Here is a 72,089-nt window from a genome sequence, read left to right as displayed (position 1 = left end):
AAATGTAGATATTTTAAGTAAATCTTTTATATTACTTTTTAAAAGGGTTCTTTTTTCTTTTTCATACTGTTCATGGGGTTCTCAAGGCAAGACTACTGAAATGATTTGCCATTCCCTTCTCTCTTCCAAAAACACAAAAGAAGACATGGAGATCACCAGATGGTCAATACTGAAATCAGACTGATTATATTCTTTGCAGCCAAAGATGGGGAAAATATAGAGTCAGCAAAAAAAGACTGGGAGCTGACTGTGGCTCTGATCATGAACCGCTTAATGCAAAATCCAAACTTAAATTGAAGAAAGTAGGGAAAACCGCTAGACCATTCAGGTATTACCTAAATCAAATCCCTTATGATTATACAATAGAAGTGACAAACATATTCAAGGGATTATATCTGATTGATAGAGTGCCTGAAGAACTATGGAAGGAAGCTCATGACATTGGACAGGAGGCAGTGATCAAGACCATCCCCAAGAAAAAGAAATGCACAAAGGCAAAATGGCTGTCTTTTTTGTAAGGAGCCCTTACAAATAGCTGAGAAAAGACGAGAAGCTTAAGGCAAAGGAGAAAAAGAAAGACATACCCATCTGAATGCAGAGTTTCAAAGAATAGCAAGGAGAGATATGAAAGCCTTACTCAGTAATCAATGCAAAGAAATAGAGGAAAACAATAGATGGGAAAGACAAGAGATCTCTTCAAGAAAACTAAAGATATGAAGGGAACATTTCATGCAAAGATGGGCACAATAAGGACAGAAATCATATGAACCTAACAGAAGCTGAAGATATTAAGAAGAGGTGGCAAGAAAAAAGATGAGAAAACCCCTAAAATTAGTAGGAAAAAAAAAAAAGAAATCATAAAGATCCAAGCAGAAATAAATGAAAAAATTTAAAAAAAAGAAAGAAACAATAGGAAAGATTAATACAACTAAAAGCAGGTTCTTTGAGAAGATAAACAGAACTGACAAACCCTTTGCCAGATTCATCAAGATGAAAAGAGACAAGAATCAAATAAAAAAATTAGAAATGAAAAAGAGAGGTTACAACAGACAATGCAGAAATACAAAGGATTACAAGAGACTATTATGAAAAAAATATGGCAATAAGAAAGATAACCTGGAAGAAATAGAAATTGTGAACAACCCAATTATAAGCACTGAAATTGAAGCTGTGACCAAAAATTCCCCCCAAAACAAAAGCCCAAAGCCAGATGGCTTCCAGGGGAATTCTATCAAACATTTTGAGAAGAGCTAATGTGTATCCTTCTAAAAGTCTTTCAAAAAATTGCAGAGAAAGGAATACTTCCAAATTCATTCTACTAGCCCACCATCACTCTGATACCAAAACCAGACAAAGACAACACAAAAAAAAGAAAACTACAGGCCAATATCACTGATGAACATAGATTAAAAAATCCTATGGAGTATTACTCAGCCATTAAAAAGAATACATTTGAATCAGTTCTAATGAGATGGATGAAACTGGAACCTATTATACAGAGTGAAGTAAGCCAGAAAGAAAAACACCAATACAGTATACTAACACATATACATAGAATTTAGAAAGATGGTAACAATAACCCTGTGTACTAGACAGCAAAAGAGACACCAATGTATAGATCAGTCTTATGGGCTCTGTGGGAGAGGGAGAGGGTGGGGAGATTTGGGAGAATAGCATTGAAACATGTATAATATCATGTATGAAACGAGTCGCCAGTCCAGGTTCGATGCACGGTACTGGATGCTTAGGGCTGGTGCACTGGGATGACCCAGAGTGAGGGTAGGGGAGGAAGGAGGGAGGAGGGTTCAGGATGGGGAACGCGGGTATACCTGTGGCGGATTCATTTCGATATTTGGCAAAACTAATACAATATTGTAAAGTTTAAAAATAAAATAAAATTAAAAAAAAAATCCTAAACAAAATTTTAGCAAACAGGATTCAGCAACACATCTAAAAGCTCATACACCATGATCAAGTTGGGTTTATTCCAGGGATGCAAGGATTCTACAATATATGAAAATCAATCGATGTGATACACCATATTGAAAGATAAAAACCACATGATCATCTCAACTGATGTAGAAAAAGCCTTTGGCAAAATTCAGCACCTATTTATGATTAAAACTCTTCAAAAAATGAGCATAGAAGGAACCTACCTCAGCATACTAAAGGCCATATGTGATAAGCCTACAGCAAACATTACTCTCAATAGTGAAAAACCTGAAAGCATTCCCCCTAAGATCAGGAACAAGACAAGTGTGTCCACTTTCACCACTATTATTCAGCATAGTTCTGGAAGTCCTAGATACAACAATCAGAGAAGAAAAATAAATAAAAGGAATCCAGATCAGAAAAAAAGAAGTAAAGCTCTCACTGTTTGCAGATGACATGATACTATACATAGAAAACCTAAAAGATAGTATCAGCAAATTACTAGAGCTAATCAGTGAATTTAGCAAAGTTGCAGGATACAATATCAATACACAGAAATCACTTGAATTTCTATACACTAACAATGAAAAATCAGAAAGAGCAATTAAGGAATCAATCCCATTCACCATTGCAGCAAAAATAATTAAATATCTAGGAATAAACTTATCTAAGGAGACAAAAGAACTGTACACAGAAAATTATAAGACACTAATGAAGGAAATCAAAGATGACATAAACAGATGGAGAGATCTTCCATGTCCTTGGGTAGAAAGAAGCAATACTGTGAAAATGACTATACTACCAAATGCAATCTACAGATTTAATGTAATTCCTATCAAATTACCAATGGCATTTTTCACAGAATGAGAACAAAAAATTTCACAATTCATATGGAAACATAAAAGACCCTGAAGAGCCAAAGCAGTCTTGGGAAAGAAGAATGGAGCTGGGGGAATCAAGCTTCCTGACTTCAGGTGATATTACAAAGCTGCAGCCATCAAGAAAGTATGGTACTGGCAGAAAAACAGAAATATAGACCACTGGAACAAGATAGAGAGCTGAGAAGTAAACCTATGCACCTATGGGTACCTTATTTTTGACAAAGGAGGCAGGATATGCAATGGGGCAAATACAGCCTCCTCAGTAAATGGTGCTGGGAAAACTGGACAGCTACATGTGAAAGAATGAAATTAGAACACTTCCTAACACCATACACAGAGATAAACTCAAAATGGATTAAAGACCTAAGTGTAAGACCAGAAACTATAAAACTCTTAGAGGAAGATATAGGCAGAACATTCAATGGCTTAAATCAAAGCAAGATCCTCTTTGACCCATCTCCTAGAGTAATAAAAATAAAAACAAAAGTAAACAAATGGGACCTGATTGAATTTAAAAGCTTTTGCACAGCAAAGGAAACTATAAGCAAGGTGAAAAGACAACCTCAGAATGGGAGAAAATAATCACAAATAAAACAACTGACAAAGGATTGATTTCCAAAATATACAAGAAGCTCATACAACTCAATACCAGAAAAACAAACAACCCAATCAAAAAGTGAGGAAAAGACCTAAACAGACATTTCTCCAAAGAAGGCATACAGGTGGCTAACAAACACATGAAAGATGCTCAACATCATTCATGATTAAAGAAATGCAAATCAAAACGACAATGAGATATCACCTCACACCAGTCGGAATGGCCCTCATCAAAATGTCTACAAACAATAAATGCTGTAAAGATTGTGGAGAAAATGGAACACTCTTACACTGTTGGTGGGAATATAAATTGATACAGTCACTATGGAGGATGGTATGGAGATTCCTAAAAAAACTAGGAATAAAACCACCATGACCCAGAAATCCCATCCTAGGCATATACCCTGAGGAAGCCAAAATTGACAGACACCCATATATCCCATTGTTCATCGCAGCACTATTTCCAATAGCTAAAACATGGAAGCAACCTAGATGTCCATCAACAGATGAATGGATAAAGAAGTGTGGTATCTATACACAATGCAATATTCAGTTCAGTTCAGTTCAGTTCAGTTCAGTCGCTCAGTCGTGTCTGACTCATTGCGACCCTATGAATCACAGCACACCAGGCCTCCCTGTCCATCACCAACTCCTGGAGTACACTCAGACTCACGTCCATCGAGTCAGTGATGCCATCCAGCCATCTCATCCTCTGTCGTCCCCTTCTCCTCCTGCCCCCAATCCCTCCCAGCATCAGAGTCTTTTCCAATGAGTCAACTCTTCGCATGAGGTGGCCAAAGTACTGGAGTTTCAGCTTTAGCATCATTCCTTCCAAAGAAATCCCAGGGCTGATCTCCTTCAGAATGGACTGGTTGGATCTCCTTGCAGTCCAAGGGACTCTCAAGAGTCTTCTCCAACACCACAGTTCAAAAGTGTCAATTCTGCGGTGCTCAGCCTTCTTCACAGTCCAACTCTCACATCCATACATGACCACAGGAAAAACCATAGCCTTGACTAGATGAACCTTTGTTGGCAAAGTAATGTCTCTGCTTTTCAATATGCTATCTAGTTTGGTCATAACTTTCCTTCCAAGGAGTAAGCGTCTTTTACTTTCACGGCTGCAGTCACCATCTGAAGTGATATTGAAGCCCAAAAAAATAAAGTCTGGCACTGTTTCCACCATTTCCCCATCTATTTCCCATGAACTGATGGGACCAGATGCCATGATCTTCGTTTTCTGAATGTTGAGCTTTAAGCCAACTTTTTCACTATCCTCTTTCACCTTCATCAAGAGGCTTTTTAGTTCCTCTTCACTTTCTGCCATAAGGGTGGTGTCGTCTGCATATCTGAGGTTATTGATATTTCTCCCAGCAATCTTGATTCCATCTTGTGCTTCTTCAAGCCCAGCGTTTCTCATGATGTACTCTGCATAGAAGGTAAAAGCAGGGTGACAATATACAACCTTGACATACTCCTTTTCCTATTTGGAACCAGTCTGTTGTTCCATGTCCAGTTCTAACTGTTGCTTCCTGACCTGTATACAAATTTCTCAAGAGGCAGGTCAGGTGGTCTGGTATTCCCATCTCTTTCAGGATTTTCCACAGTTTCTTGTGATCCACAAAGTCAAAGGCTTTGGTATAGTCAATAAAGCAGAAATAGATGTTTTTCTGGAACTCTCTTGCTTTTTCAATGATCCATCAGATGTTGCCAATTTGATCTCTGGTTCCTCTGCCTTTTCTAAAACCAGCTTGAACATCTGGAAGTTCACGGTTCACATGTTACTGAAGCCTGGCTTGGAGAATTTTGAGCATTACTTTACTAGCATGTGAGATGAGTGCAATTGTGCGGTAGTTTGAGCATTCTTTGGCATTCCCTTTCTTTGGGAATGCAATATTACTCACCCATAAAAAGGAATGCATTTGAGTCAGTTCTTATTATACAGAGTGAAGTGAGTCAGAAAGAGAAGGATAAAAACCATATTCTAACACATATATACGGAATCTACAAAAATGGTACTGAAGAATTTACTTCCAGGGCAACAGTGGAGAAACAGACATAGAGAATAGACTTATGGACATGGGGAGAGGGGAGGAGAGGGTGAGATGTATGGAAAGAGTAATGTGGAAACTTACATTACCATATGTAAAATAGATAGCCAAGAGGAATTTGCTGTATGGCTCAGAAAACTCAAACAGGAACTCTGTATCAACCTAGAGGGGTGTGATGGGGAGGGACATGGGGTGAAGATTAAAAGGTAAGGGATATATGTATACCTATGGCTGATTCATGTTGAGGTTTGACAAAATATAGCAAAATAATTCTGTAAAGCAATTATCCTTCAGTATATAATAAATCAATTTAAAAAATGTATAATAGGAAAAGGAAAGAGGTCTTTTTTTTTTGAGCCAAACTGAGGACTATAGCCTGAAAGATAGCCTTCAAGTTTTCAAAAAGAGCCATATCAGCAAAAACACAGAGTCAGGATGACCTTGACACCTGGAAGGGGAGTCATATCACCGATAGACTAACTAGCACTGATGTCCCAGGAAGGGAAACATTTAATCTTTGTTTTTAACATAGACATCCTTTACTTCTGGTCAATGTGCCCTTTTCTCTAATAATTAAATAAGTACAATGTATGTTTGATGGGTCACAAACAGGCTTTTCTTGTTAGGATAAAATTCAAGTTAACTCAGATATATGTAAGGATGCCTTCCCTGTTTCTCATTTCTCTTTTATCAATGGCCAAAAGGACAGCCTAGAACATGTTTTAAAAAAAGAGCCTCCTCTTGAACAAAGATCACTTTGAGTCTCAAAAGCAAAGTCATAAATGGTGAGAGGCATTTGCATAAATTTCTCTCAGAAGAAAATCTAACAAGTCTTTCAATGTCCTGTTTCCCACAGTCCATCCTTACTTCCTACTCCTCCTCTTCGTTACTGTGTTTGATGGCTTATAAAATCCACACATTTTCCTGCTACAGCATCCTTTCACCTGCTGTTTCCCCTTTTTGGAATTCTCTTCCTCAGATCTTGACAAGGCTAGTGATAGAAATCTGGACACAATACCCCAAAATATGGCACCTGGCATGTTGACTATTTTAAGTTGAAAGAATTTGAAAAGATAGTAGAAGAAAAAGCTCACTGCAACTTTCCCTCTTCCCATCTCCCATGAAAGGTTATAAAACTCTCATCTGAGAAGTGTCTTCCCTGTATCTGGAGAAAAGGAACATGTTTATCTCCTAAGACAAAGGAACATCAGGAAGAATCCTGAAAAACACACCTTGACAATCCCCCCAGTTTATTATACTGAGCTCACATGACTAATACTATGGAAGCCCTGTGAGGATCCTGGGCAAAAGGACTTTCTGTACCCTCCATTTCTTTAATTATAGGAAACTGCCTTCATTCACCCTTGCCCAAGTTCCAATGGGCAGGTTCAAGCAACTGTTAATTCGATGGGAGAGGATGTGTGTAAAGAAGAAACAGAAAGAGCAGGCTTGGGGCAAGGTTGTCTTTCCCCATCAAAGGATACATACAATAGTATCTTCAGCTATTTTGCAGATACTTAAATCTGCTTCCAGGTGAGAAAAGTTATGTCATGTGGCCCACAAGCATGTAGACCCCAGACCAGTTAAACCTGAAGGTTGATGATGTTGACCCCTACTTCTCTCACTATCAACCCATCAGAAGAATGCCCAAGAGCTGATCATGCCCTCTTTTACTATAAAACTTGTCACTATCTTCTCCAAGTGGGGACACATGATTTTGAGGGCACAAACCCACTGTGCTCCCCTTTGCCTGGCAAAGCAATAAAGCTATCTTTTTCTAAGTGAAAGTGAAAGTTGCTCAGTTGTGTCCAACTCTTGGTGACCCCATGGACTGTTGCCTGCCAGGCTCCTCTGTTCATGGAATTCTTAAGAATACTGGAGTGGGGAGCCATTCCCTTCTCCAGGGAATCTTCCCAACCCAGGGATCGCATCCAGGTCTCCCACATTGCAGGCAGATTCTTTGCCATCTGAGCCACCAGTAGAGATCCTTTACTACTTCACCCAAAACTCTATCTCTGAGATTTGATTTGGCACTGGGGTACAGAGAAACAGCTTTCAGCATCACTCTCACACCTATTATATTTTTCCACTGGTGACTGCTCCTCATCAAACTTAGCACAAAATACTCAAGTCTGTTTCTTCAGGTCTCTATTTCCTTCAGCAGGCTCCTATGTCATATAAAATAAATGTGAATGATTTTCTCCTGAGACTCTGTCAGTTTAAGTTGCAGATCCAGCTAGGGACCCTAAGAGTGTGGAGGTTTCCTCCCTACATAGCTTTTCCTCTTGATCTTAGCTGCTCCCTCTAGTTATACTTTCTTATACTGCCTATTTTCTTATCTTTGGAACATCCAATGCAGTCTTAAATGTTTTAAATATATATATTTGTTTAGTGGGTCTCTTGCCTCTAGAAAATAAACTTTGTGAAAGTGAGGACCTTGTCTCTTTTGACTCACAGACCCTGGGGCAGTGCATGATATGTGGTCATCACTCCATAAGTACTTGATGAATAACTGAATAATTGCAAAGAGGTTCTGTTTGAGATCTGCATCTGCACTCTGTATTTACTGTTTCAATCAGATGTGAAAACCCAAGCTTCTCCACAAGAATACCAGGGTGCATCGTGGGTGTGGAGAAGACTAATTTAAAGACTTGTTACTGCAGGAAACTCCTCAACTTTGCTATAATATTTCATGATAATATCTTTACCTGTGTTCATATACACTAACCTTTGTAAGTTCCAAAAACCTAACTCTAAGTAACAAAATCTTCAAAAGTTTTTAAAGGAACCAATTTATTTTTAATAATCATAAGGCAAAAAAAAAAAAAAGGACAAAAAGCAAGCAGAATATAATTTAACATTTCTACAACATATCACAATAATTTAATATTTCTGAGGGATTTTCCAGATTAGGAAATTATATTTTCCAGAATAAATTTCATCTTTCTTGTGTATGTTTTTTTTATTCTGACCACCCAGGCTACAAACCATTTTTGTGACTCAACTACTTTAGGTTCAGGGAGAAATGTTTGTGTTGTAAGGTAGTCGGGAAGTTATTTTTCTTACTTCATGAAAGCACCTAATTTACACAGCCTGCAGACAAAATTAAGAGTGAAATCCCACAAGAGTACTCTCTCACCGTCCGCATAAAACAGAGGCTACAGCCCAGGGCTGACTCATTGTGCACTGAAGACCTGTCTGGTGGATCAAAAAATGTCAGACACAAGGAGCCATTCAAACACACTGTCTTCTCCCTTTGTATCCAGAGAATCAGAAAATAACTGCTAAGTGACAAAGGTCACCCCTGGATCAATTATGGTAGGTTTAATTTATGTAAATGTGTAAAGCTTCAGTCTATGTGCTTTACAAATTAGATTAATAGTACCTATTTTAACGATTTTTGTAAACCCCGAGAAACTGAAACACTTTGGTCTGATGAAATCAATTAGTTTAAAAACTGTTACCAGGTTTTCAGACAATGAACTACAGGAGGGATATTGGGAAGGCCTTTACATTTTATTCTTTTACTTTTTCTGAAATCTTAGGATTCAAACACTAGCAAGTATTTTAATTCAGTTATTATTTTATGGATGCTGGCAAATCTGCCTGTCATTCTCCATCGAAGCTGCCTACACCAACAGAAATGTCGAATACAGGATGTCTGATAGCAGCTTATCTTATGACTTTCAACTGAGAACATCTGAGCCTCTTCCTTTTTGACTTTGGAAGTTTGAATCATAGCTCTTTCTGCACTCACCCTAAATATAATAAAGCTTAGTGGGTGTAGAAAATTATGAGAAAGAAGAAAATATAACTCATAATCCTACATTTAGAGGCAGTTGCTATTAAATTTTTGGAGTCTTTCTTCCTTTCTTTAAAAAATATTTTCCTCTATACTTCTCATTCTCATGTTCCCATATTCTAATGAATATGTCATTCTACACATTTGATGACTGACTTGCTCTATCATTTTGTACTTAGAACATGTCAGACATAAAGAACTGGTCTCACTAACTTTTTCCCTATAATGGATAGCCTTAAAAGATATTTAAGATCTGGATTTTGGGGGCTTTTTTGGGGGGGGGGGATTTTTGGATTTTTTTAAATGATAGCTCTGAATAATTTATAAAAATAATATTCTGCTATGAGGTTGCATTTGGAGAAGGCAATGGCAACCCACTCCAGTACTCTTGCCTGGAAAATTCCAAGGACGGAGGAGCCTGGTAGGCTGTAGTCCATGGGGTCACAAAGAGTCAGACATGACTGAGCGACTTCACTTTCACTATTCACTTTCATACATTACAGAAGGAAATGGCAACCCACTCCAGTGTTCTTGCCTGGAGAATCCAAGGGACAGGGGAGCATGGTGGGCTGCCTTCTATGGGGTTGCAGAGTCAGACACGACTGAAGCGATTTAGCAGCAGCAGCAGCTCTTCATTTTTGGAAAGAGAAACAGAAACTTAGTAATGGAAAGGAACAAACTTAAGAAAGCTTTCCCCTACTTATGTAGTTCCTTTGGGAAATAATTCAGATTTTGAGTAGACTATACAGTAAAATAATTAGGGAAGGGCAGTTAATGGGTTCCATGTAATTAAAATTGATGCTTGGCCTACTCACTGATATCATTTGTGTATGAAACATAATGTTGTGAATTAAACCTTAAATCATTGAACAAGAATCTACCAGAATAGCTCAAGTCCACATACATGGCTCAATTGCAAAACTGTTCCTAATTTTCTCTGTCCTAGCATATTCTAAGTATACCTTTTAGTGTAGTTGGTATTAGTTTCATCTCTTCTAAAAGAGAAAACTTTTTTCTTGATCTCATCAAAATACGTCAATTCTATAGTGAGATGGACAAGTAAGAAGTGCTTAGACAATGTATTAGAATGTGTATCTGTGTGTGTGTGTGTGTATGTGTGTGTGCATAGGAGAGAAACATTCAGACTTAACTGAATCACCTGCCTCTTTCCTGACCATCAGTTTTCTCAGCCATTTCCTTCTATGGAATTTACATATGAAAAGTTAATTTGTAACTTAGACAGATTTTAAAGTATAGAGTGCTCATCATTTGGGGGAGGGCTAATATGGATCTTTAGAGATGCAAGAAGAAAAAGAACCAATATTATTTCTATTATTTTAAGGGAAGGGGAGGAGTTATAGTCAAGACTTTCATGTAGAAGGGAAATTTTGTTTTGTTTTTAAAATCTCTCCAGGTACTCCTCACTCTGGAGAATTAGATAAAGGTCTATGTTTCAAGGTGTTTTCATATTAAGACTCTTAGTACTTTTTCAGTGTTTTCATGAGTTGTTCTTAAAAATGAAGATCTATGTGCGTATCTGCATGCTAAGTCACTTCAGTCCTATCTGACTCTTTGCATCCCTGTTGACAATATAACCTGCCAGGCTCCTCTGTCCATGGGATTTTCCAGGCAAGAATACTGGAGTGGGTTGCCATGCCCTCCTCCATGATATAGATCTACAGTTTTTAAACTGTCTTCCAGTAAGTGTATTGAGTAAAGTATTTTGAAATAGACATTGCAATTGTCACAAAATAGTCAGCAAACATTAACTTTAAAAAACAGCTAGTAACTTTCAGTTCATTTCACTTCAGTCGCTCAGTCGTGTCCAACTCCTTGCGACCCCATGAATCACAGCATGCCAGGCCTCCCTGTCCATCACCAACTCCAGGAGTTCACTCAGACTCACGTCCATAGAGTCAGTGATGCCATCCAGCCATCTCATCCTCTGTCGTCCCCTTCTCCTCCTGCCCCCAATCCCTCCTGGCATCAGGGTCTTTTCTAATGAGTCAACTCTTCGAATGAGGTGGCCAAAGTACTGGAATTTCAGCCTCAGCATCAGTCCTTCCAATGAACACCCAGCACTTGTCTCCTTTAGGATGGACTGGTTGGATCTCCTTGCAGTCCAAGGGACTCTAAAGAGTTTTCTCCAACACCACAGTTCAAAAGCATTAATTCTTTGGCACTCAGCTTTCTTCATAGTCCAATTCTCACATCCATACATGACCACTGGAAAAACCATACCCTGGGCTAGACGGACCTTTGTTGGCAAAGTAATGTCTCTGCTTTTTAATATGCTATCTAGGTTGGTCATAACTTTCCTTCCAAGGAGTAAGTGTCTCTGAAATTCATGGCTGCAATCACCATCTGCAGTGATTTTGGAGCCCAAAAATTTAAAGTCTGACACTGTTTCCACTGTTTCCCTATCTATTTCTCATGAAGTGATGGGGACCAGAGGCCATGATCTTAGTTTTCTGAATGTTGAGCTTTAAGCCAACTTTTTCACTCTCTTTTTTCACTTTCATCAAGAGGCTTTTTAGTTCCTCTTCACTTTCTTCTAGTAACTTTATAGCTCTCTTATTAAGGCTGCCTGCAGTATTTTGGCATCAGGTGCTTTGAAGTTCAGATTTTAAAGACTTTAGCATTTCATGATTTATAATAGAAGAATCGGAACAAGTTTAGCCATTTGTCTATGTTTTATTTCCAAAATTTCCATTTGATTAAATGGGCTATAATTGTCAATCTAGAAGCCCCTAGCTACCCAATGGCAGTGGTCAAATTAGATAAAGTAAAAGTGAAAGTTCCTAAGTTGTGTCCAACTCTTTGCGACCCCATAGATTATACTGTCCATGGAATTCAACAAATTGCCTTTGCTTTTTAGGTAACAAGTCCTTTTGATGCTCTCTGACTTCAAGTCATCCTCATCAAGGATGACTTACCCATAAATACTCTTCAAAAAAGCATCACTTACCAGCTTTGGAATGTGGATAGTAATATATATTATAATTTCCACCAAGAGACTGCTACCTGTACCTTTCATTCTTTCTCTATGTGTTACTGATTTTGATTCTTGGTACTAAATCAAACAGCATTAGAAGATTGTAATTTGCAATGGGAAGGCAAATATCCATTTCCCAGGGGAGATTAAGCCAGGGGAAAGTTCTAAAGACTCTTCACCTCCTACAGATCATCTGTAGCAGTGGAACCAGCTAGATGCCACATTCACCCAATGGCTGACTGCACATGCATGTAGTGAAGAAAATGTTTTATTGATGTCATTTATGGTGACGTTTTGTGGGAGTGGCAGGAACATAATCTGTATATTTCACATGGGAATGGAATTCATCTTTACAAAAGAATGTGGATAACATATCCTCATTCATTTCTTTCTTTTCTATTACACTCTCATTTATTTTAATTTTTAGATATGCCAATTTATTTCAATAAAGACAGTATAATATAGTAAAGAATTCTATAATCTGGCATCAGAAAGATTGGTGCAAAAGTTAGCTCTACCCTAAGTTTGCTGTGCTCTTAAGTTTCAAGAAGGGATCAAGTCTAATAGGAAAAGCTGCTGCTGCTGCGTTGCTTCAGTCGTGTCCGACCCCGTGTGACCCCATAGATGGCAACCCACCAGGCTCCCCCGTCCCTGGGATTCTCCATGCAAGAACACTGGAGTGGGTTGCCATTTCCTTCTCCAATGCATGAAAGTAAAAAGTGAAAGTGAAGGCGCTCAGTCATGTCTGACTCTTCGCGACCCCATGGACTGCAGCCCACCAGGCTCCTCCATTCATGGAATTTTCCAGGCAAGAATCCTGGAGTGGGAATAGGAAAAGAGTGAGGCATAAATGAGAATTCAGAGCAAGTGCTCAGTGTAGAAAGAGTGAGGCATAAATGAGAATTCAGAGCAAGTGCTCAGTGTAGAACCTGGTAAGAAAAATGTTAGCTTTTACTATTAATTATATTTTAAATTACATTCAAGTTAACAAGGGCTGATGAATGGCATAGTCAGTATGAGTGAAACCGGTAGGACATACAGTCCCTTTATTCCTGATGACATAACCCATTAACCCCATTCCTGCTGCCTGTGTCACCTGTCCTGGTGTGCAGTGTGTGAGGAGGAACAGAAGATTTGGCAGTCAGAGGAAGCAGCAAAACAGAGGCATTCTTATCTGGTGAGAAGATCTAGGGGGACATGGCATCATACACTGAACTGGGTGACTTAAGCTTTTCCTGATTCCAGGGGTCCTTACCAATCTCACTACTTTGACTACAACTATCTAATGATCATCTTTCCAGAGTTTTGCCTCCGTCCTCCATCAGAGATATTGTGATATCCTTTAAACTCAGCATTGTGACTTCCATGCCTCAGTATTCTACTCCCTGAGTCACCTCGGTTCTCTTGCTCCTTCCCATGGCAATGGATGTTGATGTCTGCCCTCTCCACTGGGTGGAGATTTGACTGGACTCCACCACAGCAAATAGCATCTCAGTTCCTACATTTCCCCCAGCCCTCGCCTTCCAGATTGTTATCCCAGGGTATGGAAGGTACCAAGGGTAGAAACACCTAGAGCCTTGCCACTTAAGCAGAGAAAGAACTGACATGAACCAAACCTAAAGAACTCAGCAGCTCAAACATGAAATTAACAGAGAATTTTGGTAATAGTCTCAATTTTCTCACATGTGTAATAAGACCTAGTATCATTTTCCTGTATGACATTCAGAAAGTAATGAAATTGCTTTAAGCCCCACTTTCATTACCTGTCAAATAGCTTTATTACTTATTCATAGTCTTTTGAAAGATTACTGTGAAATACTGAAAAACGAGAAGATATAATAGATTCACAGAACTTGGTTGCATGGCTTTTACATGTCATGCTGTAAGACAGTTTACACAAAGGGAGCCCATAAATTGGAAAAAACAAAACAAAACAAAACAACACATAAATATTAGCTAGTACTTTTTTTTTAATTTTATTTTATTTTTAAACTTTACATAATTGTATTAGTTTTGCCAAATATCATTCATGGTTTTTTATGAGTCAGTAGGATGTGGGAAAGTAGCATCTGTATGTTGAAATAGAATTTGAACTTAAATGCCAGGAAGGAGTGTGGCCAGGTACAGGAGAAAACTCAGCCACACCTACCAGTGTAGTTGGTGAGTTGGACTCGCTGGATTGGATGCCTTGTTGGATGCCACATAATTGTGGACACCTGCTTCCCTCTCTGCTGGTACAGCCAGTGCTTGGTTCCAAGGAGTTGCTAATGTTGTAAATTCCAGGGCACAAAAACCCCACAGTTTTAATAATGGGTTTCAGGCCTATTACTGGAAACAATTTTAAATTGTTTGAATTCATGGCAAAAGGGAGATGTTTCTGTTTTTCATTAAGTGTCAATGAGCAGGTGCTGAGTCTTTAATGACTGCCAGCTTCTAAGTCATAGTTAAAAATAAAATGCTTGAATTCCTCCCAAACTTTAATAGTCACATTAATGAGAAGGTTAAAATGAGCACACATTTTATAATCTCTATCTTGCATGATTTAATTTAGATTTCAATGATAAAATTCTCTTCTTCTGGTGGAATATTCAGTTTTCAGTTCAGTCGCTCAGTTATGTCTGACTCTTTGCAACCCCATGAATTGCAGCACTCCAGGCCTCCCTGTCCATCACCAACTCCAGGAGTTCACTCAAACTCATGTCCATCGACTCAGTGATTCCATCCAGCCATCTCATCCTCTGTTGTCCCCTTCTCCTCCTGCCCCCAATCCCTCCCAGCATCAGAGTCTTTTCTAATGAGTCAACTCTTTGCATGAGGTGGCCAAAGTACTGGAGTTTCAGCTTTAGCATCTGTCCTTCCAATGAATACCCAGGACTGATCTCCTTTAGAATGGACTAGTTGGATCTCCTTGCAGTCCAATGGACTGTCAAGAGTCTTCTCCAACACCACAGTTCAAAAGCACCAATTCTTCAGCACTCAGCTTTCTTCACAGTCCAACTGTCACATCCATACATGACCACAGGAAAAACCATAGCCTTGACTAGACAGACCTTTGTTGGCAAAGTAATGTCTCTGCTTTTCAGTATGCTATCTAGGTTGGTCATAACTTTCCTTCCAAGGAGTAAGCGTCTCTTAATTTCATGGCTGCAGTCACCATCTGCAGTGATTTTGGAGACCAAAAAATAAAGTCTGACACTGTTTCCACTGTTTCCCCATCTATTTGCCATGAAGTGATGGGACCAGATGCCATGATCTTAGTTTTCTGAATGTTGAGCTCTAAGCCAACTTTTTCACTCTCTTCTTTCACCTTCATCAAGAGCCTTTTTAGTTCATCTTCACTTGAGTAGACATAAAAGACTAGAAGAGAACACAAATTTGTCTTTATTACATATGTGGCTGCAAAAAAAAAAATTCTGAGAACACAAGCTTTTTTTTTTTTTTTTTTTACTACATCGAGATATGTTGAAAGGAGGACTGCTCTGCTGGGGAATGTTTGACACAGACAGTTTTGTGCCTGGGAGATGGCAGGTAACTGGAAGACAAGTGACTTGCATTTTCAGATGTTTCAAGGAGGGTAAAACTAAATTTTTCAAACTGTTATTTTATCTGTTTACTCATGTTTATATGAGGTTAACGACTCCCATAGCCGCCTTTCAGGCTTTCATTCCGAGGTGTCTTTTGTTGAACTGTTGGGCCCATTTGAATTACACTATGAGGAATATTTAGAAAAAAGAGAGAGTGGGATGATCAAGGGTGACTTGGGCTTCTCACAATCTAAGGGGAATTCTCTGTTGCCCTGTTCTTCCCTGCAGCTGTGGTGAAAAAAAGAAGAAAAAAATCTTATGATTTTTTACTTGTGATGTCCATAATTTCTTCTAGGCTTGTTAGAAATTTTATGAGAATGAAGAACTTAGTTGCTGAAAGATCTTCTTTGATTTTGAAGGCTAGCAGACTTATTTATTTACTTATTTTTAGAATTTTAGTGACACAACTATAAACTTCTAGGTGTACATATTTGAAGTGATGATAATGCTGGTGTTAGATAGATGAGAATGTCTCAGTTCTTAGGAAATCTCTGCTAAATCATGAATATGTGAAGCAGAATGCTGTTCAAGGCCTATTCTGAAATGTTTTAACAAAAATACAGTGGTGTAATAAAGGAAAGGTGGCAAATTATTAAGATATTGTTGAACATAATTGTTTGGTAAATGTGTTATATATATTGTTCTTGTAATGTTTCTGTGTTTGTAAATTTTCATAATAAACTGTTGAAAAAAAACCCTTTTATGAAACAGCAACCCACTCCAGTATTCTTGCCTGGAGAATCCCATGGACAGAGGAGCCTGGTGAGGCTACAGTCCATGGGGTCACAAAGAGTTGGACACAACTGAGTGACTAACACTCTACAATGCTGTTAAGACAATCGACAAACTTGAGAAATATTTGCTAAATGTATGTCATTTATAGGATTATTATCTTTAAAATATAAATCACTTATAAATCAATGGGGCTTCCCTGATAGCTCAGCAGGCAAAAAAATTGCCTGTAATGCAGAAGACACAGGTTTGACCCCCGGGGTCAGAAGGATTCCCTAGAGGAGGAAATGGCAACCAACTCCAATATTTTTGACTAAAAATTCCATGGACAGAGGAGCCTGGGTCCAAAGGGTCACAACAAATCTACACAACACACACAAACCAGAGGACTGGCTTAATCTTGTTGGGCTTCCCAGGTAGCACTAATGGTAAAGAATCTGCCTGCCAATAGAGACACTAGTTCAATCCCTGGGTTGGGTTGAGAAGATCTCCTGGAGGATAAAATTACAACCCACTTTATTATTCTTGCCTGGAAAGTCCCACAAACAGAGGAACCCAGTGGGCTATAGTCCATGGGGATGCAAAAAGTCAGGCATGACTGAGAATGACACAAATTATGAATATAATATTTACATATATATATGTTTCCTAAAATTCATCTGTGCAAAATGTTCCTATGCAAGAGGAATGAGAATTTCCTTCCTGTTTTCCTTTTTCAAAATTATCTTTCTTCTATTTACAAAGGAAAGGCATCTCTCTTTCCTTTTCAAGATCTTACTTTAATGTACAACCACAAAACGGACAATAAGAATTGTCTTGTCAATTTTAATGCATTAAGAGATGCATTTCCAATAAATATTTTATTTTAAATAAATAATTTTAATTAAAATTATAATATATTTTGTGTGATATTGTGATCTATAAGAAATACATATTTGATTATTCAGATGACCAAAACATATTTCTCATACACATATTTAGCCTTTGTCTACTGTTCTTGTCTCACAGCTTCCAAAAATCCTTGGAGCTTCCTGAGCTATAAGAATAACAAAAAATTAATATTTGGTCTCTTGTCCTCAGCTCCCAACATCACTTGAAAGTTATAAGGTGAAATGGGCATCTTGTTATTTATAACAAGTCCCTTTCCATTACTACTGGATTTATGTTAATGAGGTGACTTTGAGAAAACACCTCAAGATGGTCACTGGTTGCCAGAGAAGCCAACCAAGAATAGAAGGTTGGAACATTTCTGTCCCACCCTCTGATTTACTGGGAGGGGAGAGCCACTGGAGGTTGAATCAGTCACCTATGGTCAATAACTTAATTCTTCAGTGTTTGATTATTTTGCTGGAATAGCTCACAGAACTCAGAGAAACATTTATTTACTAGATCACCATGTTTTTTTTTTTTTTTTTTTGTGTGTTTTAATTCATTTTAATTTATTTATTTGGCTGCACTGGGTCTTAGCTGCAACACGCAGGTTCTTTTTTTTTTTTTTTTCAGCATGTGGGAATCTGGTTCCCTGACCAGGGATCAAACCTGGGGCCCCTGCATTGGGAACACAGTGTTAGCCACTGGACCACCAGGGAAGTACCTATACCACTGTTTTTTTAACTGAAAGTTTGTAACTTAGGAATAGCCAAACAGAAGAGATGTAAAGGGCAAGATATGAGGAAAAGACACTGAGTGTCCATGGTCTCTGGGTGCCCAGATTTCCACAAGTTGCAAATAAAGAACCTGTGTGTTGCAGCTAAGACCCAGTGCAGCCAAATAAATAAATAAAAATGAATTTAAAAAAAAATGGTGATCTAGTAAATAATGTTTATCTGAGTTCTATGGGCTATTCCAGCAAAATAATCAAATCTGAAGAATGGGGTCCCTGAAAACTGTAATTTATAGCTTGTAAGTCAGAAGCACAGGTCAACCTGGACTTGTGCTGAGTCTAAAGAGGATGGGGGATAGAGGACATGCCAGGCTTTAGAACTGAACCCTTAACCTGTGTGATCTGATGCTCTTTCTGGGTAGAGGACATCCAAGAATTGCTTGATGTGGGGGAAAAACTCCTTCATATGTTGTAACTGTTGATAAGAATTCTTAGTTGGTTTTATCAATTGTGTATTATTAATACTGATAGCAAACTCAATGCAGAATAATATTTTTTAGACATTTATGAGCCTTATGACAAGAAAGCATTTTGATTTAAACATTAGTTGTTGCAAAAAATAATAGTGATTAATGAAAGAGTCAATAGTACATATATTTAATTAGAATAGCTTCTATATGAGGAAGGTAACTATAAATATTATTTCAAGGAGAAAAAAAATAATGTAAATTATTATGTTCAAGAAGAGTCTTGTAATATACTCATGAACACAGAAAACAAGCTTATGGTTACCAAAAAGGAGAGGAGGAGAGAGGGAAATTGGAAGTTTGGGATTAACAGATACACACTACTATATATAAAATAAAAAAGACCCACTGTGCACCTCAGGGAACTGTATTCAGTATCTTGTAATAGCCTCTAATGGAACATATCTGTACACCTGAAACTAACACAACATTGTAAATCAACTATACTTCAATTTAAAAAAAAAATCTTGTAATATTTTTTAAATAGATAATTCTGGATCAGATTCTTATGCTATTTTGATTTAAGAAATAAATATCCAAAGCCTTCAGGCTAAAGAATGATCACATGATTTTTCAAAGTTGTATTGAAGCATTGTCTAACAGGCTCACACATGAATCACCAGATTTTCTAAAGATATGCACCTTTTTTGCTTTTCTATTTACTGTTGATCACACTATTTTATTATTTTTTAGGGGTATATGCTACATTGTAGAAAACTGATAACAATGCAAAGATTCTTGTCCAAGAGCATTGCAGATGAACTTTGTCCAGTAGAGATATGACATATTTCTATTAAAAAGATAAGTCAAAGGTTACATTTTTATTGCCCTGTAGGACCTTAACCAGTTGCATAATTAATGTAACAATCTTATTTCATCATACTTCCTTTCAAAAACTATGAACACTCTTTTTCCCCTATAACCCTTTGAACCTGCTTTGCCATCCTTCTGGCTTCCTCATTAATGAGTTACATAAATCTCTGAAACATGCTCACTTTATATTTGTAAAAGGCATGGGAATTTTTAGTTTTTTTTTTTTTTAATTTAAGGATTTTACAAATTTTAAAGGTTATTTTCCATTTACAGTTATTATGAAATATTGGCTATATTCCCCATGTTGTATCACATATTTTTGAGACTATCTTACACTCAGTAGTTTGTGTCTCCTTCCTCACCCCTATATTACATGTCTGTCCCCATCACAGTAACCATAAGTTTATTCTCTGTATCTGTGATCCTGCTTCTCTTTGTTATATCTGCAAATTCATTGTACTTTTTAAGTTCCACACGTAAGTGATGTCATCAGTACTTGTCTTTCTCTGTCTGACTTACTTCACTTAGTATAATGTTTTCCAAGTCCATATATGTTTCTGCAAGTGGCAAAATTTCATTCTTTCTTATAGCTGAGTGATATTCCATTATATATATATATATATATATATATATATCCCACCTTCTTTATCCAGTCTTAAGTTGATGGACACTAAGGTTGTTTCCATATCTTGGCAATGGTAAACAATAGTGTTATGGGTGATGGGACAATGTTTTAAAATTAGTATTTTTATTTTTTCAGATGTATACCCAATAGTGGAATTGCTGGATAATGTGGTAGTTCCTTTTTTTAAAATTTTTTGAAGCCATCATAATGTTTTCCATCGCGGCCACATTAATTTACATTTCTGCCAATACTATTGGAGGGTTCCCATTTCTCCACATCTTTACCAATATATGTTATTTTTGTCCTTTTTGATGACAGCCATTCTGCAAGATGTGAAGTGATAGCTCACTGTGGAAAGTCATATTTTTAATTTTTGTAAATTAAACTTGGACAGATTTCAATCTACCCTTTTAAGTTCAGTTCAGTTGTTCAGTTGTGTCCAACTCTTTGCGACCCCATGAACTGCAGCACGCAAGGCTACCTTGTCCATCGCAAACTACAAGAGCTTACTCAAACTCATGTCCACAGAGCCAGTGATGCCATCCGACTATCTCATCCAATGTCATCCCCTTCTCCTCCTGCCTTCAATCTTTCCCAGCATCAGGGTCTTTGCCAATGAGTAAGTTCTTGGCATTAAATGGCCAGAGTATTGGACTTTCAGCTTCAGCATCAGTCCTTCCATAAATATTCAAGACTGATCTCCTTTAGGATGGACTAGTTGGATCTCCTTGCAGTCCAAGGGACTCTACAGAGTTTTCTCCAACACCACAGTTAAAAAGCATCAGTTCTTTGGCACTCAGCTTTCTTTATGGTCCAACTCTCACATCCATACATGACTACTAGAAAAACCATAGCTTTCACCAGATGGACCGTTATTGGCAAAGTAATGTCTGCTTTTTAATATGCTGTCAAGGATTGTCATAGCTTTTCTTCCAAGGAACAAGTGTCTTTTAATTTCATGGCTGCAGTCAACATCTTCAGTGATTTTTGAACACAAAAAATAAAGTCTCTCACTGTCTGCATTGTTTCCCAAACTATTTACCATGAAGTGATAGGACTGGATGCCATGATGTTAGTTTTCTGAATGTTGAGTTTTAAGTCAACTTTTTCACTCTCCTCTTTCACTTTCATCAAAAGGCTCTTCAGATCTTCTCTTTCTGCCATAAGGGTGGTGTCATCTGCTTATCTGAGGTTATTAGTATTTCTCCTGGCAATCTTGATTCCAGCTTGTGCTTTCATTCAGCCCAGCATTTCACATGATGTACTCTGAACATAAATTAAATAAGCAGGGTGACAATACACAGCTTTGACGTACTCCTTTCCCAGTTTGGATCCAGTCTGTTTTGCCATGTCCAGTTCTAACTGTTGTTTCCTGGCCTGCATACAGATTTCTCAGGAGGCAGGTATGATGGTCTGGTGTTCCCATCTCTTTAAGAATTTTCCACAGCTTGTTGTGATCCACACAATCAAAGGATTTGGGTAGTCAATAAAGCAGAAATAGATGTTTTTCTGGAACTCTCTTGCTCTTTCAGTGATCCAGTGGATATTGGCAATTTGATCTCTGGTTCCTCTGCCTTTTCTAAATCCAGCTTGAACATCTGGAAGTTCACAGTTCATGTAATGTTGAAGCCTGGCTTGGAGATTTTTGAGCATCACTTATTGGTGTGTGAGATGAGTGCAATTGTGGGTAGTTTGAACATTCTTTGGCAGTGCCTTTCTTTGGGACTGGAATGAAAACTGACCTTTTCCAGTTCTGTGACTACTGCCGAGTTTTCCAAATTTGCTGGCATATTGAGTGCAGCACTTTCACAACACCATCTCTTAGGATTTAAAATAGCTCAACTGGAATTCCATCACCCCCACTAGCTTTGTTTATAGTGATGCTTCCTAAGGCCCACTAGACTTTGCATTCCAGGATATCTGGCTCTAGGTGAGTGATCACACCATTGTGCTAACCTGGGTCATGCAGATCTTTTGTGTATAGTTCTTCTGGGTATTCTTGACACCTCTTTCTTTCTTTTTTTTTTTTTTTTGTTTAATTTCTAGCACAGTTTTTTTTTTTTTAATCAATTTTTTTGAAGGATAACGGCTTTACAAAATTTTGCTGTTTTCTCTCAAACTTCAACATGAATCAGCCATAGGTATACATATATCCCCTCCCTTTTGAACCTCCCTCCCATCTCCCTCCCCAGCCCACCCCTCTAGGTTGATACAGAGCTCCTGTTTGAGTTTCTTGAGCCAAACAGCAAATTTCTGTTGATTATCTATTTTACATACAGTAAGGTAAGTTTTCACCTTACTCTTTCCATACATCACACTCTCTCCTCCCCTCTCCCAATGTCCATAAATCTATTCTCTATGTCTGTTTCTCCATTGTTGCCCTGGAAGTAAATTCTTCAGTACCATTTTTCTAGATTCCATATATATGTGTTGTTGCTGCTGCTGCTAAGTCGCTTCAGTTGTGTCCAACTCTGTGCGACCCCATAGACGGCAGCCCACCAGGCTCCCCCGTCCCTGGGATTCTCCAGGCAAGAATACTGGAGTGGGTTGCCATTGCCTTCTCCAATATGTGTTAGAATATGGTATTTATCTTTTTCTGACTCACTTCACTCTGTCTAGTCAAGGCTATGGTTTTTCCAGTGGTCATGTATGGATATGAGAGTTGGACTGTGAAGAAAGCTGAGCGCCAAAGAATTGATGCTTTTGAACTGTGGAGTTGGAGAAGACTCTTGAGAGTCCCTTGGACTGCAAGGAGATCCAACCAGTCCATTCTGAAGGAGATCAGCCCTGGGTGTTATTTGGAAGGAATGATGCTAAAGCTGAAACTACAGTACTTTGGCCAGCTCATGCGAAGAGTTGACTCATTGGAAAAGATTCTGATGCTGGGAGGGATTGGGGGTAGGAGGAGAAGGGGACGACAGAGGATGAGATGGTTGGATGACATCACTGACTCGATGGATGTGAGTCTGAGTGAACTCCGGGAGTTGGTAATGGACAGGGAGGCCTGCCGTGCTGAGATTCATGGGGTCTCAAAGAGTCAGACACGACTGAGCGACTGAACTGAACTCACTCTGTATAATAAGAATTGACTCAAATGCATTCCTTTTTATGCATGAGTAATATTGCATTGTATATAGATACCACACTTCTTTATCCATTCATCTGTTGATGGACATCTAGGTTGCTTCCATGTTTTAGCTATTGGAAATAATAGTGCTGCCATGAACAGTGGGATACATGGGTCTCTTTCAATTTTGGTTTCCTCATGGTGGCACCCCACTCTACTACTCTTGCCTGGAAAATCCCATGGACGGAGGAGACTGGTAGGCTGCAGTCCATGGGGCCGCTCAGAGTCAGACAAGACTGAATGACTTCACTTTCACTTTTCACTTTCATGCATTGGAGAAGGAAATGACAACCCACTCCAGTGTTCTTGCCTGGAGAATCCCAGGGAGGAGTCAGCCTGCTGGGTTGCCATCCATGGGGTCATACAGAGTCGGACAGGACTGAGGTGACTTAGCAACAGCACGGTATATGCTTAGGATGAGATTGCTGGGTCATGGTGGTTTTATTCCTAGTTTTTCTAGGAATCTCCATACCATCCTCCATAGTGGCTGTATCAATTTATATTCCCACCAACAGTATAAGAGTGTTCCATTTTCTCCACAATCTTTACAGCATTTATTGTTTGTAGACATTTTGATGAGGGCCATTCTGACTGGTGTGAGGTGATATCTTATTGTGGTTTTGATTTGCATTTCTCTAATAATGAATGATGTTGAGCATTTTTCATGTGTTTTTTAGCCATCTGTATGTCTTCTTTGGAGAAATGTCTGTTTAGGTCTTTTTCCAACTTTTTGATTGGGTTGTTTGTTTTTCTGGTATTGAGTTGCGTGAGCTGCTTGTATATTTTGGAAATCAATCCTTTGTCAGTTGTTTCATTTGCGATTATTTTCTCCTATTCTGAGGTTGTCTTTTCACCTTGCTTATAGTTTCTTTTGCTGTGCAAAAGCTTTTAAGTTCAATCAGGTCCCACTTGTTTACTTTTGTTTTTATTTCCATTACTCTAGGAGGTGGGTCAAAGAGGATCTTGCTTTGATTTATGTCATTGAATGTTCTGTCTATATCTTCCTTTAAGAGTTTTATAGCTTCTGGCCTTACACTTAGGTCTTTAATCCATTTTAAGTTTATCTGCACCCCACTCTAGTACTCTTGCCTAGAAAATCCCATGGGCGGAGGAGCCTGGTAGGCTGCAGTCCATGGGGTCGTGAAGAGTCAGACATGACTGAGTGACTTCACTTTCATTTTTCACTCTCATGCATTGGAGAAGGAAATGGCAACCCTCTCCAGTGTTCTTGCCTGGAGAATCACAGGGACGGGGGAGCCTTGTGGGCTGCTGTCTATGGGGTCACACAGACTCGGACACGACTGAAGGACTTAGCAGCAGAAGCAGTAGCAGGTGTTAGGAAGTGTTCTAATTTCATTCTTTCACATGTAGCTGTCCAGTTTTCCCAGCACCATTTACTGAAGAGGCTGTATTTGCCCCATTGCATATTCTGCCTCCTTTGTCAAAAATAAGGTACCCATAGGTGCATAGGTTTATTTCTCAGCTCTCTATCTTGTCCCAGTCGTCTATATTTCTGTTTTTCTGCCAGTACCATACTTTCTTGATGGCTGCAGCTTTGTAATATCACCTGAAGTCAGGAAGCTTGATTCCCCCAGCTCCATTCTTCTTTCCCAAGACTGCTTTGGCTCTTCAGGGTCTTTTGTGTTTCCATATGAATTGTGAAATATTTTGTTCTTGTTGTGTGAAAAATGCCATTTGTAATTTGATAGGGATTGCATTAAATTTGTAGATTGCATTTCATAGTATAGTCATTTTCACAATATTGCTTCTTCCTACCCAGGGACAAGGAATATCTCTCCATCCATTTATGTCATCTTTGATTTCCTTCATTAGTGCTTTATAATTTTCTGTGTACAGTACTTTTGTCTCCTTAGATAAGTTTATTCTTAGATATTTATTTTTGCTGCAATGGTGAATGGGATTGATTCCTTAATTGCTCTTTCTGATTTTTCATTATTAGTATATAGAAATGCAAAGGACTTCTGTGTTTTGATTTTGTATCTTGCAACTTTGCTAAATTCACTGAATCAGTTCAGTTCAGTTCAGTCGCTCAGTCATGTCCAACTCTTTGCGACCCCATGAACCACAGCATGCCAGGCCTCCCTGTCCATCACCAACTCCCGGAGTTCACTCAGACTCACGTCCATTGAGTCAGTGATGCCATCCAGCCATCTCATCCTCTGTTGTCCCCTTCTCCTCCTGCCCCCAATCCCTCCCAGTATCAGAGTTTTTTCCAATGAGTCAACTCTTCGCATGAGCTGGCCAAAGTACTGCAGTTTCAGCTTTAGCGTCATTCCTTCCAAAGAAATCCCAGGGCTGATCTGAATGGACTGGCTGGATCTCCTTGTAGTCCAAGGGACTGTCAAGAGTCTTCTCCAACACCACAGTTCAAAAGCATCAATTATTCAGTGCTCAGCCTTCTTCACAGTCCAACTCTCACATCCATACATGACCACAGGAAAAACAATAGCCTTGACTAGACGAACCTTTGTTGTCAAAGTAATGTCTCTGCTTTTGAATATGCTATCTAGGTTGGTCATAACTTTCCTTCCAAGGAGTAAGCGTCTTTTAATTTCATGGCTGCAGTCACCATCTGCAGTGATTTTGGAGCCCCAAAAAATAAAGTCTGACACTGTTTCCACTGTTTCCCCATCTATTTCCCATGAAGTGATGGAACCAGATGCCATGATCTTCGTTTTCTGAATGTTGAGCTTTAAGCCAACTTTTTCACTCTCCACTTTCACTTTCATCAAGAGGCTTTTGAGTTCCTCTTCACTTTCTGCCATAAGGGTGGTGTAATCTGCATATCTGAGGTTATTGATATTTCTCCCAGTAATCTTGATTCCATATTGATTAGCTCTAGTAATTTGGTAATACTATCTTTAGGGTGTTCTATGTACAGTATCACAAAACAGTGAGAGATTTACTCCTTTTCTGATCAGGATTCTTTTATTTCTTTTTCTTCTCTGATTGTTGTATCTAGGACTTCCAGAACTATGTTGAATGTTAGTGGTAAAATGGACACCTTTTTCTTTTTCCTGATCTTAGGGAGAATGCTTTCAGTTTTTCACCATTGAGAATAATATTTGCTGTAGGCTTATCACATATGGCCTTTGCTATGTTGAGGTAGATTCCTTTTATGCCCATGTTTTGAAGAGTTTTAATCATAAATAGGTGCTGAATTTTGCCAAAGGCTTTTTCTACATCTATTGAGATGATCATGTGGTTTTTATCTTTCAATTTGTTAATATGGTTTATCACATATTTGATTTTCATGTATTGTAAAATCCTTGCATCCCTGGAATAAACCCAACTTGATCATGCACTTTTAGATGTGTTGCTGAATCCTGTTTGCTAAAATTTTGTTTAGGATTTTTTAATCTGTGTTCATCAGTGATATTGGCCTGTAGTTTTCTTTTTTGTGTGTTGTTTTTGTCTGGTTTTGATATCAGAGTGATGGTGGCCTCATAGAACGAGTCTGGAAGTGTTCTTTCCTCTGCAATTTTTGGAAAGAGTTTTAGAAGGATAGTCATTAGCTCTTCTCTAAATGTTTGATAGAATTCTCCTGTGAAGCCATCTGGTGCTGAGTTTTTGTTTTTGAGGAGATCTTTTTTTATCACTACTTCAATTTCAGTGCTTGTAATTGGGTTTTTCATAATTTCTATTTCTTCATGGTTCAGTCTTGGAAAACTGAACTTTTCTACAAATCAGTCCATTTCGTCCAGGTTATCTATTGTATTGCCATATGATTATTTTTATAATCCTTTGTATTTCTGCATTGTCTATTGTAACCTCTCCTTTTTCATTTCTAGCTTTGTTGATTTAATTCTTCTCTCTTTTTTTCTTGATGAGTCTGGCTAAGTATTTGTCAATTTTGTTTATCTTCTCAAAGAACCAGGTTTTAGTTTTATTAATCTTTCCTATTGCTTCTTTCATTTCTTTTTCATTTATTTCTGCTAGGATATTTATGATTTCTTTCCTTCTACTAATTCTTCTTCTTCTTTTTTAAGTTGCTTTATGTGTAAAGTTAGGTTATCCATTCAATGTTTTTCTTGTTTCTTGAGGTAAGATTGTATTGCTATAAACTTCCCTCTTAGAACTGGTTTTGCTGCATTCCATAGATTTCAGTTGTCATGTTTTCATTGTCATTCATTTCTAGGATTCTTTTTTATTTCCCTTTTGATTTCTTCAGTAAACTGTTAGTTATTTAGAAACGTGTTGTTTAACCTCCATATGTTTGTGTTTCTTACAGTTTTTTTTCTTTTAATTGATATCTAGTCTCATAGCATTGTGGTCAGAGAAGATGTTTGATACAATTTCAGTTTTCTTAAATTTACTGAGTTTTGATTTGTGACTCAGGATATGTTATTCCTGGAGAATGTTCCATGTGCACTTGAAAAGAAGGTGTGTTCTTCTAAGTTTGGATGGAATGTCCTAAAGATATCAGTGAGATCCATCTCATCTAACATATCATTTAAGACTTGTGTTTCCTTATTGATTTTCAGTTTTGATGATCTGTCCATTGGTGCAAGCACGGTGTTAAAGTCTCCTACTATTATTGTGTTACTGTCAATTTCTCACTATGTGATACTCCCTAGGGTTAATTCTCTGGTAGTCCAAGGTCTTGGAGTCAGTGTTCCCACTCCAAAGGCTCAGGGTTTGATCTGTGGTCAGGAACAAAGATTCCACAAGTGGTTTGTTATGGCATTAAAGGAGAGTAAAACAAATATCCAAAAACAAGAAACCAAAGATGAACCCCAGACAAATGGCAGTTGCAAAACCAGGCAAATAATAATTAAAATCATGGAATATACACATATACACCCATGAGCAAAGTGAAAACAGTCCAACAAAAATAAAGTACAGTAGATTGATCTGGTGAACAAAGGAAATAAAAATATATATATTTACCAGTTAAGAACAAAACTAACTTAAGCACAAACTCGAAAACAAAACTAAAACAAGGTGCCAAGTGGGGAATAAAGCATTGAAAACAAAACTAACAAATATGTTGAGAAGAAAGGAAAGAAAGAAAGAATAGATATGCAAAGTTAAATAGAGGCAGATGAAGAAGATTTATATACATTAAAGATTAACTGCAAGGGAAAAAGTGCAGTAGGAAAGGCAAAAGAAGGAATAAATGCAGAAAAAATATAATAGGTTTTTAAAAAGTAAAAATTAAAATTATACAAAAGAGTAAAGAGAATAAAATGGAAGAAGAAAGAAAAAAAGGGAAAAAAAAAAGAAAACTCCATAGAACTGCAAAAGCCCAATGGAGAGGCAGAGGTTCATAACAACAATAGAAAGTGTGGCTGAATATACACATATACATATACACCTATAAGCAAAATCAAACAGTTAACAAAAACTAAGTACAATAGATTGACCCAGTGAACACAGGAAACCAAAAATTATATCTACCAGAACAAAACTAATTAAAGTACAAACTGGAAAACAAAACTAAAGCAAGGTGCCAGTTGGGGAATAAAGCAGTGAAAATAAAACTAACAAATATGCTGAAAGGAAAGGAGAGATAGAAAAGAAAGAGTAGATATGCAAAGTTAGATAGAGGAAGATAAAAAAAGATTTATATACATTAAAGATTAACTGCAAGGGGAAAAGAACAGTAGGAAAAGCAAGCAAAGGAATAAATGTAGAAAAATTAATAATAGACTTTAAAAATTAAAAATGGAAATTTAAAAAAAAAAAAGAGGAAAACTCCACAGAATTGCAAAAGCCCAACGTAGAGACAGAGGTTTATGACAGCAATAAAAAATGTTACTGAGGAAAAAGAAAAAAAAAAAGAAAACCTCAAAAGCTTAATTGTATTTCTTAGTGCCATAAAATCGACAACTACAATGGGGTGGGGGGTGGGTGGTGAAGGAAAAAAAAAAAACCTCCAAAAGAATCTACAGAACAAGTCAAAAAATAAAAATAATATATGTTTTTCTTGAGTCACTGCTGTCAGAGTACTTTCCCTCACTGGAAACCACAGTCCACCTTACCTTCCTAGGGTGCCCTCCAACATGTACTGATCTCTGGACCTGCTGTGGGGGCTGCTCAGATTCTAATCTGGTCCTACTCCTGTGTATTCTTGCCTCCAATGTCCACAGCTATCAGAGTATTTTCTTTTGTGGGAGCTCTCAATGACCTTTTATATATTCCATAGACACAGTCTGCTTAGTTGATCGTGCGGATTTAATTTGCAGCTTGTACAGTTGGTGGGAAGGTTTTGGGTCTTCCTTAGCCACACTGCCCCTGGGTTTCAATTGTGGTTTTATTTCCACATCTACAGGTGGGTTATCCACTGGGGTTTAGCTCCTGAAGCTTCCCTGGAGGGCTTGGATTTGCCCCTGTGAGGGCCAGGTGTGGAAATGGTGCAGCTGCTTGAGTTGTATGGTTTCTGGCAACACCAGGTTCTCAGGGGGATTGGCAGCTAGGGTAGCAGGAAATATAGTGCTCTAGCCTGGAAAATCCCATGGGCAGAGGAGCCTGATAGGCTGCAGTCCATGGGGTCGCGAAGAGTCAGACACGACTGAGCAACTTCACTTTCACTTTTCACTTTCATGCATTGGAGAAGGAAATGGCAACCCACTCCAGTGTTCTTGCCTGGAGAATCACAGGGACGGGGGAGCCTGATGGGCTGCCGTCTATGGGGTCGCACACAGTCGGACACGACTAAAGTGACTTAGCAGCAGAAGGGTATGGCAACCAGTATTGGTATTCTTGCCTGGAGAACCCCCTCTCTGACAGAGAAGGCTGGCAGGCCACAGTCTTCAGGGCTGCAAAGAGTCAGACAGGACCAAAGCGACCCTGGACACATAAATTTAAGATTTTTTATTGTTTTTGCTGGTGGCAGCCCTGTGCCAATGAGAGTTGAGCATGAAGGTGGTGCAGCTGCCTGGCTTGCAGTGACCCTGGCAGCACCAAGTGTTCAGGGACACAGACTGCCTCCACGGAAGGAGTTATGGCCCTATTAGAGTCTTTTTTGGAGCCTCTTGTAGCTGGCGATCAGAAGCCTCTTTGGCCGGTCTTTCTCTGTAGCTCCTCCCATTCAGGCATTTAGAGGGATCCCTTGCCTGGGATCCTTTCCTGTTGTTCAGCACGTCAGACACATAGAGGGGACTCCCCTGACTGGGGTCCTACTCTGCAGATCAGCACATCACGCACTTAAAGGGGCACCCTGGGTGGGGTCCTACTCTGTAGTTCAATATGTCAGGCGCTTGATGGGCCAGCCTCTCTATTGTTCAGCTGCCGATGCTGGCCTGTGGAGAGAGAGAGGCTATGCTGATGGCTCCACCCCCTATGCATGACTCAGCAGTATTGCCTTGCTTCCATGGCTTCCTGGCTTTCTTCCACAGGCATTTCCCACCCCAGTCTCCTCCCTCACATCCCTTTGATCCATCATTCTGCAGTCAACAGCAGCCTTCACACTGGGATTGCTCGACAATCCTCAAGGTCCAGCTCCCAGCCACTGCCCCTTCCAGGAAATCCAGATTCCTGCCTGGCATATGTATGGCTGTGGCAAGGACTGTCTGATTCTCATTCCATTTAGGCTGCCACATATCTGCTATTTCACTCTCAGCCTTAAATGTTTTTCCTCTGACTCAGACAATTGCCCCACTGTGGCGATCAGACCCCTGCTTCAGTTCCCCCAGCCACCAAGGGCAGGTCCAGTCCTACTAACCCTCCTGTTTTTTTTCCCCTAGTTCCTTTGTCCTACCAAGTTTTGTGTGGTTCTATATATTCTTTTCCACTGGTCAGGTCCTCCTGTCTGCTCTAAGCTGGTGTTCTGCATGCACTTCTGTGTCTGAAGGTATATTCCTGATGTATCCATGGAGAGAGATAGACTCCACATCCACCTACTCCTCCACCATCTTGTTCTCCCCTACAATGTCTACATTTTTTATTGACTATATTTGCTGACACCACACTTACTCCCAAGAAGCCCCAATAGCCACTTGAAGTATTAGTCTATGTTTCAAGTGGTTTTTATTTTCTAACATTTTCTAGCTTAGTTTCTAAACTCTTTAGTGTGAAAAATTTAAACATAAAAGAAGAAAGAATAGTATAACAAATCTCAGTTTTCAACAATGATCAACTATTTTTAATTGCACAGGCAATACATGCTCTCTATAAACAAAACAAAACCCTCAATGATGAAAAGAGCATTTAAAATTGCCCTGTGCAGACAGAGCCAATGATAACTACAGGATAATGCTACATTTTATTTTTTCGTATGTATACATAAGATGGGGATTTTGTGTTTCTTGTTTTTTGTTGTCAAGATGAGTCTATGCTGTACATGCTATTTTGGAAACTTAGACAACCTTTAAGCCATTTCTTGAATTCTCTTCTCACATTTTCAATGGAATTCTTTATTTTATCTAGGCCTATGACACACTTAAATTGAAGAAAGTAGGGAAAACCACCAGACCATTCAGGTATGACCTAAATCAAATCCCTTATGTTTATACAGTGGAAGTGACAAATAGATTCAAGGGATTAGATCTGATGGACAGAGGGCCTAAAGAACTATGGACAGAGGTTTGTGACATTGTACAGGAGGCAGTGATCAAGACCATCCCCAAGAAAAATAAATGCAAAAAAGCAAAATGGTTGTCTTTTTTGTAAGGAGCCTGTACAAATAGCTGAGAAAAGAAGTGAAACTAAAGGCAAAGGAGAAAAGGAAAGATATTCCTTTTCTACATTCAGAGTAGAATCTGAATGTAGTGTTCCAAAGAATAGTAATGAGAGATAAGAAAGCCTTCTTCAGTCATCAGTGCAAAGAAATAGAGGACAACAATAGAATGGGAAAAACTTAGAGATCTCTTGAAGAAAAGTAGAGACACCAAGGGAAAATTTCATGCAAAGATGGGCATAAAGGTCAGAAATAAATGACACAATAAAGGACAGAAATGGTGTGGACCTGACAGAAGCAAAGATATTAAGAAGAAATAGCAAGAATACATAGAAGAATTATACAAAAATATCTTCATAACTCAGATAACCACGATGGTGTGATCACTCAACTAGAGCCAGACATCCTGGAATGCAAAGTCTCGTGGGCCTTAGGAAGTATCACTATAAACAAAGCTAGTGGAGGTGATGGAATTCCAGTTGAGCTATTTCAAATCCTAAAAGATGATGCTGTGAAAGTGCTGTACTCAATATGTCAGCAATATGGAAAACTCATCAGTGGCTACAGTACTGGAAAAGGTCAGTTTTCATTCCAATCCCAAATAAAGGCACTACCAAAGAATGTTCAAACTACCACACAATTGCACTCATCTCAGATGCTAGTAAAGTAATGCTCAAAATTCTCCAAGCCAGGCTTCAACGGTACATGAACTGTGAACTTCCAAGTGTTCAAGCTGAATTTAGAAAAGGCAGAGGAACCAGAGATCAAATTGCCAATATCCACTGGATCACTGAAAGAGCAAGAGAGTTCCAGAAAAAACATCTATTTCTGCTTTATTGACTACCCAAAGCCTTTGTGTGGATCACAACAAACTGGAAAATTCTTAAAGAGATGGGAATACCAGACCATCTGACCAGCCTTCTGAGAAATCTGTATGCAGGTCAAGAAACAACAGTTAGAAATGGAAATGGAACAACAGACTGGTTCCAAATTGGGAAAGGAGTACATCAAGGTTGTATATTGTCACCCTGCTTATTTAACTTACACACAGACCATATCATGCAAAATGCCAGGACGGATGAAGCACAATCTGGAATCAAGATTGCCAGGAGAAATATCAGTAACCTCAGATATGCAGATAATACCACCCTTATGGCAGGATGTGAAGAAGAACTAAAGAGCCTCTTTATGAAAATGAAAGAGGAGAGTGAAAAAGATGGTTTAAAACTCAACATTCAGAAAACTAGGATCATGGCACCTGGTCCCATCACTTTATGAAAATAGATGGGGACACAATGGAAACATTGTGAGCCTTTATTTTGGGGGGCTCCAAAATCACTGTAGATGGTGACTTCAGCCATGAAATTAAAAGACACTTGCTCCCTAGAAGAAAAGTTATGACCAACCTAGACAGCATATTAAAGAGCAGAGGCATTACTTTGCCAACAAAGTTCTGTTAGTCAAAACTGGTTTTTCCAGTCCTCATGCATGGATGTGAGAGTTGGACTATAAAGTGGTGAAGAATTGATGCTTTTAAACTGTGGTGTTGGAGAAGACTCTGTAGAGTCCCCTGGACTGCAAGGAAATCCAGCCTGTCCATCCTAAAGGAAATCAGTCCTGAATATTCATTGAAAGGACTGATGTTGAAGCTGAAATTCCAATATTTTGGCCACCTGATGTGAAGAACTGCCTCATTGAAAAAGACCCTGATGCTGGGAAAGATTGAAGGTGGGAGGGGAAAGGGATGACAGAGGATGAGATGATTGGATGGTATCACTGACTCAATGGACATAGGTTGAGTAAACTCCAAGAGTTGGTGGTAGAATGGGAAGCCTGGTGTGCTGCAGTCCATGGGGTCACAAAGAGTTGAACACAACTGAGCAACTGGACTGAACTGAACTGAACACCTAATGATTATCTGTGCTTCATTCCTTACCTGTAGGTAGCACTGAAAAAAATTATTAAAAGAAATATGGTCTCCAAAATGGTGGAGGAGAAAGCCATCTCCTTAGTAATTCTGCTTTGCAATTTTCCTTCCACCCTATTTCACTGACATCAATCTTCCTGCATTAGATTTTTTCAAAGAATGAGACTAAACAGGAATAAGAGAAACAGAGCAGAATTACAGCAGAAAACTTAAAGTGAGGAGGTTGGTCACATTTTTTAATTTTATTTTTAAGGTGAGATTTTCATGGAAAATAACATTGTATTGTCCTCTGTTATAATCAGGAGGAACCACTGAAATGTTAACCAGTCTTTTACCTCTCATGCTGAGATGTGGTTCGATGTCTAGGAAACTATTTTGAAAATTTAAAGTTGTTTCCATGAGATTGTAATTCCAGCTCTACAACTTCCTTTAATGCATTTAACTCAGTGTGGCTTTAGTGTTATATTTTATCAGGTGCAACCATGCTGTATGGTAATTAAATTTGTGAAACATATTTTCCTTAAGGTAAACAAATAGACTCCATTGAAATTCCTTAATATGCAAGTTCCCTCCCTTTGTCTTGCTCCCTCTCCTTCTTTCTCTTTTCCTGGTTTGGTTTTCTTACTTGGTACTTTTTTGTTTTCCTTTCAAAATGACTAGATTACCATAAATATTTTCCACACACACACACACACCTATAACACTCATCCAGTTGTGTCTGCTACTGATTGGCTTCCTCCAAAAAGGACAAAGGGTCAGTTAGAGGAGCCATCCTTCAGTTTGCAGTGGAAATCTGGCAAAATTGCTAAAATTGGTACAAGCAACTGCCCTTACAACTCTGCAGACAATTAAGTAATTGGATCCATATGTGTTGGCTTACAAAAGTTTTAAAAGAAATTAATGTGAGACTTTGCTTTCAGAAAGCAAAGGGACAGAAGTAAAAAGACACACAGTTATCCCCCTAGTTTAGTTCTTGATAAGTTAGTATTACATCTTCTACAGATATTTGTGCTTATATTACAGAGTAAGTAGATGTCTTAAAGCAGTTCACAAGAAAGTAATATCCTAACTTAAATTATTAAATGTCTCTGAGCACATACATACATGCATACATGTTCTACTACTATAACCATTTTATTTCTGAAAAATAACATTTGACTGGGAGTTCATCAGTCAGAAATCTAATATGATTTGTTCATTTGAAGACAAGATATGAATAAAACTTAAAATTCAAATAAAGTATTATTAAAAATATAAAATAGTTTTCACTGTAAATATTAAGGAAGGCTCCACAAAATCAAACACATAAAAGGATTGTTTTATTCCTGCAGCTGTGGCGAGATAGCTAGCAAATCAGAAGAGGGACTCTGATGTCTCACTGTCTGAGTTCAAACATTTTATTGTTTCAATCTTGACCTTTATTTCTCTCCCTAGTAACATCCTGCAAGATATCATTTCTCTTTCCCAGAGAATCCAGTCTGAGTTCTAGTTATGTATGCTTGGAAAACTGTTTCTCTATACCTAATTTGTAAAACAGACATAAGTGTTTTGCTGTGAGGATTAAATTAGTTAATTCAAGTAAAAAGTTCTTACAATAATGTTTGGCATATAGAAGGTGATAGAGAGAAGTTTAATGGGATAGACACATTAAACGTATCTAGCAAGAATCGTTATGGTGCCTGTTTGTTCCATCATTAACTTACTTTCACCTTCTGAAAGCCTTTTAATGCCAGTTTTCTCATTTGTATGAAGTAAGAAATTGAATTTCATTTCTAACATTCCAGTTCAGTTCAGTTGCCCCGTCATGTCTGACTCTTTGTGACCCCATGGACTGCAGCACATCAGGCTTCCCTGTCCATCACCAACTCCCAGAGCTTGCTCAAACTCATGTCCATTGAGTCAGTGATGCCATCCAACCATCTCATCCCCTGTCGTCCCCAATACCCATAGAATATTTATATTTCTAGGATCTTTATTGGACTTCAATAGTATATAAATTAGTTTGAATATTGTTGTGTGTGATATGGGCTCAACAAATCTGGAACAGTCACAATAATTGAGTAATCACAAACATTTCTAGTTCAGGTGCCAAGTTTGGGGAATGCAGAGGTAGCATCATAATAAATAATAATAAAATTATCCTTCCAGCTGGGTCAAGAGACATGACAAACAACTGTAAACAGGATCCTTGTCAAATAGCTTATGTGGGTATTCACTGTAGAAAAGAGAGAGTTGAAAATTCTTCTTGATTAGTTATTGGGAAGAGAGTCAGGCAAAATGCAGCAATGCTCGATACCTCACCAACCACCCTGGGATAACATTAAATGGACTGGATTCTCTGGGAAAGAGAAATGAAATTTTTCAGGATGTTACTAGGGAGTGAAATAAAGGTCAGGATTGAAAGGGCGAAATGCTTGGAAATTGACAAACAAATTTTTCTGTACTTCATTAACTACACATCAATTAGTGTGTAACCTCTGAGAAGTCAATTTAAGACATGGATGCCTTGGGCTTACGTTTTTCTTTCTCATAAAATGCAACAAAATCCCTGCATATAACAACCTTTCACTTCATCTTTATTAAATCAGTTAATGAACCCTCTAAAATTTTCAGCCAAAGGAAATTGAAGCAGAGCCAAACATTAGGGTTTCAGAGAACTTAGAATTTGTAAATTTAAAGACTAAATACTTCATAGTTATAAAAAGAACTGATAAAATAACTTGATGAAAACCATATGACTTAGTGACAGGAGTTAGGACTAAAATTTCAATTATCTTAGCCTGACTCCTAAAATAATCCTATTCCCATCACACCAAATTACCTTCACTTTTGGTGATGAACAAAATCATCACAAGCCAAGATTCAAATATCAAGATTCTGCTCTATCATTTGAATGTTAAAATCTAGACCATTTGAGCTCTGTGGTTCAAAAGAGATTAAAAATTCCAAGATTATCAAAGTCTTAAATACACCTTCAAAGAATACCAACACATGTATGTATGATATAAAGTTACTAGCAACTTTATATCATACATAATTCATCCAATAAAAAAAATAACTGTTATCTTGGAGTCATTTGGATTTATTTTGAAAATTCTTGAGACTATTTTTGACTAAAACAAACATATAAACAAGGTTAAAAGAAGGGGTGAGACAGTAAATCCAAAAATATCTCACTTCTTTCTTTTAAAAAAAATATATTACTAATTGGGATTTTTCCTATGCAATTGACTGATTTTTACCTAATTTATTCTTCATTACAAAAACATATAAAGATCACCTATATACCTTTTTAACCTGCCACAATGACAACATTTTTCTTGATGCCATATGGTCAACAATTTTAACCCAGTAGCTTGAGTAACAATCGCCACAATGTAGTGGTGTCTGAATGTTTCACACATGTTGCTACCTCTATTATTTTTGTTCCAGATAAAAATGAGAGTCTGTGCTGTGCTTAGCCACTCAGTTGTGTCTGACTCTTCCTGACCCAGGAATGGAACCAGGGTCTCCTGCATTGCAGGTGGATTCTTTACCCGCTGAGCTACCAGGGAAGCCCAGTTGAGAGTCTAGAGCAAATAATTGTTCCCTTCTACTCGCCCCCACCACAGTTTTTCAGGCATATGAGGGCTAGAAAGGTATCCATACTCTCAATAGTGTGTGCCTTTTTTGGAGTTATGGTTTCTTGTGAAAACATGTGTTTTGACTTAGATATTAGGTTGATGCAGCATTTATGCGGAGAAGGCACTGGCAACCCACTCCAGTACTCTTGCCTGGAAATTCCCATGGAGGGAGGAGCCTGGTAGGCTGCAGTCCATGGGGTCGCTAAGAGTCGGACACGACTGAGCGACTTCCCTTTTACTTTCCACTTTCATGCACTGGAGAAGGAAGTGGCAACCCACTCCAGTGTTCTTGCCTGGAGAATCCCAGGGACGGATGAGCCTGATGGGCTGCCATCTATGGGGTCGCACAGAGTCGGACACGACTGAGGCGACTTAGCAACAGCAGCAGCAGCAGCAGCAGCAGCAGCATTTATGATTGGTGATGTTTTTCCAGCTAGCCACATGTAGCCAAGAAGATGCTGGGGAAATTTTTGAGTGAGCATTGTACTGAATACATACTTTATCACACTCAATGTTTTAGTTTTATACATTCGATATCTCTAACATGTCTAATTCACCATTTCCTCTAAGTAGAAAGAATGCAAATTTTTGTCACACATGCTTTCAGAATCAATCAGTTTTTTGTCACACATGCTTTCAGAATCAATCAATTTTTTATTTGCTAGGATTCTGTTTTCTACAACTTCTGTTATTAGTTTTATTCTTCAGCATTAATTAGGGACCCAAGATTAGCAGTAGATAATTAAGGAGCCCTAGGAGAGCTAATACAGGAAATGAAAACTAAAAGGCATGGAGTTAGTGTAGACCCAGAAGTGGTCAGAATGGAACTAAGGATCAAAAGCCAGAGGTAGGTCAGTGTACTGGTGTGAAATCCAGAGTCAGACAGCATAGAAGTAGAAGGAAATGAGGCCACAGGCAGTTAAATAAAGTCAGAGCAAGACTGGGAATGGGAAATAACATCATCTACCTAAGCAATCAGGAATCAAAGAAGAAACACTCTTGGGAAGGGAGACTCTAAATTAAGCAGTATTCTGTCTCCACCAGGATTAGTTTTAAATGTTTCCATCTATGGGCAGGAGCTAATCCCACCACAAAGAGAGACAGATGATTAACCAGAAATCAAGAGCAGATCCTGGTAATATTAACATTTACTTTCCTAGGATAGAGTGGAATTTTATTCAACAGAAAGTTAGATAATGAATGTGTAATAATGAATATAACATAAAATTTCCTACAAGTTTTGGAGAATAGTTACAGAAAATATCTTTTCAGATTTGAATGGCAACCTAATTTCTATCTTTGTCTAGGACAAAATCCATAAATAGCTATCCTAGTATTTGATCTAATTCCTGATTTTCTCTTTTTTTCCCCCCTATTTCTCTTTTCTAGAATTTTTTTTCACGTATTAATTTTCTTTATTCCTATAATCATTTCTGCTTCCCTCATAGCTCAGCTGGTGAAGAATCCACCTGCAATGCTGGAGACCCCCGTTTGATTTCTGGATCCGGAAGTTCCCCTGCAGAAGGGATAAGCTATCCACTCCAGTATTCTTGGGCTTTTCTAGTGGCTCAGATGTTAAGGAATCTACCTGCAATGCAGGAGACCTGGGTTTGATCCTTGGGTTGGGAAGACCTGGAGGAGGACATGGCAATCCACCCAAGTATTCTTGCCTGGAGAATCCCCATGGATAGAGGAGCCTGGCAGGCTACAATCCATGGGGTCACAAAGAGTCAGACACGGACACAACTGAGTGACTAAGCACATAATCACTTCTAGAATCATTCTTGTTTTAAGTTCTCTTTCTTTTTTTTTAATATCTCATGATTTCCAAATTCAAGTCAACATGAATTCAATATTTCTAGGCTCCAGAAAACACATCAAAAAGAGAAAGGGAAAGTCTCTCCACTCAGGGAGTTTTATTTCTGCAGGAGTCCATGTGTCCTCAGGAAACTGTCAGACCAGGATGAATGTTTGATGGCACACAATGGAGGCACTAAGTGCTGTGGTTGTGAAAAGGCAGTGATAACAGAGGACATTTTCCAGATTCCTAGAACAGAATTGAAATCATGTTTAGTTGACAAGAATCAGGAAATGCTTATAGAGGAAATCTAGTGAATTTATAAGAAAATTAAATTAGATAAAGTTTAATGAGTAAACATTGAGTTTAAGAGTAAGGACCATGTCTGATTCCTCATTTTATTCATATGTAGTACCTAGAACCAGACTCTGGAATATGGCAATACTTTAAGTACACAACAAATATTTGTTGAACTGATCTTGAGTGATTGGATTAAACCCTGAACAACTAGTAGGATTTCAGTTAAGAAAAATTGGGATAAACAGAGCAAGTCTTTTCAAAGAAAAGAAACACATGACATTAACAAAAATAAATAAGAGAAAATATGAGCTGAGAGTAGCCTAATTTAGATGGTTAGAAGTGTTTACAGAAAGAGCCTATTTGAGAGTTTAATGTTATTTTATACAAAACACTTCGGTTTCAGGATTCTGGTGAAAGTGTGAGCCCCGTACCAAGGACAAGGGGGCATAGAGTACGACAATCAGGCAGACTCTGTTTTAAGATGTCTGACCAAATGAGCCTGAATGAGAAGCAGCCTAGGAGAGAGGCTGCAAGCTGGAGAGTACACTATCGTAGGGAGAGAGCTACAGGAGCAAAAAGGGAGATGTGAGTGGAGACGAAGGTAAGACAGATGGGGTAGAACTGCAAGACAAATGGGTACAGGACTAAAAACAGGAGGAAAAAGCACTGAGTTGGGTGAAGACAAGCCTCACCTTGCCTTTGCCATCAGCTATTTAATTTCAGCAAGTCACTTCTCTGAGTTTGTTCTCTCGTCTGTAAAATGGAGATGAAACTCATCATATTATCATGTCTAAATAAGACATTTGTGAAATACTTGACATATAGAGCATACCACCATACAAAATAAGTGCGTTTATATAGAATTATATACAGAATATATTTATTTATAGAAAATATGAATATATAAAAGTATATTGATTTCCTAGGGCTGCTGTAACAAAGCACCCACAAACTGCTATTTTAAAACAACAAGAACTGCATTATCTCATCAATCCAGGAGGCAGAAGGCTAAAATCAAGTGTTAGCAGGGTTGATTTTTTCTTAGAAGCTCAGGGATAATCTTGCCTCTCTCTTAACTTCTGGTGGTTGCTGGTGATCTTGGGTATCTTGTGCTTGTAGCTGCCTAACTCCAACCTCCACCTCTGTTGTCATGTGGCATTCTCCGTTTGTCCTTATGTGTCCCCATGTTTCTCCTTTTCTCATAAGAATGCCAGTCATTTTGGATTGAGGGCCCAGTCTACACTACTATGGTTGGGAAGGTCCCCTGGAGGAGGACGTGGGAAAATTAACAAGATGGCACCAGTTAGGCTCTCTAGCCCCATGCTCTCATGCCCTCTCGCCCTGTGTCCTGTAAACAGTGACTCTGCATGGTTATGTAACAGCTAAGATCACTTATAGCACTGTGCAGGCATATCAGGAGGTACTCATTTGGTCACAGGCTACTTGGTGTGGTTCGCCTGTATGAGCTTCACCATGAAAGCCCTGGATACTGCTGCACTGGGGCTACATTGGAGCAACATCATGGTTATGTTACATGAGGTTATGTTTTGGCTGTTATGGCTATGTTATGGTTATGTTGTGTCCGCTGCTATGGCTGCTGCACCAGTCAGGAGAGAATAAATGCATCTGCAGTTCCTACAGCTCCTCACATATTCTTCCAGCTTCTCAGCTTGCATCTTGCCCACCATGGGTTCAGTGAACAGTATGCACAGTGAGATACAGCAAGACAATTGGCACTGTGAGCAAGATCAGCAAGAGAGAGGCCATGACAACCCACTCCAGTATTCTTGCCTGGAGAATTCCCATGGACAGAGAAGCTTGGTGGGCTACAGTCCATGGGGTCACAAAGAATCAGACAGGATTGAAGCGACCTAGCATGCACACACTACCCCATTATGACCTCATCTTTTATTACATCTACAAAGAATCCATTTCCAAATAAGGTCACTTTCTCAGGTTCCAGGCTGAAATGAATTTGGGGAGGACACTATTGAACCCAGCATTAAAAGTATATTTTTAACATACCCTTATTTTCCCAATAGCTTAAATAGGCTGTTGTTACAAGAACTAGAATTTGGCTCTTAGAACGGAGGAGAAACAAATGATTAACAGTCTAGGTCAGGGAATTTGAATTCCACCTATTCTTCTTCCTGTTTATGTAGCCTTAGAAGCTGTACTCTCTTTAGTAGTTGCTCTTTCATCAGATCAACAGGGAGCTGAGTGTTTGGGGAGGACTAAGAACAGAAATGTGTACAATGTACTTGGCACAGTACTGGCCCAAAGGGATAGTGCTTACCTCTCCACTCCAAGATCAACTTGTGCTATGTGTGTGTTTGAGGTGGGGATGGTGAGGTGGGGCATGGGGAGGGGTCTGGTCTGCTCAAGTGAATGAGACGACTCACTATTTCATCCAGCCACAGGCTAAATGCACTGCCTGCAGAGCCACTTGCACCTTTACAATTAAGACTTCCCCAGGCTGGCTTGTTCAATACTATCCTGAATGATTTGCACAGCTATTGACCCACATCCCACAGAAATGCTGGGTCACTTATCACTGTTCCATTTCTAGCATTTGTTTGCCCATCAGTTTTATACATAATATTGAAGTGAAAGTGAAAGTTGTTCAGTCGTATCCTACTCTTTGCAATCCCGTGAACTGTACAGTCCATGGAATTCTCCAGGCCAGAATGCTGGAGTGGGTAGCCATTCTCTTCACCAGGGGATCTTCCCAACCTAAGGATCGAACCCAGGTCCCCCACACAGTGTGGGCAGATTCTTTACCAGCTAAGCCACAAGGGAAGCCCAAGAATACTGGAGTGGGTAGCCTATCCCTTCTCTAGCTGATCTTCCCAAACCAGGAATCAAACAAAGGTCTCCTGCAATGCAGGTGGATTCTTTACCATTGAGCTATGAGGGAAGCCTATGCATGATATTTTTATACTGTGAAAATCAACTGCTTCATCATCATCTTCTTCCTAAGTTATTTTCGGAAACAATAATTTAAAATAGGCTTTGTAAATAGGTAATTATGCACATAAGTAATGACTTAACTTTCATACATTTGTAACACATTATCTTGCTAATCCTTTATAATTATTTCAGGTGGAAAACAAGGATTTTTATCTCAATTTTAAAAAATGAGAATGTTGATGTTCAAACTGGTTACATGACTTAAATACAGCAGTTTGCTGTATCTTGACTAGTGGAATATCTTCCACAGTACTTGTTTACATCCTAGGAGTTAACTGTTGGTCACCTGGTAATGAAACATAAAAATTTTAATCAGTATACACAGTTTGTGGTAGTTACTATATTATCCATAAAGAAGGCTGACTACTATATCTTTGAGTAGACCTAAGACTTGGCCTGAAGTTATAGTATCAAAATCTATATTGACCTGTTGCTCAATATAACACTTAAATTTATATTTGCTCAGTTTAACACTCTGTGTTTCCAGCTTGAAGCTTTCCAGTCTGCTGTGCTGAGAAGCTTGGGGGGAAGGGGAAGCAACAATATCTTTGCTATTCATGAGGCAGCTTTATATCACAAATCCATACTCTTGTATTCAACTGATGTTATAGAGTCATGTACAAATGCAGCACAGGTACATGGTGCCCTTTAACCCCATACTTTCAGTCTCCAGATGGGCAAATGTTCTCAAAATTTTAAGAAAATGATTTAAAAATTTCTGTATGTTCTTGCTTGTTGTGGTAAAGAATCTACCTGCCAATGAGGAGGCGCAAGGGACATAATTTCAATCCCTAGGTTGGGAAGATCTCCTGGGGTAAGAAATGGTGACTTGCCTGGAGAATTCCATGGACAGAGGGAGCCTGATGGGCTATAGTCCACGGAATCATGAAGAGTTGGACACGACTGAGTGACTAAGCACAAACATGCTTGTTATGAAGTACTTGCATAAGCAGGTAGGCCAGAATTCCTACAGACTGATGTTGAAGATAAGCAAATTATGCATTAATATCAAACCTCAGGAAGCCCAAGGTTAAGTAGCAAGTGCCTGAATCTAGAAAAATGAAATGCAACAAAATTCCTGGCAATTCACAATTTGCTTATGCTTTAAATTTGCTATTTGGGATCTACCTGTATTCAAGTGTATCTTCACTATCATTTCAGTTTGCTTTATCGTAAGTACAGTCATTTTCATTTATAAGAGCTGTATATGACAGGCAATAAATAAAACTACAAGCAATCTTGGAGTGTGTGTGAAAAAGATGACAAGAGATGCTTTGTCTTCTGAGCTCATTCATAATTACTGTGTCTGAAATATATCAGCTACCATATGTAAATCTTAACAGAATCTAGATTTCATAAGTTTATGGCTTGGCTGAACTTCCTTTTTTAAAATCCTGGGTGTACTGCAGATGAAAACTATCTGCATTACTTTAGAAATGGCACTTTATAGAATAAAAAAAAATTCTGATTTATTTCAGAACATTCTAAATTCTAGGAATGTTTATTGATGTAAACCCTCATAGATTAAGCTATTTTGAGACTTGGGGCAAACAGTCACCACTTTGCAATAGGTTTGGAAAAGATAAAGTATTTCGGCACTTGCTTTGCCACAAAGCATTCGACGGTCTAAATTAGAGCTTCATAATGCCTTCTGAAAGGAAAAACAGACGTCCTGTCATTCCTCTGGGTTTCTGGATATGGCACCAATGTGCACAACGCAAAGTGTAAACAGATGTAAATAGTGAGGGAGGAGGCCAAGCCAGTGTGTTATTGCACACACTCCCCACAGCCTGATCAGACTCAGGCAGCCTCTCCCAGGGGCTGGCAGCTGACATTTCCACTCAAATCCTGGACTCTTGGCATCACCAATATTTACTTATGGAAATAAAGGGGTGTGGCCTTGGCCGGAGAGGCGGGTGGAGGAGGGGTCTGGGGCCTAAGGGGCTCTGACCGCCTCACAGCACCAGAAACCTTCTCTGCTGTGATCATTAACCTTTCTGGAGAACACAACAAGCTGTGCTCTGAGGTCTGTCTTTAGAATGTGAGGAGAGCCACACAGATACCACACAGACTATTCAAAGAGGGGTTACCTTGTGAGCTTTAGCTCCACTGTGGATTGGCAGAAAAATGAGATTTCACCAGTTCTTTCTTCTATTTGTTATTTTTATGTTGAGTCTTCTACTTATCCACGGACAAAGACAAGGTAGGACTTTGCCCATTTGTAACGGAGTAACTTGATTTCATATCTGTTTGTGTGGATGGGCTTCTGAGCCTGACTGTGTTTCTGTTGAAAATCACTTAGATGTGTGCTTGTTGGGGATGGGGTGGGGGAGGGGGGGTGGAAGGGAGGGTCGGTGGTTGAAGGGGGTTGGGAGTGAGTGTGTAGGAGTTCAGAAGTATGTTTTCTATCCTATTAGGTCTGTTATTTGGATATTTTAAAATAATAGCTGGCTTTTAAAATGATGACAAATATTCTACCACTGTTTTTTCTAAATTCAAAGAAAATCGATCCCCAAACTATCATAGTTACATTGTCCTTATAAGTAAAAAGAGTTATTTCTAGATATATAGTTAGATGTGTCACTTTAAAAAGTGCCATTTGTAGTAGTAGTATGCTTATAGAGCCAAACAAACAAACAAACAAAAAGTCAAAACTGTGTATGGTCAGGATAATATTAAATTACTTGACACATTTTTCAAAGATTATATCTGTTCTGTTGTTCTTAATAGGAACTTAGTAAACAAAGTTATTTTAAAGTGTTTTTACTTCAAAACTAAACATCTAGGAGTTCAAAGCACTGGCAGATTAAAAAAATAATAAATTAGACAGTTTTTTAAGGAAAAAAGCCAAACCTAATTTAAATAGAGAGATGATAACATAGAAATCCAAATATGTTAGATTATTTCCTTGATAATATACTTATCCATTTACAACAGAAAATGGTGCATAACTAATTAAACATTCAGTTTCTGCCTTTTAGTTAACCAGAAGTTTGATCACGGAGATTAGTTCAAATGAGGTCTCTTGATCTGCCCTTTTTACATAAATAAGAAAAATGTTTCAAATTAGCAACTCTGGAAACAGATGATCCCTTCTTAGTGTTTATAGCAATTGAATTGCTATTCAAATTGTTTCCCTTCTAAAATTAGAGAACAATTTGGAAAATATTCTTGTGAAATATTTGTGCTTAATTCACAACATAAACTAAAAGGTCTAGGAGTATTTAGAAAGAAGTCATGTAGGTGGAGAATTTTACTATTAGATCCCAGCATCAATATAAACTGTTAGGAATACCTGCCATGCATTTACATCCCATTAATTTTTTATATCACAATCATATATGAACAGATAGCAGATAATCACAGCATAATTTGGATCCAGAATATTCCCTCACAATCTTCAGATTGTTAAACAGCAACTAATTTTCTGTAAATGCTCTTAACATTTTCCTTCCGCCCTCCCCCTCCCCAGCTAATTTGGCAATGAGAAGAAAATTGCACAGACACAACTGCCTTCAGAGGAGATGTATGCCTCTCCATTCACGAGTGCCCTTCCCCTGAGGTATTTCTAATGGAAAATGGTTTTGGCAATGTTTACATTTTGGCAATGTTCCAGATCAGCTATACCTGAGAATGTTTGTTCATATTTTGAATATGTGATAATGACTTTACTGTGATGTCCCTTGAAGTAATGCATACTATGGTTTGCATACTAACAGAGAAATGAAATGATATTTGGGAATTGCTCTAATAATTTGATGGGATGGATGAGGAAAATGCAGGAAAATCTTGATAACTGTTGAATCTGAGTGATAGTTATATGAGGATTAATACTATTTTGTGTGTTTGAAAATTTTCATAATTAAAAAATCAGGCAGCAGGAGAATTTAGTTAATAATAGATGTATCTGTAACTAGTGTTTTGAAAAAATCTGAATATCTCCCTATGTTATTCAGAACAAGCATATTTCCCATGAACACCATTCTAGGCTTGAAAACATTTAGACAACTTTTCCCAGCTCCATCAAATGGATGATGTATTAACCTCAATATTTAGTAGTATATTCTTCCTGAAAATATTTATTTTCAGATATGAAATCAACTTAATGACATAGCAGTTTTCCAGCTTCACTAATAGAATTAATATTGATGGTTGCATTTTTAAGGATATACTCTGAATAGAATTTTGTTCCTGATTTTACACCACCACCATCACCAGTAGTGTTGTTTGAATCAGTTAACTTCAAACATCACCCAAGTTTAAATAACTTCATACAAAAATAAGAAATTGACATTCCATTGTAATTATTTTAAGCTCTTCAATTCTAATGAAGTATATCTTTTTTTAAAAAAAAGTCATAGAAATTTCCTTCAGCCTGGTTAACATAACACAGGCAATTGCTAAATTAGTCTATTAATTTGGCCTGTGGACTGGAGCATTTATGGCACTATTCATTCAGGGGAATAATGGTTGCTGTTCAGTTCAGTCACTCAGTCGTGTCCGGCTCTTTGCAATTCCATGGACTGCAGCACACCATGGACAGCCTCCCTGTCCATCACCAACTCCCAGAGCTTACTCAAATGCATCTCCACTGAGTGGGTGATGCCATCCAACCATCTCATTCTCTGTTGTCTCCTTCTTCTCCCGCCTTCAATCTTTCCTAGCATTAGGATCTTTTCAAATGAGTAAGCTCTTCACATCAGGTGGCCAAAATATTGGAGTTTCAGCTTCAACATCAGTCCTTTCAATGAATATTCAGGACTGATCTCCTTTAGGATGGCCTGGTTGGATCTCCTTGCAGTCCAAGGGACTATCAAGAGTCTTCTCCAACACCACAGTTCAAAAGCATCAATTCTTTGGCCCTCAGCTTTCTTTATAGTCCAACTCTTACATCCATACTGGAAAAATCAGTATGGATTACTGGAAAGACCATAGCCTTGACTAGATGGACCTTTGTTGCCAAAGTAATGCATCTGCTTTGTAATATGCTGTCTAGTTTGGTCATAACTTTCCTTCCAAGGAGTAAGCATCTTTTAATTTCATGGCTGCAGTCACCATCTGAAGTGATTTTGAAGCCAAAAATAAATAAATAAATGATTGCTGTAGCTAATATGTAATACATGCTTTTCAAACCAGTGAAGACTGTAGTAGAGCATTACATAAAGAAAGAGCAGTTCAGTAATAAGCATTTATCAAGAGGGCTGAGATAAAAAGCCAAAGTCTCTACACCTGCATCTGTAACAAGTTACTCTTTACTATCAAAATATGAAAAATAAATTTGGTCGCAAAATCCAGAAAAATACAGGAGGAAGTTCTTGATCAGCCAATTAGTAGAAACTAAAGCATGCTTTAAAAGTTTTTTATATATTAAAAATCCCTTGGTGTGTGTTGATAATGAATTTCAGTCTCAAATAAATAATGGTAAAATCTGTGCTTAGAAGGAATGGAAGTTCAAGATTTTTCCAGGACTTTTTGAAAGTAACAAGAGGCGTCTCACAGTAGCCAGGAAATTCCTGCATGTTCAGGAAAAGATGCCTCACAAATGCAAACAAAAGCCCTTTAGTAAGTCACAGGTTGTATTGGCTTTCTCCACAAACCACCTGCCATAAAAACTAGGGCTGTAGGTAAATAAGATAGAGTAGTGAAATTTGAACTGTCAAAGTTAAGGAAGATTTTGACCTGTAAACTAAATCTGTAAACCAAAGGGAAACCTAAGTTGAAAGCCATATAAAACATTTAATAATGGCAATACTTTACAAAAGGTAGGTAATCCTTTTAAAGAACTGCTCATGTTACAGCATCCATTTTCTCAGTGTTTAGGCTAGTCCTGCGTTTAAGCTATAGTTCTTTGAAGAATGTGTAAAAGTCACATTTTGGAATCCAGTGATAGTATAACAGCCAATGAAAGAGAAACATTAAGATAATTTCCCCGTGGGAAACTATATTCAATATCCAGTGAACCATAATGGAAAATAATGTGAATAGAAATATATATATATTCCTGAGTCACTTTGCTGTACAGCAGAAATTAAAACAGTATACACCAACTATACTTCAATAATTTTGTTGTAAAAAAAAAAAAAAAAAAAAAGATACTTTCCCAAGATCTTGCCAAACCAGTGCTCTAAGTGTTGTCTTCAGGTTTCATAGCCTGATTCTCACTATCCTGAATATTTGCATGTTTTTCATACGTCTTACAACAAAGATACTTTGACAACTGGATAAAATGCTATAAATATTTGTAGTGGAACTCTGAGGCTGAACTTTCCTTCATTGGTCCACTTTGTTTTCTACATGCTTTAGATAAAATCACCTGTCTTGACTTGATTCGGTTAGGGTTAAGGAAGATTGTAAAAGGACAGGTCAAGTAAACAGTTGACTTTGAATTTTTACAAATTAACCCTTTAGAGTGGTTTAGACTTTCAGCTCACTTGATGGGAAAGCCATGTTATCTTCACTCTATTTTTGCTTCTTCCAGAGTCTTTTTCAAAGACCCCCAGTGAGATAGATTTCCTAATAGTTGAGTTAATTAAATAAAAAAATTAATATAGTTAATTAAATATAAATAAATAGTTAATTAAAATAGTTAATTCAATATAAAATTTATTTTCTTGATATTCTTTTTTCTCAAAAATACTTTGGCAACACTTTCAGCTGTAAGTGAATTAGAGTGAAGGAAAGCAAAAGAAGGGTGTCAGGAAATCCAAATTCAAAGGTTGATGTCAGCGCTACAAAGTGAAAATGAGGTAGGGGCTTTGGACTCTTGATATCCACTTCCAACAGTGTCATCCTGCTATAGGCCTGATTTTATTGATAGTATATGCAAAGGTAACTACACATCTTGTTAACACATACTTTTTCTAGCTTTTTAATAATAATTATAATATATATTCATGGTATAATATTTTTTTCTAACAGTCTGGAAGAATATCAAATCAAAAGTAAAATACTTTCACACTCCCTTATCATCCATGCTCTTTTCTCAGAGGTAATGGCTATGAAAATAGTTTTGGTAAAGCTAAATTAACACATTAAAGGTAAATTAACACATTAATTTAAACTGAGACCCTTGATTGCCATCCAAATACAAGTGTTTATAGTTCTGTATTTTTAATAAAACAGTTAATAAAACTGCTTTTTAATAAAACAATTTTATTGAATCATAGTTGATTTACAATAGTATGTTTGTTTCAGGTGTATAGCCAAGTGATTCAGTTATAAATTTTTTTCAGATTCTTTTCCATTGTAAATTATTATAAGCTACTGGATATAGTTCTTTGTTGCTTATGTATTTTATGTATAGTAGTTGCTTCTGTTAATCCTCATTCTCCTCATTTTGTCCCCCATTTGTAAACCATAAATTTGTTTTCTATGTCTGTGAGTCTATCTTATATATATAGGTTCATTTGTATTATTTCATTCCACTCCCACAGTGGGGCTTTGGTATGCTTTCTCCACACCCAAATACTCTTGTGTGTGATCAACTTTGGTTCTGTCTGCCTTATTCTTAATCACTTACAGTCATGGGCTTCTGATCCCCCATCCACGTCTACCAAATCTCTGTTCTACCTCCAAACCTTTCTGTCTTGTGTGGCCCTTCTCAGTCTTTGGCTTATCCAAAAGCCAACTTCTGCCTTTAGCACGGAATCTCCACTTCAGTGGAGCACTTTGTCTCCACATTAGCAGGGCTCTCTGGAAATAACTCTTCTTACTTTTGGGTATCTCTCAATCCCATCTGGTTATATTTCAAACCTTTAATGACCTCTAGTTCCCTTTAACTTTTTGAAATCCTTATCCAACTCACAGCAAGAGATAATTCCTCTTCCCAGAGAAAATGGAGATAATTAAGGTTCAAACTGGACCCTGCCCTCAAACTACATGCATCTACATCTGCATAATGTCCTGTTTTCCCTTCCTGGCCTTTCATTAAGAGATTTCTCTCTTGGTTATGGGTAATCTCTTCATATCTCAGGAACCTCGATCCAACAATTACTCCCTTTCTTCCCCAGCAGATTCAATATGTTAAAACTGATCTATTTCATCTTTTTAAAAAAAAAGAAAAAAAGGTGTGCCATTTATCCCATGGTGCTCTTTAGTGACCAACCCAGGTTCTTTTCTGCACAATCAGATTTCTTGGAAAAAGTAGTACTTCCTTTTTTCCCATTTAGTTTCAATGCACTGCTCCTGTAGCATTCTGGGAAAGGTCTCTAGTGACTTCCTTCTTCTTGAATCCAATGAATACATCAGCTGTCTCTGTGTCAATAATAGAATGAACTTTCCTTGGTTTCAGTGATACCATGCTCCTTTTTGACCATCTCTGGAATAAATCACTCTGCTTTTCAGGCCCTGTATAGGGTGTCCAACTGCCTATCTGGAGTCACCGCAGCTGCCCTGCAGAAACTTGAAGCCCATGGCCATAGTAGATATATAGATATAAGCCATGGCTTCTGCACAGCTATTCCTATAACTCAGCTCTCCGTTCCAATACCAGTCATGTCAGCAGGAAGGATTTCCCTGATGATATTTTATGTAAAAAAGAAGTACCAAAATAAAATCTTAAAACAGTTCTTCACCCTACCCAAGATACTTCTGTTTTCCTTTTATTGTTTTTCTCCATAAAACCTAATGCCATGTGACATACATAACATATATTTACTTTGTTGTTTGATTAGTATCTTCCTCTCTTGTTGGAATGTAAGTTTCATGAGAACAGGAATTTGCTCTGGTCATAGCTATATACCTGGTAACTGTCATCAACTCTTCAGAAATATTTGATGAGTTATTGAATGAATAGCTAAAAATAGGTTATTTAATTCTTCTCACTCAAATATTTCTCCTTTGTTCTCCAAATTACCATGTATTAGGCACTGTGCTGTGAAATATACATGTAACTGTCCCAGCCTAAACTTCTGAGCACGGTGCCCCAGTGTTCAGTTCTATGTGATTGCCCAGGCTTTCATTTCTACTTGATAACCTGCTTCTTCCTTTATCTCTGTGACTATCTCAGTGCCTCTTATAACTCTCCAGCATGACTTCTACACCTTAACTACTCACTCCAGCCTCCAGGTCTCTTTCTAGAAAGTCCATTTTTTGTTTTATCATATGGTCTTTTTAAACTGTAATGTCATACCTTATGAGCTTGATTAAAGTGTCACATCTTGATTAAAATCCTTAACTGTCTGTAGCCTTCAGGAGGCTGAAGTGAGAACTTCCATAATTTAGCAAGCATCACTTTACAAAAGGTATCTTTCCAGGAGCACCTCTTCTCCCTTGTCCTCTCTCAGAGTGGGTAAGAGTTAAGAAGGGACTGCCTGAGTTCTAGCTCTGGCCACACAACTCATCCCTTGTGAGCCTCCCTTCACTTTCAGGCCTGTAAAATTAAGCTAATAAAGGCATGTACCTTATCATAACCATACCTACTACATAGTAAGTGTTAAACAGATAATAGCTAGAACTGTTACCATTACTTTAAAGTCAGTCCATTCTTCACATCTTACTTTATAGTTACACTTCTGTTCATTTATTCTTTTCCTTACTATCAAGTCATGCTTTGAGACACCTTCCCTGGTTTTGATACCTCCTACTGATTTTATTAAGTGCCCATTTTTTGCTCTCAGCACTGTTTGTATACTTTTGTCAAAGTACTGGACTCACTGCATTGTAATAATGTGTTAACTGACTGGACTCCTTCCCTCCCCCACCACCCCATGGTGAAATTCTCTGAAGGCAGAGTGTGGGTATTCTGACTTTGTTAAATTAACATCTGTTAAGTGGGGGCACAGTACAGAATAGTGAGCCTTATTTAAACAGCTGACCACAGATATGTTGAAATAGAGAAGTTTATTACTCACAGGTCTGAAGCAAGCACCCAGCATGCCTCAAGGGGCCACATGGGAAAGTAATTGGCAGAATGCAGACAGAGAGAAGGGCCGTCATGCATGCAGATGGTGGTTTGCTTTGGATTCCTAGGCAATGGGTCAAATTGACTGATCAATTCAGAACAAGAGTGAGGTTTTGGTCTGCCACAGGGGGTCTTATCTAAGAGGCACATACATAGGTAAACAGACCCTAGGGGCAGGGAGGGTGTTGGTCACAAGGGCTATTGGGAAATCGCCTCAGGAACTTCCATCTGCTTGTGATCTTTCACTACTATCCAGGGCATGCACTTCATTCAGAGTCTGATACTGGCTTAAGGCCCCCACACATAATGCATTCCTGGCAGCAATACCATGGGTCTAAGGCAATGGCACCCCACTCCAGTACTCTTGCCTGGAAAATCCCATGGACTGAGGAGCCTGGTAGGCTGCAGTCCATGGGGTCATGAAGAGTCAGACACAACTGAACGACTTTGCTTTCACTTTTCACTTTTCACTCATGCGTTGGAGAAGGAAATGGCAACCCACTCCAGTGTTCTTGCCTGGAGAATCCCAGGGATGGAGGAGCCTGGTGGGCTGCCATCTATGGGGTCACACAGAGTTGGACATGACTGAAGGGACTTAGCAGCAGCAGCAGCAGTGTTGCTAGACTGTCAACATTCAGTTCAGTTCAGTTGCACAGAGGGGTCCAACTCTTTGTGACCCCATGAACTACAGCACGTCAGGCTTCCCTTTCCATCACCAACTCCCAGAGCTTACTCAAACTCATGTCCATTGAGTCGGTGATGCCATAAAATCATTTCATCTTCTGTTGTCTCCTTCTCTTCCTGCCATCAATCTTTCCCAGCATCAGGTCTTTTCCAATGAGTCCATTCTTTGCATCAGGTGGCCAAAGTATCAGAGTTTCAGCTTCAGCATCAGTCCTTCCAATGAATATTCAGGACTGATCTCCTTCAGAATGGACTGATTGGATCTCCTTGCAGTCCAAGGGACTCTCAAGAATCTTCTCCAACACCACAGTTCAAAAGCATCAATTCTTTGGCCCTCAGCTTTCTTTATAGTCCAACTCTCACATCTTTACATGACTACTGGAAAAACCACAGCTTTGACTAGATGAAACTCTGTAGAAAAAGTAATGTCTCTGCTTTTTAATATGCTGTCTAGATTTGCCATAGCTTTTCTACCAAGGAGCAAGTGTCTTTTAATTTCACAGCTGCAGTCACCATCTACAGTGATTTTAGAGCCCAAGAGAATAAAGTCTGTCGCTGTTTCCATGGTTTCTCTATCTATTTGCCATGAAGTGGCAAATAGTGATGGGACTTGATGCCATGATCGTAGTTTTCTGAATGTTGAGTTTTAAGCCAACTTTTTCACTTTCTTTTTCACTTTCATCAAGATGCTCTTTAGTTCTTCTTCACTTTCTGCCATAATGGTAATATCATCTGCATATCTGAGGTTACTGATATTTCTCCCAGCAATCTTGATTCCAGTTTGTGCTTTGTCCCACTTGGCTTTTCACATGATGTACTCTGCATATAAGTTAAATAAGCAGGGTGACAATATACAGCCTTGATGTACTACTTTCCCTATTTGGAACCAGTCTGTTGTTCCGTGTCAAGTTCTAACTGTTGCTTCTTGACCTGCATACAGATTTCTCAGGAGGCAGGTAAGGTGGTCTGGTATTCCCATCTCTTGAAGAATTTTCCACAGTTTCTCCTGGTCTACACAGTCAAAGGCTTTGGCGTAATCAATAAAGCAGAAGTAGACATTTTTCTGGAATTCACTTGCTTTTTTTATGATCCAACAGATGTTGGCAATTTGATCTCTGGTTCCTCTGACTTTTCTAAAACCAGCTGGAACATCTGGAAGTTGATGGCTCACATACTGTTGAAGGAAGCATGTCTTGGAGAATTTTGAGCTTTACTTTGCCAGAATGTGAGATGAGTGCAGTTGTGCAGTAGTTTGAGCATTCTTTGGCATTGCCTTTCTTGGGGATTGAAATGAAAACTGACCTTTTCCAGTCCTGTGGCACTGCGGAGTTTTCCAAATTTGCTGGCATATTGAGTGCATTACTTTAACAGCATCATCTTTTAGGATTTGAAGTAGCTCAACTGGAATTCCATCACCTCCACTAGCTTTGTTTGTAGCAATGATTCCTAAGGCCCACTTGACTTCACATTCCAAAATGTCTGGCTCTAGGTGTGATCACACCATTGTCATTATCTGGGCCATGAAGATCTTTTTTTATAGTTCTGTGTTTTCTTGCCACCTCTTCTTAATATCTTCTGCTTCTGTTAGTTCCATACTGTTTCTGTCCTTTGTTGTTCCCATCTTTGAATGAAATGCCAAACTGAACTTTTGCTTCCCTACATCTATGCTGTAAGTGTCTGCACTTCCAGGTATGGCTCCGTCATCTTACCAGGTTCAAACTCTGCCTCTCTCCCCTAGGATTCTCTTCCAACTCTATTTTCTGTATGAGGCCCACGCTGATCCAAATAGTTTGAAATAATTTTCCACTCTCAACAATCACTATATTTTTACCAGTAGTTATTTAAAGGAATTTATCATATTCTACTTTATTTCATCAAATCATTAATATTGGAATACAAGCTCATTGACGATAAGACTTGGCCCCTAACATTTAGACTATAATCATCTATAGCCTGAAAGTAGCTTCAAGTATAGGGAATTCTTGAATGGAGTATAATATCTGTAGAATGTCTTGCTCAAAACTAAATATAATATAGAAAATTACTGTATTCTTGATCATAGCCCAGTTGAAACTGTTTACCTCAGACTGGGGCTTGAACCCATGTGCTAGTACTTGAATCCAGCCAAAACCCAGCTTGAGACTCGAAGCCGTGTGGCCATGACTTGAACTTAGCCAAAACCCGCAGCACCTTGTTTCCTTTATTAGGAAGCTCAGGTTCTTGATGTCTCATCACAGAAAGAATTCAGTGAGAGAAAAAGTGATACATAAGAAGATTTATTCAGATTCAGAGAGAAGCAAACTCCACAGACCTCTGTGGCATTGTAGAGGGCAAGTGCAGCTGAAAAATGTGGCATGTGGCATGTGGTTAATTTGTATGGGCTGAGTAATTTAATATGCTAATGAACAGGAGGATTATTCCAACTATTTTGGGGAAGAGGTGGAGATTTCCAGGAATTGGGCCATCACCCATTCTCTGGTCTTTTGACAGTGCCTTGTATCTGTCATGGTACCTCTGGATGTGTCATTTAGCTTGCTAACTGAGGATCAAAGTCTAGTCAAAGTCGAATTGGCTGCCATCTTGGACCCTTTGATTCTAATCTGTTTATGTTGTGTCCTTGGGCTATGTCATTCTTCAAAAAGTCGTGCCCTGTCCCTTTCCCTCCTGTTACAGTGTCCAAGAATCATGTCAGAGAAAATCTTTAAAGTTCCTAATTTACTGATGATATCAAGCTCTTTTATAAAGACCCTGATGCCTTAATGATAATGCATACAATTACTGAATTTATAAATATATAAAATATAGTAGTTATATATATTATTATAATAAATGTTTATTTCCCTATATGAAAAAAAATATATATATGATAGACTAAAGCCTAATTTCAGAGTTTTCTTCACTTTGGAAACTGCTTCCTCATTACAAAGTGTATAATAATTCTTTTTGGAGATATTTGGTTAAAGTAGCTATTCTAGGGACTTCCTTAGTGGTCCAGCAGTTAAGACTGAACTTTTAATGCAAAATGTGAGGGTTGCATCCCTGGTCAAGGAACGTGGATCCCACATGTCTCATGGTGCAGCCAAAAAATTAAAATGAAAAACAAAAAATAGAGTACCTGTTCTCTATCATGTTCAGGAATCTAAAATATCTTTGTAGCATAACTTTTTTGTTCTCTGTTATTCAATTAGTGATATCAGTTAAAATTTATTATTACATAGCAGTAATATATTTGAAAAATATGCTGTTCTTAATAGCAAAAGAGTATTTAAGTGACTTGAGAAAAACTTTTTATTAACAACTTTTTATCAACACATTTCATTCTTGGATGTATTTTTTTTTTTCTTTTTAATAGTGATGTATGGTATTAAATGCCACAGTTCTCTTGACATTATCATTAATATCAAAATATTAGATGAATTCTAAACTTTCCTGATCTTAAAATTATAAGCAGTTATCAACAGAAACTGCAGCCTGGTTTGCTGCAGTCCTTGTGGTTGCAAAGAGTTGGACACAACTGAGCGACTGAACTGACTGACAGATCAAAAGAAATGTTCCAAATCTTTTCAGTGTATCTACAGTTCCTCAGAATATTGCTAATTTATAAATAAAACCCCTGATAATATTTTAATTATAAATTAAATCCTGTTACCACTCAAAATAAAATAACAAGGCAAACCACATATCTTCTGCTTTGCTTTGTTAAAATTCTATTAGAGAAGAAAAATAAGCAGAATATACAGTCTTTCCCAAGGATTCCTCTACTGATTTCAGCCCTGCACACCTGTTGTCATATCCAGAGCTTGGTCACACACTGTCACTATTCCAACCTCATTCCAATGAAGCATTGACCATTGACTGGTCCCTTTCTTTTGCTAAGATTATATAATTCATTATTTCCATAATTGCTGCCAATATTACAGGTTTTCCTGATGCTCTGTCTTCATCTCATTGTTTTGGAAGAATTCTGAAGTCTTCAGACAGGCATTTTATTACTGTTGGAGAATATACAAGCAGTCGGATTGGAAATGCTTCAAATTCTTCATCCAGTCCCAAATTGTCTGGAAAAACCTGCATTTCTGTGGTCAACTTGCTGCATTGCACTCCACAATAACTGTTTCTAACTTTTTCTACTCACTTTAAGTTTTAGACCATTATTTTAAAGAAGATGGCCTTGCCTCATATCATAGAGAAAAGAGAAGTCAGCACATGGTATATCCCTCAGCTTCCAAGTATAAAACAAGACTCCTACCTAATCTAGTCCCCACTCTACCCACACCAACCCTCCTTTTCCTCTATGTGTCATAGAAGGTATTACCTCCATCTATGCATGGATCCCTTTCCTTCTGACTTTCTCAGGAACCTCAAACTGCCACATCTTCTCAATGAGAATAAGAAAAGTTTATTTATTTAGAACTTGCTATAGCAAGGGAGTCAATTACTGTCACTCTTTGTCTATTATGAATAATTCTGTTCTGGACATTCATGTACAAGTTTTTGTTTGTACATATGTTTTCAGGTATTTGGGGTATATATCCAAGAGTGAGATTGTTGGATTATATAGTGTTTCTATGTTTAACTTATAGAGGAACTGCCACAATGGTTGCAGCAATTTATATTCCTAACAGCATTATATAAGGGTTCCAATTTTTCTATATTCTTACCAATAGTTGTTATTATAGCCATAGTAGTGGATGTTAAATGATGATTAACATTACAGTGATTTTGATTACATTTCTCTAATGATTAACCATACTGAGCATCTTTTCATGTTCTCATTGACCATGTGTCTATCTCCTTTAGAGAACTGTCTATCCAAATTCTTTGCACATTTTTTTTTTCAATTAACTTACTTGTCTTTTAATAGTTAAGATGTAAAGTTCAGTTAAGTGCTCAGTTGTGTCCAACTCAATGCGACCCCATGGACTGCAGCATGCCAGGCTTCCCTGTCCATCACCATCTCCTGGAGCTTGCTCAAACTCATGTCCATCGAGTCAGTGATGCCATCCAGCCATCTCATCTTCTGTCATCCCCTTCTCCTCCTGCCTTCAATCTTTCCCAGATCAGGGTCTTTTCCAGTGAGTCAGTACTTCACATCATGTGGCCAGAGTAGCCTCAGCACCAGTCCTTCCAATGAATATTCAGGACTGATTTCCTTTAGTATTGAATGGCTTGGCTTAATCTTACAGTCCAAGAGGCTGTCAAGAGTCTTCTCCAATACCACAGTTCAAAAGCATCAATTCTTCGGCACTCAGCTTTATTTATGGTCCAGCTTTCACATCCATACTTTTATATATTTGAATACATAGCCCTCATCAGGTACATGATTTGAAAATTAGTTTCTTCCATCCTATTAGCTGTCCTTTCATTTTCTGTGTTGTCTTTTGAGCACAAAAGTTTTTAGTTTTGGTAAAGTTCCATTTGTCTATTTTTCCCCCCTTTGGTTGTTTGTGCTTTATGTGTTGTATTAAAAATACCATTGACTAATCCAAGGTCACAAATAATTTATATTTACATTTATATTTCCTTCCAAGAGTTTTATAGTTTTGTCTTTTATATTTATGCCTGTAATATTTAGAGTTAAATTTTGTGTATGGTGTGAGGAAGGGGTTCAACTTCTTTTGCATGAAGATATCCAAATTCTCTAACACCATTTGTTGAAATTACTATTTTTCACCCACTGAATTACCCTAGCACTACTGGCATTAATGTCAAAAATCTGTAGACCACAAATGTAAGAATTTATATCTGGACTTTCAGTTCTGTTTCATTGATCTGTATGTCACTCCTTGAATTAATCCTATGAGTCCTATTGATTATTGTAATATTGTAGCATGTTTTAAAATCAGAATGTGTGAGTCTTCCAATTTTGTAGTTATTCAAGATTGTTTTGGTTATTCTAGTTCACTTGAATTCCCATACAGATTTTAACATTAGGTTGTAGTTTCTGCAAAAAGTCAGCTGTGACTTGGATAGCAGTATGTTTAATTTGGAGATCAATGTGAAAAATATTGCCTTTTTTTAAATTAATGAATTAGTTTTTGGACAGTGTTGGCTATTTGTTGCTGAAGGTGAGCCTTCTCTAGTTGTGATGAGTGAACTTCTCATTGCAGTGGCTTCTCTTGTGGAGCATGAATTCTAGGTGTGCAGGCTTCAGTAGATGTGGCTTGCAGGCTCAGTTGTTGTGGCACAGGGCTTCATTGTACCTATCATATGCTAAATCAAAACAACAACAAAAATCAATAATTTAAAAAGACTGAAATCATCAAGCAACTTTTCCAACCACAATGGTATGAGACAAGAAATCACCTATAAGAAGGGGAAAAAAAAAATGCAAGAAACCATAATTGCCTTCTCCAATAAGCATATGTAGGTTAAACAATATATGACTAAGCAAACACAGTTAGTCACTGTTGAAATCAAAGAGGAAATTTTAAAATACCTTGAGACAGAGAAGATGGAAATGTAATTATCCAAAATCTGTGGGACATAGCAAAAGCAGTTCAAAGAGGGAAGTTTATAGTGATACAAACCTACCTCAGAATCAAGAAAAATCTCAAGTAAATAATCTAACATTATACCTGAAGGATTTAGAAGAAAATAAAAACCCAAAATTAGTTGAAAAAAATGAAGAATAAAAGTAGAATAAAGATTGGGGCAGAAATAAATTAAATAGAGACAAAATTTTTAAATAAAAAAGATAAGTGAAATAGATTTTTTTAAAAATTAATAAACATTTAGCCAGACTCATGAAGGAAAAAACAAAAAAATAAAGAGGGCCCAAATAAATAAAATTAGAAATGAAAAGGTAGCAGATACAACCAACACCACAGACAGAAATACAAAGACTCATAAGAAATTACTATGTACAATGATACTCCAATAAAATGGTCAACGTGGAAGAAATGTATAAATACCTAGAAATGTACAGTCTCATAAGACTAACTAAATAAGGAAAAATAGAAAACATGAACAAACTAATTACAAGTAATCAAATTTATCAGTAATCGAAAAACTCCCAACAAACAAAAGTCTAGGACCAGAGGCCTTCACAGGTGAATTCTACCCAACAGTTGAAGAAAAGTTAACAACTCTCTTCTCATAGTAATCTAAAAAACTGAAGAATAAACACTGAAAATCTTTCTATGAAGCCATAGTATCATCAGTTCAATTCAGTTCAGTCGTTCAGTCGGGTCCGACTCTTTGTGACCCCATGAATCGCAGCACGCCAGGCATCCCTGTCCATCACCAACTCCCGGAGTTCACTCAAACTCAGGTCCATCAAGTCGGTGATGCCATCCAGCCATCTCATCCTCTGTGCTCCCCTTCTCCTCCTGTCCCCAATCCCTCCCAGCATCAGAGTCTTTTCCAATGAGTCAACACTTTGTATGAGGTGGCCAAAGTATTGGAGTTTCAGCTTCAACATCAGTCCTTCCAATGAACACCCAGGACTGACCTCATTTAGGATGGACTGGTTGGATCTCCTTGCAGTCCAAGGGACTCTCAAGAGTCTTCTCCAACAAAGCATCAGTTCTTCAGCGCTCAGCTTTATTCACAGTCCAACTCTCACATCCATACATGACATTGGAAAAACCATAGCCTTGACTAGACGGAACTTTGCTGGCAAAGTAATGTCTCTGCTTTTGAATGTGCTATCTAGGTTGGTCATAACTTGCCTTCCAAGAAGTAAGTATTTAATTTCATGGCTGCAATCACCATCTGCAGTGATTTTGGAGCCAAAAATAAATAAATAAATAAAGTCTGACACTGTTTCCACTGTTTACCCATCTATTTACTAAAGTCAGAAAAAGACACCAAAAGTAAAATAATTATAGGCCAATATCACTAATGAACATAGATGCAAAAGTTCTCAACATAATATTAGCAAACCAAATTCAACAATCTAGTAAAAGGATAACACATCATGATCAAGTGGGATTTATCACAGTGATGGTTCCATATCCACAAATAAATCAATATAATAGAACTGCATTAACATATTGAATAAAAATTGTATGCCTTTCTCAATAGGTGGAACAAGAGTTTTTGACAAAGTGCAGGGTATATTTTTGATTAAAAGTTTCAAAAGAGTGGGAATAGGGAGAACATACCTAAGCATAATAAAGATCATATATGACAAAATTAGAGCTTTTCCTTTACAGTGAAAAGCTGAAAGCATTCTTCCAAGATCAGGAACAAGAAAAAATTGCCCACTCTTGCTAATGTAATTCAACATAGTATTAAAAGTACTTGCCACAACACTCAGACAAAAAAAGAAATAAAAGGATTCTAATTTGGAAAGAAATAAATCAAACTGTTACTGCCTGTGGATGAGATGATGCTATATATAAGTAGTCCCCAGCCATTGTGGCACATGGGATGGGTTTTGTGAAAGACAGTTTTTCCATGGACTTCAGGTGGGAGGTTTCAAAATGATTCAAGTGCATTACATTTATTGTGCACTTTATTTCTATTATTATTATGTATAAAAATAAAGCTCCACCTCAGATCATCAGGAATTAGGTCCCAGAGGCTGGGGACCCATGCTATATGCAGAATTCTAAGGATATCATAAAAACTACTAGAACTCATCAATGAATTCAATAAAGTAGCAGGATACAAATTACACAGAAATCTACTGCATTTATATGGGTTAGTAGACGGAGAAGGTAATGGCACCCCACTCCAGTACTCTTGCCTGGAAAATCCCATGGACGGAGGGGCCTGGTGGGCTGCAGTCCATGGGGTTGCTAGGAGTCGGACACAGCTGAGCAACTTCACTTTCACTTTTCACTTTCATGCATTGGAGAAGGAAATGGCAACCCATTCCAGTGTTCTTGCCTGGAGAATCCCAGGGACAGGGGAGCCTGGTGGGCTGCCATCTATGGGGTCGCACAGAGTCGGACACGACTGAAGCGACTTAGCAGCAGGGTTAGTAGAAAGAGAAATTACGGATACAATCCTATTTACAATTCCATCAAGAATGAACTACCTAGGAATAAATGCAAGTAAGAAGGTAAAATCTATATTCATAAAACTATAAGATATTGATTTAAAAAAAAGTAAAGATTAATACAAATGAAAGATATACCATGTTCATGAACTGGAAGAATTAATATTGTTAAAGTTACCACATTACCCAAGAGAATCTACAGAGTCAATGCAATTCCCATCAAAATACCAATGGCATTTTTCTTACGAATAATTCTAAAAGTTCTATGGAAACGTGAGAAACCCTAAATAACCAGAACAATCTTGAGAAAGAAGAAAATGCTTGCAGATAATGGTTCCTGATTTCAAACTCTATTATAAAGACACAGTAATCAAAACAGTATAGTAGTGGCACAAAAACAGACACATAGACCAATGGAACTAAATAGTGAGGCCAGAAATAAACTCATACACGTATGACCAGTTAATCTACAATGAAGGAGGCAAGGGTTTACAATGGGGTAAAGAGAGCCGCTTCAACAATTTAGGAGAACTGGACAGCTATATGCAAAAAAATATACTATTTTTTAAATATACTATAGTCAAAAAAAGGAATATACTACTCTAAAAAAAAAAAGAAAAACTACTTTTGACATCATATAAAAAATTAACTTAAGTGTAAGGCCTGAAACCATAAAACTCCTAGAAGAAAAAAATAGATGGTATGCTCTTTGACATCAGTCTTAGCAATATTTTTTTGGATCTGTCTCCTCAGGCAAATGCAACAAAATGAAAAATAAACAAATGGGACCATATCAAATTAAAAAAAATTTGCACATTGTAGGAAACTATAAACAAGCCAAAAATATAGCCTACTCAATGGGGGAAGATATTTTTAAAAGGATAATGCAATAAAGGGTAATATTCAAAATATACAAAGAACTCACAACTCACAACAGAGTGGTTCCAAATAGGAAAAGGAGTATGTCAAGGCTGTATATTGTCACCCTGCTTATTTAACTTATATGCAGAGTACATCATGAGAAACGCTGGGCTGGAGGAAGCACAAGCTGGAATCAAGATTGCTGGGAGAAGTATCAATAACCTCAGATATGTAGGTGACACCACCCTTATGGCAGAAAGTGAAGAGGAACTAAAGAGCCTCTTGATGAAAGTGAAAGAGGAGAGTGAAAAAGTTGGCTTAAAGCTCAACATTCAGAAAACTAAGAATATGACATCCGATGCCATCACTTCATGGGAAATAGATGGGGAAACAGTGGAAACAGTGGCTGACTTTATTTTTTGGTGTTCCCAAATCACTGCAGATGGTGATTGCAGCCATGAAATTAAAAGACATTTACTCCTTGGAAGGAAAGTTATGACCAACCTAGACAGCATACTAAAAAGCAGAGACGTTACTTTGCCAACAAAGGTCCGTCTAGTCAAGGCTACGGTTTTTCCAGTAGTCATGTGTGGATCTGAGACTTGGATTATAAAGAAATCTGAGTGCAGAAGAATTGATGCTTTTGAACTGTGGTGTTGGAGAGGACTCTCCAGAGTCCCTTGGACTGCAAGGAGATCCAACCAGTCCATCCTAAAGGAGATCAGTCCTGGGTGTTCATTGGAAGGACTGATGTTGAAGCTGAAACTCCAGTATTTTGGCCACCTGATGCGAAGAGCTGACTCATTTGAAAAGACCTTGATGTTGGGAAAGATTGAAGGCAGGATGAGAAGGGGACAACAGAGGATGAGATGGTTAAATGGCATCACCGATTCGATGGACATGAGTTTGGGTAAACTCTGGGAGTTGGTGATAGACAGGGAGGTCTGGCTTGCTGCAGTTCATGGGGTCACAATGAGTCAGACACGACTGAGCAACTGAACTGAACAGAACTGAACATACAACTCAACGTCAGAAACAAAGAAAAACAAATAACTTGATTAAAAAATAGGCAGAGGACCTGAATAGACGTTTTTCAGAAGATATACATATATAGCCACATACATATGAAATGATTCTCAACAGTCTCCAATAATCAGGAAATGCAAATCCAAACCACAATGAAATTTTACTCCTAAGTGAAAATTAGTTATATTTTGCTCTACCATATATTTAAAATGCATTGCTTTTGTTGTCATTCAGTCACTCAGTTGTTTCTGACTCTTTGTGACCCAATGGACTGTAGAATGCCAGGCTACTATCTCCTGAGTTTGCTCAAACTCAACCCCATTGAGTCAATGATGCCACCCAACCATCTCATCCTCTGTTGCCCCTTCTATTTCTGCCCTCAATCTTTCCCAGCATCTGCGTATTTTCAAATGAGTCAGCTTTTTGCATCATGTGGCCAAAATATTTAAGCTTCAGCTTCAGCATCAGTTGTTCCAATGAATATTCAGGGTTGATTCCCTTTAGGGTTGACTGGTTTGATCTCCTTGCTATCCAAGGAACTCTGAAGAGTCTTCTCCAGCACCACAGTTCAAAAGCATCAATTCTTTGTCTCTCAGCCTTTTTTATTGTCCAGCCCTCACATCTTCGATCCTTGGGTTGGGAAGATCCCCTGGAGAAAGGAATGGCTATCCGCTCCAGTGTTCTGGCTTGGAGAATTCCACGGACCGTCTAGACCATGGGGTCGCAAAGAGTCAGGCACAACTGAGCGACTTTCACTCTCACATCTGTACGTGACTACTGGAAAAACCATAGCTTTGACTATATGGACTTTGTAGACAAAGTAATTTATCTGCTTTTCTTCCAAGGAACAAGCATCTTTTAATTTCATGGCTGCAGACACAATCCACGGTTGTTTTGGAGCCCAAGAAAACAAAATCGGTCACTGTTTCCCCATCTGTTGCCGTAAAGTGATGGGACTGGATGCCATGAATGTTGAGTTTTAGGCCAGCTTTTTCACTCTCCTCTTTCATCTCATCAAGATGCTCTTTAGTTCCTCTTCACTTTCTGCCATTAAGGGTAGTGTCATCTGCATATGTGAGGTTACTGGTATTTCTCCCAGCAATCTTGATTCCAGTTTGTACTTCATTGAGCTTGACACTTCTCATGATGTACTCTGCATGTAAGTTACATAAGCAGAGTGACAATATACAGCCTTGATGTACTCCTTTCCCAATTTGGAACCAGTTCATTGCTCAATGTCCAGTTCCAACTGTTCCTTTTTGACCTGCATACAGATTTCTCAGGAGGCAGGTAAGATCGTCTGATATTCCCATCTCTTGAAGAATTTTCCACAGTTTGTTGTGGTCTACACAGTCAAAGGCTTTAGCATAGTGAATGAAGCAGAAGTAGATTTTTTTTCTGGTATTTTCTAGCTTTATCTATGATCCAACAGATATTGGCAATTTGATCTCTGGTTCCTCTGCCTTTTCTAAATCTAACTTGTCCATCTGGAAGTTCTCAGTTCACATACTGTTGAAATCTGGCTTGAAGGATTTTGAGCATTGCTAGCATGTGAAATGAGTGCAATTGTGCAGTAGTTTGAACATTCTTTGACATTGCCCTTCTTTGAATTGGAATGAAAACTGACTTTTTCCAGTCCTGTGGCCATTGCTGAGTTCTCCAAATTTGTTGGCATATTGAGTGCAGCACTTTAACAGCATCATCTTTTAGGATTTGAAATCGCTTTTTGACCTGCATACAGGTTTCCTAGGAGGCAGGTACGGTGGCCTGGTATTCCCATCTCTTAAGAATTTTTCATAGTTAGTTGTGATCCACACAATCAAAGGCTTTAGTATAGTCAATGAAGCAGAAGTAGATGTTTTTCTTAAAATCGCTTGCTTTTTCTATGATCCAGTGGATGCTGGCAATTTGATCTCTGGTTCCTCTGCCTTTTCTAAATCCATTGCTTTCTAAGTCTAATGCATTACTAAGTGCTACTGCTGCTGCTGCTAAGTCGCTTCAGTCATGTCCAACTCTGTGCGACCCCATAGACGGCAGCCCACCAGGCTCCCCCATCCCTGGGATTCTCCAGGCAAGAATACTGGAGTGGGTTGCCATTTCCTTCTCCAATGCATGAAAGTGAAAAGTGAAGTGAAGTTGCTCAGTCATGTCCAACTCTTCACGACCTCATGGACTGCAGTCTACCAGGCTCCTCTGTCCATGGGATTTTCTAGGCAAGAGTACTGGAGTGGAGTGCCATCGCCTTCTCCATACTAAGTCCTAAGCAATAGTCTAATAGTACTAAAATTAGTACTATTCTAGTACTAAATTGTCTTATAGTACTAAGATTCCTCAGGACCATTTTAAAAAATTGAACTATAAAAATAGAAAGCCCAGAGATAAATCCATGCACCTATGGACACCTTATCTTTGACAAAGGAGGCAAGAATATACAATGGAGAAAAGACAAATCTCTTTAACAAGTGGTGCTGGGAAAACTGGTCAACCACTTGTAAAAGAATGGAACTTTCTAACACCATACACAAAAATAAATTCAAAATGGATTAAAGATCTAAATGTAATACCAGAAACTATAAAACTCCTAGAGGAAAACATAGGCAAAATACTCTCTGACTTAAATCATAGCAGGATCCTCTATGACCCACCTCCCAGAGTAATGGAAATAAAAGCAAAAATAAACAAATGGGACCTAACTAAACTTAAAAGCTTTTGCACAAGGAAGGAAACTATAAGCAAGGTGAAAAGATAGCCTTCAGAATGGGAGAAAATAATAGCAAATGAAGCAACTGACAAAGAATTAATCTCAAAAATATACAAGCAACTCCTGCAGCCCAATTCCAGAAAAATAAGTGACACAAACAAAGCATAGGCCAAAGACTTAAACAGATGTTTCTCCAAAGAAGACATACAGATGTCTAACAAACACATGAAAAGATGCTCAACATCACTCATTATCAGAGAAAATCAAATCAAAACCACAATGAGGTATCATATCACGTCAGTCAGAATGGCTGCTATCCAAAAGTCTACAAACAATAAATGATGGAAAGGGTGTGGAGAAAAGGGAACCCTCTTACACTGATGGTGGGAATGCAAACTAGTACAGCCACTATGGAGAACAGTGTGGAGAGTCCTTTAAAAACTGAAAATAGAATCACCATATGACCCAGCAAGCCCACTGCTGGGCATACACACTGAGGAAACCAGAAGGGAAAGAGACACATGTACCCCAATGTTCATCGCAGCACTGTTTACAATAGCTAGGACATGGAAGCTACCTAGGTGTCCATTGGCAGATGAATGGATAAGAAAGCTGTGGTACATATACACAATGGAATATTACTCAGCCATTAAAAAGAATGCATTTGAATCAGTTCTAATGAGGTGGATGAAACTGGAGCCTATTATTCAGAGTGAAGTAAATCAGAAAGAAAAACACCAATACAGTATACTAACGCATATATATGGGATTTAGAAAGATGGTAACAATGACCCTATATTCAAGATAGCAAAGAGACACAGATGTAAAGAACAGACTTTTGGACTCTGTGGGAGAAGGCAAGGGTGGGATGATTTCAGAGAATAACATTGAAACATGTATATTGTCATATGTGAAATAAATCACGAGTCCAGGTTCAATGCATGAGACAGGGTGCTCAGAACTGGTGCACTGGGATGACCCTGAGGCACAGGATGGGGAGGGAGGTGGGAGGGAGGTTCAGGATGGGGAACACATGTACATCCGTGGCTGATTCATGTGAATGTACAGCAAAAACCATCACAATATTGTAAAGTAATTAGCCTCCAGTTAAAATAAATAAATAAAAAATAAAATTACAAAATTGAATTATAGTTTATGTATGTTACAGGTATACAATATACTGATTCACAATTTTGGAATTTTATGCCCCATGTATAATTATTATAAATATTAGCTATATTTTCCTGTGTTGTACCATATATCTTTGTAGTTTGTTTTATACATGATAGTTTGTAACTCTTGACCTCCTTATCCCCACCTTGCCCTTCTCTGCTTCCCTGTCCTCACTGGTAATCACTAGTTTGGTCTCTTTATCCATGAGTTTGTTTTGTTGTTGTTGTTATATTCACTAGTTTGTTGTATTTTTTAGGTTCTACATATAAGTTATATCATACAAAGAAAAGACAAAATGTTTGTCTTTTTGGGGGACAATTTTATGAGTTAGATAAAATACACCTAATTAAGATTTGGGTCCTGATATCTTTGATTTGATCCCAGTAACTTTCTTAGCGGGTGTAAGTATTAGGATCAATATCCAAAATGTTTTTTAAAAATAGTTAAGACTACCAGTGTGGGTCACTGAGTAAAGAAAGTTTATTAGATGAAAAATAATTTAACATAAAACCCTCTTTAATAGCATAAGTTCAGACTTCTAAAGAAATACAATGCTGTACTTATATTGAAAGGTAAGTAAATATGAAGTTAATTTCAGCACTAAAAAACCTTAGCAAATTTTCATAATTAATTGGCTATAAAAAGAAATTAAGAATGAGTAAATTGGTTTGCTGGATAACGTTTCTTATTATATGTTTCTTTCTCCTTTGCTTCCAAATACAGATCTTCTCTATCTAACTTCACTGAGTCTGTCAGAAGAAGACTGAAGGAAAAGATACCCACCCACATAATACTGTGATTGTTTAGAAGTTCCTGTATGAAAAGAAGTTGTTTGAAAGCACCTGGCAGTTTATTAGTTTCACCTGGATTCCCTTCTGCCTGGTTCTCTTGTAGGGAGAAAATATCAAATTCAAATGCAATTCCAGTCTGAAGTATAATTACTTGCTTGCAGAGCAAAATTGTTTATCTTTTTCTGCACATTGTTATTCTTACTTGGTTTAAGAAGAAAAACCGTTTAATGTTTTAGAACTTTATAATAGTAAAATATATGAGTTTAGAATTGTTCTTTCCTAGTCTTAAAATTTTCCAAAGGTATTAAAATTACTTTGTATATGTATGAATATTTTTTTAAAAAATCCTAAATTTGAGATCAATTGCATTGACTATCTGGTTTTGCAGAATAAGGAGAAAACAATTAGTTAATTATTTATATAGAAACACTAAGAAATAAACTTAATTGCTGCCAGTTTTATGTAATAGGCTTTAATGTTTATGAATGTATTTTTTTACTTTGAATATAATATCCATTTAAACTTGTAAAAGAAAGTCTGAAATACTAATTGTAGCTCATTTTATATTACAACCAAAGTGTTCATTTCTGAACCTGTTCTTCAACATGTCATCATAAGAAGCCAGTGTTTGATTTCTTTTGAAATTCTGTTTAATGCTCTTTTTCTTCATTTGTATAGATAGCTTCCTAGAAAGGCCAACTAAGAAGTGACATTTAAAATACACTTATGCCAATGAAGTCTCAAGCAGAGCAATGTTTATCAGTACACATCACTCTGTTGGGCTTTATATTAGTATTATCAACTGGTAGTGGTGAGGCATGTAAATAAGATATCAGAAGGAATTCAATAATATGATATCCCAAGAAAGGCACTATCCTAGGTCTGAATTGTATTGATAATTAGTTGTTCTCAAGTTAAGTATACTTTTAATTTGTATTTATCAAAGACTGTTAGCTCAGTGACATATTTTACAGTAAGTTAATTCTAGGTATGAAGCTTACCTATTTATGTCTTGACTATAAATTTTACTTTGTAAACATTCTAGAATGGGAGAATCCATTAACCCTTAACCCCTATTTGCCAAAACAGAAGACTGGGATTTATATATAAAGATTTTGAAATAGAAATTATGATATGAAAATTTGTCTCCCTTTCATAGCTTATTCACAGTGTTTTGGTGGCTAGAAGGTGCTTATTAATATTACTGTTATTAAATTTACACACAAAAGATTTTTATGAAATGTGTTATTAAATTATTTAAATTATATATTTGGGGGAAACTCTAAATTATTTTCCAATGAATTAGAATTCCTTCACACAAGTTCATTTAAGTAGAAACATAAGCTATTAACCATGATATTTATGTTTAAAACATATATGTGCTTGTTTATGTAATTTGTACAAAAAAAAGAAAAGATTCATACAGTTCAGTTACATCTCATGGAATATAAGCCATACTTCTGCAAGTACAGATTCTCACATTCACAGGAAAAATTGAAAACCAGTCATAATTAAATGCTTATAGATTTCTACATATACAATTTCAGTAATTGTTTAATAAAACACTCAGCGATTTGAGTGCCTAGTTGACCTTACTTGTATAAGTTCCAAGTGTTGAACATAGCATGGTTTTCTTGATACTTGTCTCTTTTTTCATTGTTCCTTTTCATTGGGACATTTATGACTGATCATACCCTGCCAATGGAGATCTTTTACTTAATTCAAGATTATCAGAGGAAAGGCAAAGTTCCTCTCAAAATTTATAAAAATCTCAACTAGTGGTATTTATGTTGAAGGTGGCATACTAGAACAAGTCTGTGGCAATAGAGCTGTACTTTATTCTTTACTGGCAAGATGAAGGGCAAACCATAGGAGTGTCAAATACATGTACTTTAAACTCTACCTTCCCTGTGATTTGGTGTTTGTTTTATTTTTCTCTTAAAAGTTCTTTGCAATTTCTAACATTTTCAGAAGACAAAAAGAAAATGTATACAGTTTAATCAAGATGGCTAAGGAGATCAGAAGTAACTGTGCCACCTCAATTTAGGGTCATGGGTGAGTCAGTGAAGTGGAGCAGATAGAGAGTAGTGTATGAAAGAAAAGTTGTAATCTCTTCTTTCTTGGTTCAGTCCTTTCTAAACTCTATGAAATCAGTGAAGGTTTTGGTTCCTTCATCATTTTCACTTTCCTTCACAGAGCCAGTGATCACGTCACATGTCCACAGTGCCCAGGGTCACCCCACCACCCAGACCCAGTACCTGGGCTCACACGTCAAGTCTTCAGGGTTACCCCCTCCCAGACCTTGTACCTAGGGTCACATGTCCACAGTCTCCAGGGTGTCATCCCACCCCACCCTGTATACTGGTCACATGGCCACATTCTCCATGGTGACACCCCACCCAGACACTGTACCTGGATTTTAATGTCTGCAATATCCAGGGTGACCCCCAAGACCATATACATGGGATCACACTTCCACAGTCTCCAGGGTCAGCCTCTTCCCAGACACTGCACTTTGGGTCACAAGTCCATAGTCCCCAGGGTGACTCCTCCCTCCCAGAACCTGTACCCGGGAATATGAGTACACAGTCTCCAGGGAGACTACATCTCCCAGACCCTGCAGCTGGGGTCATATGTCCAAAATCTCCAGGGTGTCCCACATCCCAGGCCGTGGCCTTGGGGTCATTCGCCCAGATTCCAGGGTGAACCCATCTCCCAACCCTGTACCTGTGGTTGCACATCCACACTCCCTAAGGTGACCCCAGCTCTCAGACCCTGCACCTGGTTCTCACATCCAGTCTCCAGGGTGACTCCCCTTCTCAGACCCTACACCTGGGGACACAGGTCCACAGAATCCAGGCTGAACCTCTCCCAGACCCTGTACCTATGGTTACAAGTCCACAGTCTCCATGGTAATCCCCTCCCATACACTGTACCTGGTGTCACACATTCATGTCTCCAGGGTGAGCTGGGTTCATGTATCCAACGTCTCCCATGTGACCCACATCCAGTCCCTTGTACATAGGGTCACACGTCCACAGTCTCCAGGGTGATGCCCCTTTCTGGCCCTGCACCTGGGGTCACATGTCCACAGTTGGCAGGGTGCCCCATATCACCACACCATGCACCTGGAGTCACATGCCAACAGTCTCCAGGGTGAGCCCTCTCCCAAGACCCTGCACCCAGGGCCACACATCCACAGTCTCCAGGGTGACTCCCCTCCTAGGCCTTTGACCTGAGACCACATTTCCACAGGCTCCAGGGTGAACTCCTCCCAGACGGTCCCCCTGAGGTCACATGTCCACAGTATCCTAGGTGGCACCCCTCACACAAAATGTTTCTGGGGTCTCATGTCCACAGTTTCCAGGGTAACTCCCTCTCTCACGCTAGACCTGGAGTGACATGTCCATAGGCTCTAGGTTGGGCTCCCCTCACCAGACCTTTTAACTCTGGTCACAAGTGTACATTTTCCAGGGT

General features: G+C 38.2%; 1 protein-coding gene across 1 annotated transcript; it reads left to right on the top strand.

Annotated features, from left to right (window-relative positions):
• The first annotated feature begins 44,468 nt into the window (after positions 1 to 44,468).
• On the top strand, positions 44,469 to 70,514 carry APELA (apelin receptor early endogenous ligand). Its single transcript, XM_019962106.2, has 3 exons — positions 44,469 to 44,728; positions 45,998 to 46,087; positions 68,545 to 70,514. Exons 1-2 carry the CDS (start codon positions 44,653 to 44,655, stop codon positions 46,084 to 46,086), a joined length of 165 nt encoding a protein of 54 aa, XP_019817665.1. The 5' UTR covers positions 44,469 to 44,652; the 3' UTR covers position 46,087; positions 68,545 to 70,514.
• Positions 70,515 to 72,089: the final 1,575 nt, after the last annotated feature.

The sequence above is a fragment of the Bos indicus genome, chromosome 6 (assembly GCF_029378745.1).
Source record: "Bos indicus isolate NIAB-ARS_2022 breed Sahiwal x Tharparkar chromosome 6, NIAB-ARS_B.indTharparkar_mat_pri_1.0, whole genome shotgun sequence".
In the NCBI taxonomy this organism is placed as follows: Eukaryota; Metazoa; Chordata; class Mammalia; order Artiodactyla; family Bovidae; genus Bos; species Bos indicus.
The sequence above is the reverse complement of the archived record's forward strand: the minus strand, read 5'-3'. Positions and strand labels throughout refer to the sequence as shown.

What these genes read in the sequence shown, in the direction of transcription:
- APELA (XM_019962106.2), top strand. Translation starts at nt 44,653, where the DNA reads ATGAGATTTCACCAGTTCTTTCTTCTATTTGTTATTTTTATGTTGAGT. An exon ending in TATCCACGGACAAAGACAAG is followed by an intron (nt 44,729 to 45,997) that starts GTAGGACTTTGC and finishes CCCCCTCCCCAG; the next exon opens with CTAATTTGGCAATGAGAAGA.